Source organism: Cupressus sempervirens, chromosome 4 (assembly GCF_028749045.1).
Source record: "Cupressus sempervirens isolate cs-2001-9-10 chromosome 4, ASM2874904v1, whole genome shotgun sequence".
NCBI lineage: Eukaryota > Viridiplantae > Streptophyta > Pinopsida > Cupressales > Cupressaceae > Cupressus > Cupressus sempervirens.
In genome coordinates, this window is record NC_143121.1 from 563,056,206 (window position 1) to 563,128,294 (window position 72,089).

At 34.5% G+C, this 72,089-nt stretch overlaps 1 protein-coding gene and 1 pseudogene across 1 annotated transcript; one reads left to right on the top strand and one right to left on the bottom strand.

Moving 5' to 3' along the window:
• Positions 1–1,406: 1,406 nt before the first annotated feature.
• On the bottom strand, positions 1,407–51,374 carry LOC149562448 (phospholipid-transporting ATPase 1 pseudogene; annotated as a pseudogene).
• A 14,745-nt stretch (positions 51,375–66,119) lies between these two features.
• On the top strand, positions 66,120–68,738 carry LOC149562449 (methyltransferase FGSG_00040-like). The gene is made up of 2 exons (XM_089825945.1): positions 66,120–67,629; positions 67,805–68,738. The coding sequence occupies exon 1, from the start codon at positions 66,152–66,154 to the stop codon at positions 67,337–67,339; it is 1,188 nt and encodes a 395-aa protein (XP_089682071.1). The 5' UTR covers positions 66,120–66,151; the 3' UTR covers positions 67,340–67,629; positions 67,805–68,738.
• The last annotated feature ends 3,351 nt before the right edge of the window (positions 68,739–72,089 follow it).

The following is a 72,089-nucleotide window of genomic DNA, read 5'->3' on the forward strand; positions in this document are numbered from 1 at the left end:
GATCTAGTGATAGAGGTTGTGGCATTCCATTGATACAATGCATATAGGGGAGAGGACCTAGTAGTTGAGCGTATTCCAATGGTTGTGATAGTAGTTGTTAACTTAACACCCATACTTGTTGATTTAAAATCCAACATTTTTGACAAGATTGTACCAATAAGTGTGATTTTAAAGTTGTCCTTGCTAGTGATGACTACCCATAATTGAATGAAAAGTGTCCCTTTTTCCCAAAAAAGGGCCAATAGTGTGATGCCACATCAACTGCACAAGTATGGTGGTCTCCAACGCACTATGATTGGTCTCACTTTTTTTTTGGGCTATTTTGGACACCTTGACAAAAAGCACGCTGATGTGGCATCATATTTGATGATGTAGCTCTGAAACCTTAGTTATAAGCAAGGGACTTGCCAAGTAAGCTACTATCAAAAAATGGGAGTGATTTGAAATTTCCACATGAGATTTTGAGAAGCGTGAAGTTAGGGTGCTCAACTACTGGGTCCTCTCCCCTAGCGTGTTATGAACAATTGACTCCAACTAAAGTGGTACATGTAGCCCCAATTTCTAATCCCCTCTGGACATGGAGTCTTTAAATTGCATAAAATATAGTATCCAACCTGAGGTGAAACTAATGAGGTCATATACATATCCTATGTGACTTTGACAGAAAAGGTGGCACTTCACTATAGCATCAGGGTAACCTCACACAAGAAATAGACAAATCAAAAAAGGAACTTTTGGAAACAGCTTAAAGTTGTGACAAAAGCTAATATTTTGAGCAAACTTGGTAGGACATTCCACATCCAACATGCAATGTTCTGAAGGACGTCAAAAATGAGATTAGTCTTATAAAAATTTGATTAAGATTTATCATTGAGAATTTGAGACTGGTTAAAATGACCAAGTTTAGAAGATTGTGCAAATGATAGGAAGTGCATAAATTAAACACATATTTCACTTATTATAATAAGGTTCAATAAATATCATTGGTACTTTTGTCTGTACATTAAATGGGGAATGCAAAACAAATAAGATAAAGAAAAGGCTTGATTCTTGGTTATCAAATTATAGCTGAAAGAAGCAAATATGAGCCAAATTAAAAACATAATTGTGTGCAATTAAATTGAGTTGATCAATCAACAATATCATTAGAAAACATATCATCATCTATAACGATGAATCCGAAAATGAGAATTTTACCAAACAAACTTGCTTATGGAACTCCTTTAAGCAGAAATAAATTAAGTCATATGCACCTATACAATGATTGAACCAGTAGAAAGAAACCAACACAATATTAAAAGGGACAAAGAAACAAATAGCTAGTGGTCAACATCGAGGACATACTCTCACTTCCTCTAAAACATGCCAAACAAGAATCATAAACAAATAAACATTTATCCAAGAAATCATGAAGGTGCATTTTCCAAACCTGCAACATTTTCCCGCTCTTCATGCTTGCCAAAAGTTTCTTACACCAAACATTCAATAGTAGATTTTGCATTGCAGTATTTCACCCCAAATAATCTTGCATTATGAAACTCCATCTTATTCTCTGTCAAGGTGCCTTTCTTGTTAGAGAATACATACCAAATTTGACCTAAATCTTCATTTATGTTCAATGAATGACATTGGAACCTTGAATTTGAATTGCTATCATACATCTCCTGATCCCCAATCATGAAATAGGACTGTCCCAAACAAACTAACTCCATTGATATATACAGAGATATCGGTATCATTATCTGGAAAACTATGACAGAACTCAGAAACGAAATTAAAACCTCCATTCCAACTCCATAATAATTGTATTTTTCTCCACCCTCATTTTCATTTGTAAAAATTATCTTCCTATAGTATGGAGAATGATCAAGTTCCCCACTGTGCTTGAGAAGCCACATAAGCATTCCAAATGCCACCACAACACACATAATAAATAGAAAGACAGATAACCATATTGTCTCTCTGTCCATGTGCCCTTCCAATCTGCTTCATTTTGAAGGTGCTCCTAAGCTATTCAACATTGCTTTGGTCTCTTGACCAGCATAAACAACCACACCAACTATCCATGCAGTATTTTTCAGCTGGCAACCTCGAAGAACAATGTTTGATGGCCCAAAGGGAATCATTTGGTCATCAATTTTCATATTTGCAATGAAACCATATATGTTTCTATTTGGTTGTTCGCAGCAAATAAGTCCTGAAGGGGGCTCCTTCTCAGGCCTCTTAACTGCAGTTTCCTGTATAGCATATCTTGTTTTCAGATTTCATTCTCCATCAAGATTAATTGTCTGAAATGTATACGCAATTCCATTAGGATCACTCATCTCTAACAAAACAATATCACATGGAATTGTTTCATTTGCATGTATCTTCAAAACTTCACCTACTCTTACGTTCTTCCATTTCTTAGAGCTGAACAGGGCACCCTGTAACACTTGTACCTCCCTATTATTCTCCTTCTTATCAGATCGACGTTGCCGCCAGTCCTCGTACCCATCCTTGATAGCTGTCACACACAGAACAAACAAAAAAGGGAAAAGTGATACGGTTCTCCCAAAAACTACAAGCTGCGGAAGCTGATTCAAGGCAGCTATCACCAGGAAATAAATGTAAGCAAGCCGATGAAACTGAACAAATAGATTCTTCGGTAGGACTGTAATCACTGTTTATTTGCTGGTCTGAATCTCATTTCCAGTAAACTCATCTTTGTCATTTCTCAGTTTGGGGTCATTGATATATATGAGATCATTTTGATCTTCACCGCCTGGCTTAACGGGCACACTGGAAGCTTTGACTTCCACGTCGCTTCCCTCGTGGGTCCCTCTTTTAACTCAACCCACCCTTCATTTTTAACCACATCATCTTCGTTCCGTCCCCGTTTTTGTCTCGGTAAAAGCACTGCTGTCAAAATCCCGCCTATCCTTTTCTTCCCCCGGTATCTGCTGTGATAGCTACCGAATATTGTATTCAGCTAGGGGATCCGAACCAGAGCGCATTGCACAGCGTTTCGTAGGCGCCATTCCCCTCTGTAATCCCTTATATCAAGTAATAAAGCCAAACCCATTTGCTCTTTCAACTGTAAAGTTAATTTGAGATACTTTTAAAAAATTATGTAAATTCTTAATGGTTATCATTACAGAGCATTTGGAGAAATCACCAAAATTTGGGGGTTATGCGATGTGGGGTCTGAAATTCTCATCAAAAAAGATATGGGTACATTTCGTATTCTCGTCACTCAACAAACCCATCTACTCTTTCAACTATAAGTTAATTTGAGACACTTCTAAAAATTTATATAAATTCTTAATGGTCTTTATTACAGAGCATTTGGAGAAATCACAAAAATCTGGAGGTTATGCTATATGGGGTCTGAAATTCTCATCAAAAAAGATATGGGTACATTTCGTATTCTCGTCACTCAACAAACCCATCTACTCTTTCAACTATAAGTTAATTTGAGACACTTCTAAAAATTTATATAAATTCTTAATGGTCTTTATTACAGAGCATTTGGAGAAATCACAAAAATCTGGAGGTTATGCTATATGGGGTCTGAAATTCTCATCTAACAAGATATGGGGACATTTGGGGACATTTCATATTCTCATCATTCAAACAATTTTGTATCAACTAAATCAATCTTTTGGATCAGAGAATGAAAAGGTCGCATAGATCTATTATTGTTTAAACCCTGTTCAATGTTCCATCTACTCCTTCATTTTGTCATGAAAAGAAATTGATCATTTTTTAATCAATATTATAAAGAATTTGTGTTAAATTTTTTTCCCAATAATTTAGATCATAGAACAAAAATGTTTCATAGACCACTGTGATGATCGGTCTAATACTGTTGTAGATCTTCCAATATTCACTCTTGTTCTCCATAATCAGTCATAAAAATAAATTGACAAAGACTATTATACTTGATAACAGATCTGTTATTGTTGAAGCTCTTCCACTTCCATTTCTAATCGTACACTACAAAATCCATTCTGAAAATAAATTGATGCAAATCTCCGAAATTTGCACATAAATCACAAAAATCTGAGGGTTATGCAAACTTGGGTTTGAAATTCTCATCAAACAAGATATGGCTTGCTTTTATATCTGTGTAAAATAAAAATTTCACTTACATGGTGAAGATATGATGTCCCTGCTTGTTGTTGCTTGTATTATTTCAAATCTCTTTTTCTAGTTGAGTATATTTCATTTTTGGAGATTGGATCTACTTCAAAATGAAGTTAATCCCATAAAATAAACACAACAAAGGTAGGGCATTTCAATAAATTATAGGGTTGAGATAGAGGAGAAACTGAATAGCTAGTAGTGAAGGATTTTATTGGGTAGGTTTTCACAAACCAAGAGCCTTTCTTGATCCTTGATGCTGCATCCCAACAATTTAACCAGGTTCTTATGTCCAACATTGCTTATCATGTTCACTTCATTCAAAATTTCCTTCATACCATTGATCTTTTTTGAAGAATAAAAGCGTCTTTAAGGCAATTCCCTTGTGATTGGGTAAAACTCTATTTATTAAGATAGATATGAATCTCATGATCCTATCTATAGTAACAAAAGTTTTTGCAAAATACATAGACATTATCAGTAAATTTTACCTTATAAACCAAATTGAAAGATATAGATTCAAATATCAGCAGCGAACAAGGAACTTAATAAAACAACATACAGAAAAAAGAAGGAAACTTGTTAATGGATAGAGAATACTCTGTTGAAGGCAGATAAAACTATTTTATTACTGTGTATAGCTATAATTATTTGAAAACAATGCTAATAATAAAAACTACAAAGGTTGAAAGAGGTTCATAGCAGATTAGAAAAACATAAACTCCTCTCTTTCTAATGCAACTATGACTGATCCTAACTAACATTACTGAACAACAAATCATTTTCATGCCAATGCATGCAAATCAATAAAATTATGGTGGAGACTATTGTAATTAAAACAAAGAACTACCTATCAACTTTACGAGATATTTACATGCTTTATCCTGTTATAGTCAATTTCAATTATGCTAAGATGAATTGGTTTGAATTAGACATTTGCATTTCAAAACTTCATCCCAGCATCACTTATCTTCTACAAAAGCCCTTTGACCAAGTTTGTTTTCTTGATTGAATCCTCTTTAAACAATGTGAAAGGTCTTATTTGAATCAAATGTCTAACAAAGACCTCATAACAAATGTATATGGTGTGCCTACCTTATATATCCATGGGTGTGCCTATTGGATGTAAGGACAACTTCATTGATGGTTGTTAATTCTACTATAATTAGCTTTATTTGAACACAATTAACATTGTCCTATTCTCTCAAACAAAGTCAGTCATCTGTAGCTCTCCTTGATTCACGGGAAAAAAATGATAAAATAATTGATAAATAATGCCTCTTGATTGCCAAACTTCATGATTGCCAAATTTCATGATTTACACTAAAAGTCATGTACAAGATGCCACCATATCCAACTTGAATCTGAGGTCTACATGAAGAAATACATCTCCTCACAGTCATATCAAATTTTGTTAAATATTGACAACTTGATAGACTAAATAAAGGTTGTGAATTCAACAATAATAGTTTCTATCATAAATCAATCTGAAAACTCACAATTCTCAACACTCTAAAGTTTGTTGTAAAATAAAAGCTTTCAGTCTTCATTTTCATAAATGTTTTTCCTTATCTTTTGGTTTATTTTCCTTCCCATTTGGTGCACTGTTTTAAGCTTTTAATAGAGGTTGTGTGCATGTTATTATTGGCTTCATATTATAGCTTGCAGGTTGTCTTGAAAAGATTCTATATAAAAATAAAAATAAAACCAGCTAAGGATAATAGACATGCACATTAAGTTCTGTAGTTTCAAATCTAGTTGCAATTGAATCCTATAATTTCAAATTACTACACGTATTTTATTTTTATAAATCTTTTGTTTTAAATTTGCAGGTAGTTGTGACAATTAACAAAATCATTGTTATTACTCAGAATCCTAAAGCAACAAAGAACCAAATAGATGTGTACAGGCAGATAATTATGTATCAAGCTTCCTCAACGATTCTTCATAAGCCATTCGTACAATAAGGTAAGGCACATATGAAAAGAAAAAATTTTAATTTTTATCATACAACAACCCCATTGTAGTTACAATCATAATTTTTCAAACTAATAAATGATAGAATAGAAACCATTGTCCCCAAATTGTTGTCTCACTTCATACAATTGATGTGCTTTATAGGAGAGTAGTTTTTTAGGTAGACCTCGAAGTCTAGTATAGACAGTCATAGATGATATTTAATTACTTATAAACTTGTAGGTGCATTGTTGTAAACCTTTTATAGAGCTTGTGCTTGATGCATTGTATGCATGTCATGGCCATGCAAGGTAGTTTGCATGTTGCTTTGATAAGATTCTATATTGTTTTAGTTAAAAACACATTTAGGGATAATAGATATGACTCTGTTATTGGGCATGTTGAGTTCTGTAGTTTTAACTATAGTAGCAACATGGATCGTATAATTTCAAATTACTAGATGACATTCAATTTGTTTTAATCTTGTGTTTTAAACTTGCAGGTGGACCTGATAATTAACAAAATCATTGTCATTACTCGGAATCCTAAAGAAACAAAGAACCAACCATATAGCTAAGTATATAGAGTCCAGTTAGAAAATCAGGTATCAAGCTTCCTCACTAATTATTCATAAAGTCATTATTATTATAATGTAAGGTATATATGTGAAGGGAAAACATAAATTGTTATCATATAACAAAGCTCATTGCAGTTGGAATCATAATTTCTCAGACTAATTGATGATATAAATCATTGTCCTCAAATTCTAGTCTTACTTAATATTTATAGTCGACCTCTGACATCTGGTTAGTCAAAAATTAACAATAAGTATGATGTGGTAATCAGGAATTTTTTTTTTAGGTAGACCTCAAAGTTTACTTTACATAGATTTAGAGAAATATCTATGAAGCTTCCTAGGAAATCTACATAAAACCTAGATAGCATTTAATTTGTTTTAAACTTGTAGCTAGTCCTAACAATTATGAGTTTTAGACTTGATGACATTCAAAATGTTTTAAACTTTCAACTGATCCTAACAAACAACAAAATTGAAGCTGATTTTTCATGAAATTGATACTTATATCCATTTAGCATGAAATTATATCAATATGTCCTATCAAAATGAGTTTGTTAATTGATTGTAGCACACAAGACTACAAGCTTCTGTGAGTTTTTGATGGAACTCATTTTCACTCTCCTACCACCCATTCTAGACACTTATACTCAAGAGGTCATTGCCATCACTTGTAATCCTACAGAGATAGAGAGCCAAGCTATGTAGACATACCCAATAAGAGAATTAGATACCCTCTTGACAAGCTTATGTGAGTTTCAGATTAGTCAGTAGACCTCAAGTCAGCTAAAAAAGATAAGTATAGAGTCCAGTGATAATCACTAGATTCTTGTAGAGCCAAAGTACCAAGTATATAGCTAAGAAGAAAAAGTCCAGTCAAAGAACTAGGTAGAACTCAAAGCCTACTTTAGATAGATTCCGAGAATTGAGAATTGAGAATCAAGTTTCCTTAGCAATTATGCACAAAGTCTAGATGCCATTTAATTTATTTTAAACTTGTAGATAGTCCTAACAATTAAGACTTTTTAATGGTAAATTTCCCTTGTAGTTGGTTATTTAAGAGTTTTATACTTGGCTAGTAATTAATTAGTAATATAAAGTTGACATATATTTTAGACAACATTTAATTAATTGCTATTCATTTCTGGATTTGCTTGTGTAACTCTTTTTGTATCAATGTTTCGGATCACACTCTATGGTCCATCATCAAGATGAGTAAAGAAGCATAACGAGTAAGTGAAAAATGCTCCTTTACTCATCTAGATGATGGATCACAGAGCCAAAGTATTGATGCAAAAAAAGTTACACAATCAAATCCAAAAAAGAATAGTAATTGATTTTATGGATTGTGGAAATCCATTTACTCTTAGCATTGAATTAGTTTTAAACTTGCAAGTGATCATGATAAATAACAAAATACTAACCAAGTTTTCATGAAATCAATTCTTGTATCCACTTAGCATGAAATCATATTGATATTTTGTATAAATACGAATTGATCAAATGAATGTAAGTTGTATCATTGAATAAATGTAAAGTATGTACAATTCCATTTGATGTTCCCTTTGTTCCTTGAATATAACTACCAGTTGCATGAGTATTATGAACTAAGATGCCAAGCCCTCCAACTAATTTATTGATTACACCGCATTCTTTCAAAATATCATAAATTTCCTCAATACTATCATATTTATGCATACAAGGAAACAACTACTCAATTATCACACAAAAAAAGAAAACAAATGATATAATAGATGTCATTTGAGTCCAAAAAAAGCATAATATATCAACTCTACATCAAAACTAAAACTTTGTCCAACAAGTTGGTTGTACTTGGAATTGCAAATTAAAAAACTCTCATTTTATTTGAGTTAACAATGCTTCGCTAGATATTTAAATAGGTATTTATGCTAATTTGTACTTGAAACTATAGATCAAAAAATTTCTCCTTCAATTTCATATATTGATAGTCTTTAGGATCACTTCAAAAAAAAAATTGGTTTTGAACTTCAATCTCAAACTTGCATGGTTTGTATTTTGAATTTAATTTAAAATAACTCTACATTGCAATGAAATGAAATAATTGATCAATTTTTTGTCCTCTATAATTTACTCTTTTCCTTAGTAAAAAGATATATCTTGTCACATACCTTTTATTTTTACCCTTCTTTAGTGGTGAGAGCCATTTTCCCCTTGTATTGAGTTCTCATTTGTTCTATTGGATATGTCGCACTATGTATGATGGTCTTTGTATCATGTTTTACTTACAAATGAGGAATATTTAATATAGAAGCATAGTAATTATCAAATTCATCGTAACATGCCATTTTTTAAGAGTACCAAGTTTATTCTATCATCTGTGGAGACCTTCCTTTCTAATTCTAGTTTTTTTTTCTACTAGATGGATGTCAATTTGTCTCACATCATGGAGGAAGTCATTCAACTACCACCTCATGGAAAGTTTTCATACAAAGATCTCTCCTAGGAGAAATATGTCTATAAAGGCTCAGAAATATTTTCAGCTTGGATTGAGGCCAATAGATTGAATGATTTTATTGAGGGAGAAAGCTCAGGGGAATCATACCCAACCTTCTTTCAGAAAAGTCATAAAAAGAAGAAGCCTCTTAATTCATATACAAAAATCAGAATTAATAGCTTATTAGAATATAACATGTATGAATAAGGATAATGCACTAGTTACTACATTTTTTTATACTCATAATAGTGAATTGAAAATCATGTCTCTAATGATTGGTTAACTATACTTAAAAGTTTGAATGTTCTTATTGAATTTAATAGGTACTGGTGTGCGTATGGACCAAATGACTATAGGGGGGGAAATGCAACACCTTTTGATCCTTCTTTAGTGCCTAAAAAGGGGAAGGGTAGTAGACCTGGTCGTAAGCATACACAGTGCAGTTGCACCTGTCATTTTAGCACACGAATCACAGTTCGTAAGCCAAACCATGTGTTAATATGGTATCACCAAGTCCAAGATGTGGATAGTGAAGGAAAAACTTGTCATGGTCAAATAAATAATGAGTTTTTAGGAACAAGGTCCTTTTTTGCACCATATATTAGCAAACAACTGCATCAATGGGCGGAGTCATTACTATTACATGGCATGCCCATAGATGCGGTGCATAAAAAACATAAGCAAATGGTGCATGAAAAGATGACCATGTTTGAGGGTCAATCTTGTAGGGATGATTTTCTTACCATGGATGATATTGCAAATATTGATCATAAAATTAAGACAATAAGATATGTGTTAGATAGTAATGATGCACATTCAGTGCAACAATGGGTTTTGAAAAATCCTGATAAGTGGTTTGCATATCAACAATATAGTGCCACTATTGCTGATGGAGATGATCATATTCCATTTGTTTTGGGAATTCAATTACCAGAGCAACTTGATTGGATGCTCCAGTATGGCCATAATAATATATTGGCAATGGATTCTATATTTGGTATGAATGCAATGAAGGTATGTTATTATTATTTTATTATAGAATTGAATTCAATATTTTTACACTCAATTAAAATATAGTATTGATATATCAAACAACATGCCTTATAACAATTTGAATTATATACAATCCTTGCATTTGATTCAAAGCATATGGGGTTACCTGTGGCATGAATCATTATGTCGAGGTCTTGTGCCTATGATATTGTATATTGGATGTGTATACTTCTCCAACGGGTTCACTTGAAGAATATTGATTGGAGATTGAACGCATTCATGGTGGATGATGCTGGTGTTGAGATCAAAGCTATCAAGTGTTTATATTTTCATGAAAACCATATGTTAATGTAAATAGTATATTTCAGTACCATAAGTTATGAATGTGCAAACCATTTATCATTATTTCGTGACATTAATGGAATTGTCCTTGAAACTAAGACAATGCATTGTGATATATATTTGTATCTCACTAATTTTTCTTTGATTTAATGCCCTTCTTCTATAAAGAATTGTTTAGAGTTTTTTTTTAATCCCCAATTTTTTGACACCATTAACTGTTTATCACCACTATAATCATTTGTTTTGTTTGTATCACTCTTCTATCCTTCCTACTATTTTGACTGCACAATAGTAATTTTAACTTATGAAAGTTAATGATTAAATGGGCTAGTTTCTATATAACCTCTGCACTATGTCTCAGAACCTAGGCATTACAGTTTGCAAAGTTTCTCATTCCTTAATCACATGACAATGCTTTCACCTTATTTTTAATATTTACTTTTTTTAATCTCACTCTTTAGTGCCTCTATTATGACAACCCTTGTGTACTTCAATCTTTCTTAGTTCTTTAACACCAATGTCACTTTCTTGCCTATGTTATGCAATACAGCTGTAATTTATCTTTCATGTCTTTGTAGGCTCAAGTTGCATCAAGTTTTAAATTATTTATTTCTTCTAATTGGCAAATTTGCATTATTTCTTTTGTGATCTTCTCTTATAAAGGAAACTAAATACATCTTTTTAATAGTGTATGAAACCAATGACTAAATGTATATACATATGATGCAGAGAAGTATTTCAATGTGATGTATATCTATGTTCTTGGCATGTTAGACATGCATGGTTGAAAAACTTAATTGCAAAGGTCAAAGATAATGTAATTAGACAAGAAATGTTTGATAGGCTCAAATATATCATGCATCGTTCAGTAAATGAAGATTCAGCAAGGAATGATGTTCACATGTTTATTGAAGAGTTTAAGGATACACAACCCTCATTCATTAAATATTTTAAGAGTCGATGGTCTAAAAGATTGAGTATGTGGGCTAGATGTTGCCATACACTCAAGCATGCAGGCCAAGAAACAAATGGAGCCATAGAGTCATACCACTCACACTTGAAAAGGTGATTCTTAAAAGTAGCCGAGCATGCTACAAACCGTCGTGTTGATTGGTTGGTACATCAACTAACAACACATGTTTATATCTATTATTGGTGGATACAAATCAGAAAAAAACATGGCTTCTATAGGAACTTTGAAATTGAGAAGATTGAAAATACATCTTGGGTTCAAGCATTGCAAATTTCAGATGAGAATGTTACATTTGATCCTCTTGATGATCGCATAGCATGGGTAACAAGTGAAAGTGATACTTGTTTCCGATATGAGGTGTATATCTCGTCACTTGATCTATGTATGTGCTCTTGCAACTTTTCAATACAAGGATACATGTGCAAGCATGTGATCAAGGTGAACTCAATGAGAGAGAGACAAAATCTTAATAATTTGCATGCAGACTTGGATTATCTTGCGACTATAGTTGATTCTATCGAAGAAAGATGCCCCATCAACATCTCTAATCATTTGGTATGACAAAAATGTTTATTTATTTATTTTGTTGGTATATGATTCTTTAGAAATCATATTTTTAAATGTGTTGCAATATCAATGTAGGAAATTACTGAATTAGATGGGATTGGAGGTAACAGAAATTGTCAACTATTGGAGGTTCATTCAGTACATAAACAGGTAAAATAAAATTATGTTTTAACAATTTTTATTCTTGTTTCTTTGAATTTTTATTTCTAAAATGTGTTTAACTTTTTGTAGATGGTAGACAACAATGATGAGAATGCAGCGATAGAAATATAGTTGGAAATAAAAAGAGAGATTCAAGGAATGACTAATACATCTGATCTAGCAACACTTTCTTTCATTCAAAATTTTGTTAAGGACTTGTCAAATAAAGTCAAAAGTTGAAACATATCATCCCACCTTGGATTAGACCATCTGAGTGTGCATCCATTTCAACCCATACAAGATGGATTTAGCAATACTCTTCATCGACAAAGGGACTTGATTGAATGCATGAATACAAGGAGAAAAACAAGTATCCTAAACCAAACGCCTACGTTTCCACAAAGGCCACGAAATCTGAAGCGTCAAAATTGGATTGATGATCTTGATAGGGCAAATGAACGAGATAAAGACCACACTAGGAATAATGAACATATGATTGACATGGCTGATAGCATAGAGTTAGGGAGCACGCATGATACTAATGCAAGCACAAAAGATTTTCACTGAAAATGCATGACATAGTGTCATCATACTTGTTTGTCATGTATTATAAACATTTTAAAGATTTTGTAATGCCATGGTTTTATTTTGGTCATCTTACAAACACAATTGAATTTTGTTAAGATAATTTATAGAATTCCATAAGATGGATCGTCTTTGATGCATTTTGTCAAAAAATTTACATTCCTTGTCCATTCTTCCATATTTTGGTGTATGTCTATCATATATTTGCAGCTGTAATATTTGAAAAAGTTCTCTTTATATTATGCTTTAATGGATATTCATGTTCAATATTCAATACGAAGAAACTCAAGCTGCATGATAAATCTTGATCAACATTCAACATACTATCAAACCAGCTCTAAACCATCAGTTTTTACTGTAATTGTATAATCTAATTGTGTAAACTAGTCATCCATAAAATATGTTCAGGGTCTACATTGGTATTTGCACATTGGCTTGCACAAAATGCTAAAAAATTGTACCTAAACACCTACATTAGAATACACAGTTGCAACAGTTAGTAGGAAGAATTATTATGCTATTTATGAAGAATATGCAGCAAGAATGACATATGACTTTAATATTTGAGCAAAAATGGCTTCCAAATTGTGCTAGTTGGTTGTGAAATGAATAGCTAAAACTGAACAGAAAGAATATTCTTGTGTATCTCTTAGTCTATGAAGGCTTCAATCATTGACACCTTGTAAGATTCCAATTGCTCCTCCAGCTTCAAGATAGTCTCACCAAAAAATGAGAAAGAGAACTCTTACTAATTAGTATAATATTTGTCTTGTAATCATGTTAGTTTTTAGTCTTCAGCATACTTAGCCCATGTTATGGGTACTCCATAGTGATATTGAATATCATATTCTCCCTATGTTGGTGATTTTTTTTGATTTGATTGGTCAACAAAAGATCTCATAACCAACAACATCACAAGTTGAAAGTTTAATATTATGAGTGTGACACAACTCTTAAAGCTTCAAGTCCCAATGTTATATGAATGGATTTCCATGCTTAAAGGCATAAAAATTCAATGTGAAGAAACTCAAGCTGCATGATAAATCTTGATCAGCATTCAACATACTGCCAAACCAACTCCAAAACATCAGTTTTTAGCTGTAGTTGTTATTAAAAACTATGGTTATTACAAACTATAGCTGAAGCTGGGGAACAGGTTCACAAGTTGCATCTTCGAATTGTAGACCTTGCCATTGGAACAAAAAAAAATGATGTGGTGAAAAAGGTGGTAGAAAAATTCATCTAAAGTAGCCTTAGGTTCAAGGATGATGGAACCTTCATCATCAAATTTAGGAAGTGTTGACTAAACATATAGATCGTGTCCAAGAACTTACAAACAAGGCACATGTAAAATAGTTCCAATTTGCTAGTGACTTTGCCAAACGGTTGTGGCACATGGTAAGTTCCATAGAATTTTGACATAGCTTCAAACTGCCTATGAGCTGCAAGGATGTCTATGCTTACACAGTTGTAGGTGCACATAGATCATGTTTCTTTTGGTGAACAGGCACTTGACTGTGTTCATCTACTTGTTGTTTCATACAGTCATGAACCAAGGTCTATTTGCTCTTGAAAGTAGAGTAGTTCTTCACAACAACTAAGATCTAAATCATCCATGTACCTTGGAATTTCCTAAGGTGGCATTTGAAAGATAAGAGGTAGCCAAGCTATAAAAGAAAAAGATAGCAGCAATTGGCCATAAATGGCTCCATATTGTACCATATTGACAAAAGTGAGAAGTGTTCTACCACCACTCAGCATAAGGTAATCACTTAGTCCAATGAGTTTATTGCTCCAAAGCAAAGTAACAACAATAGGTCCCTGAGCATTTATTGATTATTTCAAACTAGCAATCAATTTAGCACACCAAGAGTGTTCTAATCCATCTCATGTCTTCATCCTCGGGCATATGCACCGAGTTGTGGTGCCAAAAAGGTGACAACAAAATTTTTTTTTCCTATTTTAAATAGCATGCACGCACTATGGCTTGGGCAACCCAAGCCATAGCGCGTGCGCGCTATAGTGCGTGCGTGCTATAGCGCGTACGCACTTTCTAAAAAATAAAAAAGTATGTATGATGGGTTGCAAACCCATAGCCCATCATTTTCATTACCATTTTCTTTTACTCCTACAGCGAGCAGTGAGTACGCGAGTTGAAGACTCAACATTTGCACCACCATTTGCCAAAATGCCTCCTCGTCGACGAAATCCAAGACCACAAGCGCACCCACGACGACACCGTAAGTGATATAAACCTAACTTTGCATTGTTTGATATATTTTTCATATTGTTTTGTAATTTTTTTATATTCTTTTGTAGGGTTTTTACAAATTTCATTTAGATTTGTTTATTTATTTGAATTTCAATTGATTTTTTATTAGGAAATGTTCATAATCAACCAGAAAATCCACAAGAACATCAAAACCCTCAAGAACCCCAAAACCAAAACCCTCCTCAAGAAGAACAAATTTTACAACCCGAACTAATTGCAAGACCTCCACCAAGCACACAAGAAAATCTAAGAAATGAAATAGAGAGAGGCAAAACTGAATTAGAAGGAATCATTGCTCGGTTGAAAGAATCCGGACAAACCAATCCAATGAGGGCTCAATTGGCATCATCCCTCGAATCCATTAACACTCAGATAGCCTCAGTTAGTGGTCAGTTAGATATTTGGCGGGCTAAGAGGGATGAACAAAAAAGATTTTATGCAAATAAATTGTCATATGAAGATGTTAAAAAAAAGGAAATACCAAAAGGTAGTATATGTGCATTATTTAGAAAACCTGGTGAGAAAAATATTGTTAGAGAGGGTACTATACGATTCCCCATCCATTGGTGCATACATGATGCTATTAGAAAATTTTTTTGGGATAGATGGTGGATGGTTTTTGATGCCCCTCCTTGCAACAATCACGAGGTCCCCATGTATTTTTTGAAGAAATTATATTGTGAGTTTTTCCTTGGGGAGATCCCCAATTATTTTGATATGTTAGACTCCCAGGGTAGAGGTGGGGGGTCATCATTTGAGAGGCCTAGAGCACGTCATGACCCTAATGTAGTTAGGGCACCCGTGGTCCATCCACAACATGAGCATGTGATTATTCCTTCAGTTGTGAAGGAACATGTAGAGGCCAGCACTCTAGGGACCATTAATGCTTTGACACAGACCCTCATCCATTCCACGAGCCCATTAGTTGAGGGGGATCCTTCTATACGTCGTGGTCACATGTGCACTTCATGTGGATCCCTATGCACATTTGGCACTTATGTCGGAGATGGTGCAGATGATGGGCTTGTCACCGATCAGTTCCTGAATGAGAAATTTGGCATTGACACACAGGTAAATTACTAATTTGATCACATTTCATACGTATAGTGAATGATTAATTAATTAGGATTTATTGACATTGTTCAAAATTTAGGGTCAAAGTGTTCCTGGGCCTAGCAGTGATCCTCCAAGCCCATTTTTTGTCCCTTCGATGAGTCCTGAGGTATGTATCAATTTAATCATTTTAATTAATACATATATTTATTACGTAATCATATTAAGGATTGACCAAAAAAAATATGCATGTGCATCAGTTCTCCATAGGACCCTCAACCTTTACCATAGACGCAGAGTAGAGACATCATATGAGCTTCACACAGGTACAGTTGTTTCATGTTAATTTAATTCATTTGGTTATATTTATTCCATGTTTCATGTTAGATATAACGTGTATTGTATGACGTGCAGCTCATGATGTCGGATACACCTCCTCATCTGCGACAGTTTGTTGATAGTGCAGTGGCCGCAGCTGTGGCTAGCTCACAGCCACTGACGGAGGTATGAAAGAATTTTCTTCATTTTAGTTGTTGTTTATAATAGTTAATCTCAAAATTTTTAATGTTATTTATAAGCGATTATATTTATTGAATTTTTGTAGGGTCTTGTCATGCCTGATTGTCCACGAGCATTTGAGGTGGACTTACAGAGTGACTATTTGTTGGCGGTAAGAAAATAATTGATTTTGTGAGTACATATATTTTATTTCAATGTATAATAAATATTAATTCATATCTACTTTCTTTGTATTAGTTGGACCTGGAGAAGAGCCTCAATAAGAGGTTAAGTGAGTGTGTCAGGAAGGCCCCATCATCTCCACTGTCTCCCTCCACACGACGGCAGAGGACGTCGAGAGACTTGTTTCCTTCCCCTCGTCGGAAGGAAAAGATGTAGTTGAGATATTTGATACATATATATAGAGACTTGTTTCCTTCCCCATGTATATATATAGGCATCTGAGAGACATATTCGATACACATTTGATGTACATATGACATTCTATATTTGATGTATGACATATTTGATGTATGACATTATTGGTTAATATATGATATGTTTGTTCATATACGACATTATTGGTTATCATAATATATTATGTGTTTGTTAATGTATATGACATTATTGGTTATCATTTTATATTATATGTTTGTTCATGTATGACGTTAAATTAGATATGTTCGTGTATGACATTAAATTAGATATGTGCATGTATGAAATTAAATTCAATTGCTAGAGAGTTGCCATTATGTCTACCAACTAGTAGATGTTCTTTTTTGCTTTATTAGTATTTCTCAAAAACTGCAAAGAAGCTGTTTCTGGTAGTATCTACTATAGTCCTACTCAAATATGTTTTCAAAAATACTTAGTATGGCAAAGAAATGTCTATGGAAAGCTTGTCAAATAGGATATTAAAGAACTAAATGTGGATAGTCATTAGTACCCATCAATAAGAACACAGACATCTTTCTCAAGCAAGCCATATGACATTAGCAAGTAATTTATAAATTTCCTTTGCAAATAACTAGAAGATGCTATGAATCTTAATACAGAGTTAATCATGAACTCATTATTCCATCCAAGAAGCATATATCACCCTAAGCCAATTAACCGAAAGGATAAAAATTAATTTAATTTCAACAAAATTTTGAGTATAACAAGCATCTTAGGGATTCTTACAAGAATTAACACGATGTTCACAAGAGCATTACAAGTTCTTGTAATGCTATTTCACATATTGTAATCATATTCAGTTTTGAATGGCCATTTGTGTTACAAGAATAAATGTTCTTTAAGGTCTTTTAATTCTAGACATGAATTTTATTATGAAGCTTTTTTATGACAACCCACTCAATGCATACATTGTTGTTCCACATTATGCTAATTTGACTTTCATTGGTTGATTTGGGTCTAGACATGACGTTATTCACTACCTTTTTTATATATTATTTTTTTGTAGTGAGGTTTTGGCCTGAATGAATGTATTAATCATCGAAGTTGTGAACCTTGGTCGAGATCCTTACAAATATATTTTCAAATTGGACCTCAAATAGTTTTCTCAGTCACCCCCTGTACACAGATACTGAAATTGTAGTTAATTACAAAATTAATATTGAATTAACACAAGTTTAATTGAGAAGTATTATGTACCTCAATAGGCTAGATTATTATTGACCGGGAAGCTTTATCTTAGAGTAGTTGGTTTCCTAAATCTTTAGCGCAATGACAGTCTTATGGAATGTGGAATTAGGTCTGCTAGCTAAGGAACGTTCTTTAAAAGGTAGAGGAAACTCAAGACTCACATGTTTCCAATCAATATAAATGTTTAAATCGCTTCTCTAATTTTTTCTATTTATGATCTTCTTCAAACTTAACTTTCTAAATGCATTGATGGGGAAATAAAGATCTTCTAGGAACTAAAGGCTAATCATGTTTAATACTTACAATTCTCTATTTTTATCTAATAATTTAAAAAGATTGTACAAGTGTTTTCAAAGAGCAACACTTGTCACTAACATCATAAGAAGGAATATCCAAGGAGTCTTAACACTGATCCCCCACCACCAAATTCAAGAGAAAACAAAATTCCACTACTAAAGAGATAGTAACAATGATCATCCCTAGTCTCTCCCTTATCACAAAATGATTACCATCAAAATTTGCATTTCCAATTGCATCACGTGCGTTGAAGTGATAGTAACATTTTCACTCTCTTACCTAATGTCCCCCATTTCTGAAACTCCTGGGGAAGGGCAAGGCCATCTTCTCAGTACTTCAAAATACAACGAGTTCCATTTTTTCACATATTGATAATCATTGACTTAAATTATAGTCGAAGTATTGAAAGCCCATAGATATGCCACGTCAAAGATCGCAGCCCTGTGGCATTTAGTGACCCTTAGAGACATTCTGGTTCAACGTGCCTGAGAACGTTCGAGCACTAAAGGGGACAGGAAGAGGTTGGGGATAGGGTTTACCCGGCCACCAAGAGCTAATGGAGCAGACAGTTTGATCCCATGACGAAAGATGAGAGAGATTTGGCAGTTGGCAACTTTGTACTGGCCAACACTACAAGTTTCAGCATCACCCGAGATGGCATTGTAGAATGAAAACAGAATGTGATCTCCAAAAAGTGAGAGAGGTTATTGTAGGTCTCTGCAACACAGTCCTGTAGGAATTGGAATCTCATCCATATCTTGCACGAGCTCCGAGATATGCCCCGTCAAAGATTGCAGCCCTGTGGCATTTAGTGACCCTTAGGGACATTCTAGTTTGGCGTGCCTGAGAACATTCAAGCATTGAAGGGGACAAGACAAGGTTGGGGATAGGGTTTACCCAGCCACCCGGAGCTAATGGAGCAGACAGTTTGATCCCACGATGAAAGATGAGAGAGATTTGGCAGTTGGCAACTTTGTACTGGCCAACACTACAAGTTTCAACATCACCCGAGATGGTGTTGTAAAATGAAAACATAATGTGATCTCCAAAAAGCGAGAGAGGTTATTGTAGGTCTCCGCAACACGGTCCTGTAGGAACTAGAATCGCATCCATACCTCGCACAAGCTTCGAGATATGCCCTGTCAAAGATCGCAGCCCTATGGCATTTAGTGACCCTTGGGGACATTCCGGATTGGCGTGCCTGAGAATGTTCGAGCACTAAAGGGGATAGGATGAAGTTGGGATAGGGTTTACCCGGCCACTCGGAGCTAACGGAGCAGATAGTTCGATCCCACGATGAAAGGTGAGAGAGATTTGGCAGTTGGCAACTTTGTACTGGCCTACACTGCAAGTTTCAGCATCACCCGAGATGGCATTGTAAAACAAAAATGAAGTGTGATCTCCAAAAAGTGAGAGAGGTTATTGTAGGTCTCCACAACACGGTCTTGTAGGAACTAGAATCGCATCCATACCTCGTATGAGCTCCGAGATATGCCCCATCAAAGATCGCAGCCCTGTGGCATTTAGTGACCCTTAGGGACATTCTGGTTCAGCATGCCTGAGAACGTTCAAGCACTGAAGGGGATAGGAAGAGGTTGGGGATAAGGTTTACTCAGCCACTCGGAGCTAATGGAGCAGACAGTTTGATCCCACGATGAAAGATGAGAGATATTTGGCAGTTGGCAACTTTGTACTGGCCAACGCTACAAGTTTCAGCATCACCCGAGATGGCATTGTAGAATGAAAATGAAATGTGATCTCCAAAAAGTGAGAGAGGTTATTGTAGGTCTCTGCAACACAGTCCTGTAGGAATTGGAATCTCATCCATATCTTGCATGAGCTCCAAGATATGCCTAGTCAAAGATTGCGGCCCTGTGGCATTTAGTGACCCTTGGGGACATTCTGGATTGGCGTGCTTGAGAACGTTCGAGCACTAAAGGGGATAGGACGAGGTTGGGGATAGGGTTTACCCGACCACACGAAGCTAACAGAGTAGACAGTTCGATCCCACAAGGAAAGGTGAGAGAGATTTGGCAATTGGCAACTTTGTACTAGCCGACATTGCAAGTTTCAGCATCACCCGAGATGGCATCGTAAAATGAAAACGGAGTGTGATCTCCAAAAAGTGAGAGAGGTTATTGTAGGTCTCTGCAACACAATCCTGTAGGAATTGGAATCTCATCCATATCTTGCACGAGCTTTGAGATATGCCCCGTCAAAGATCGCAACCCTGTGGCATTTAGTGACCCTTAGGGACATTCTGGTTCGGCGTGCCTGAGAACACTCAAGCATTGAAGGGGACAAGACAAGGTTGGGGATAGGTTTTACCTGGCCACCCGGAGCTAATGGAGTAGACAATTTGATCCCATGATGAAAGATGAGAGAGATTTGGCAGTTGGCAACTTTGTACTGGCCAACACTACAAGTTTCAGCATCACCCGAGATGGTGTTGTAAAATAAAAATAGAATGTGATCTCCAAAAAGCGAGAGAGGTTATTGTAGGTCTTTGCAACATGGTTCTGCAAGAACTATAATTGCATCCATACCTCGCACGAGCTCCGAGATATGCCCCGTCAAAGATCGCAGCCCTATGGCATTTAGTGACCCTTGCGGACATTCCGGATTGGCGTGCCTGAGAACGTTCAAGCACTAAAGGGGATAAGACGAGGTTGGGGATAGGGTTTACCCGGCCACTCGGAGCTAACGGATCAGACAGTTCGATCCCACGACGAAAGGTGAGAGAGATTTGGCAGTTGGCAACTTTGTACTGGCCCACACTGCAAGTTTCAGCATCACCCGAGATGGCGTTGTAAAACAAAAATGGAGTGTGATCTCCAAAAAGTGAGAGAGGTTATTGTAGGTCTCTGCAACATGGTTCTGTAGGAACTGGAATTGCATCCATACCTCGCACGAGCTTCGAGATATGCCCCGTCAAAGATCGCAGCCCTGTGGCATTTAGTGACCCTTAGGGACATTCTGGTTCAGCGTGCCTGAGAACGTTCGAGCACTGAAGGGGACAGGAAGGGATTGGGGATAGGGTTTACCTGACCACTCGGAGCTAATGGAGGAGATAGTTTGATCCCACGACGAAAGATGAGAGAGATTTGGCAGTTGGCAACTTTGTACTGGCCAACACTACAAGTTTCAGCATCACCCGAGATGGCGTTGTAAAATGAAAATAGAATGTGATCTCCAAAAAGTAAGAGATTTTATTGTAAGTCTCCACAACACGGTCCTATAGGAACTGGAATCCCATCCGTACCTTGCACGAGCTCCGAGATATGCCTCGTCAAAGATCGCAACCCTATGGCATTTAGTGACCCTTGGGGACATTTCGGATTGGCGTGCCTGAGAACGTTCAAGCACTGAAGGGGATAGGAAGAGTTTAGGGATAGGGTTTACCCGGCCACTCAGAGCTAACGGAGCAGACAGTTCGATCCCACGACGAAAGGTGAGAGAGATTTGGCAGTTGGCAACTTTGAACTGGCCCACACTGCAAGTTTTAGCATCACCCGAGATGGCATTGTAAAACAAAAATGGAGCGTGATCTCCAAAAAGTGAGAGAGGTTATTGTAGGTCTTCCCAACACGGTCCTTTAGGAACTAGAATCGCATCCATACCTCGCACGAGCTCCGAGATATGCCCCGTCAAAGATCGCAGCCCTATGGCATTTAGTGACCCTTGGGGACATTCTGGATTGGCATGCCTGAGAACGTTCGAGCACTGAAGGGAATAGGACGAGGTTGGGGATAGGGTTTACCCGACCACACGAAGCTAATGGAGTAGACAGTTTGATCCCACGAGGAAAGGTGAGAGAGATTTGGCAGTTGGCAACTTTGTACTAGCCAACATTACAAGTTTCAGTATCACCCGAGATGGCGTCGTAAAATGAAAACAGAGTGTGATCTCCAAAAAGTGAGAGAGGTTATTGTAGGTCTTCAAAAAGAGTGTTTAAAAATGAAAAAATAGCGGGGGGTCCTTTATATGGTTTGGGAGTTTGACCATTAAAACTAGAAATTGTCCTAGTAATAAGTGCTGGTAATAGTTTTGAAATTTGATTGTTGGGTGTTGAGAAACCTCAAGTTTGGGATTTTTCTTGTTCGTTTGAGTCTATAATAACCATTTCCATCTAAAAAGTCGAGTGTTGAAACCATTTAAGAAGTATTTGCATAGTTTTCCCTAAAATTTGAGTGCATAAAAAGGGGTATGTGATTGCTCCCAAGGTGGATTTAGTTTTTTCTCCAAACAAGAGTTGCATTTTATGTTTGAAGTCATCTAATATAACCAAAGTGAAGGTGGTTGAACCATTTTTGAGTTCTAGAGACGTTGCAAAGTAAGAGTTCTAGAAAGCCCTAGGGTAAAGGGGCTAGAAAGGAGGGTTTTGTAAAAACCATTGTAAAGTTGATCATGAGACCAAAAAAATAAAAGAATCCTTGCATTTGAGTCATTTCTTAAGACTTTTTTGGGTCATGGGAGTTCCAAAAGTCAAGGGATTGTGAGTTGCTTTGTAAATGGCCTCAAACTAGGCCTAGTTGGCAGACTGAAATAGCCAGTTTTGAGTCATATTTTACAAAACAAGTGTAGTTGGTTTTGGAGTATATTTTAGAGTGAGGAAAAGGGTATTTTAATCACCCAATAGTTTAGGACTGGCAAGGGCTAGTTGGAGCAAGCCTAGAAGAGGCAAAATTGAGAAAGTGTAAGAGATGAGTTGCAAGAAACAACTACTGTAGATGATGCAAATATTGATGAATTGTAAAGCGAGGGGGAGGAAATCACTATTGAATCCTTTCTAAAAATCAATGGCTTATGAGATGAACCAATTAGTACTTTGTTGAGGAGTTATGGACAAAATATGAAGGGACTAGGTACAATTGCACCTAAAAATACCCAACCAGAAAACCTGAACCAGCCAGTGGACTATTATAGGAGATAAAACCTTGAGCATACAAAAAACATTGATATTATATTAAGCTTGCTAATGCAAGATTCACAACCAGATTGATTGTAGGAGGTTGTCACAAACCTTGGGTAACCAAATACTTGTGGGGATGAAAATGTTTCCCTTTTAATTCCATCCCCACCACATGTTGACCCCAAGGACGTCATCTAATGCTTTGAAAATGGTGGAAACCATGATGAAATAAATAGTTAACAATTTTTTGATACCCAGGCCCAAAATGACTATGATGGAGATGATGATTTTATACGTTACATGCCACTAGACAGAAAACAACATAGTGGTTTACCCAGTAGATTCCTATAGCTACCAAAGAAAAGGATACAAAATTCTAAGGAACAAGAGAGACTAAGAAGTTATTTGAGGCTAATGCACTTTACATGAAGGAGAAGATCAGGGATAGGAAAGATGGGAGAGAGGAAAAGATTGCAAGAAATGAGATCTTATATGCTATAGAGAGGGGAAAATGAGTTGCAGAGAAGGTTGCACTAAAGGAATAGAAGAGGAAAGAAAGAGAGGATAATCTAAATGTTTGAAAGAGATATAGACCAAATAATGGAGGTGCACCTTCAACAACTATAGAAATTATATTTACAACACTAGTGGAAGGAGATGTAATTGCACTAGCCCTAGAATCAATTAGTATGCCCAACATACCTCTTCTCCCATAGCATAAATCACATTCTGATATGTTCAATGCTCTAATCCCTAGATTAGGAAATATTCTTACTTAATAAGTGTAACCCCAAGCATTGTCACCATAGTTGGCAACAAATGATGAGAGTCCCAATCAACTAGTGAAAAAAATGACTAAGTTGATGGAGCTGAATCCTACATTACACACATCTCCTAGTAGTGGACAAGAGGATGTTGAGATTGGGAGCATAGCACCTATTCTCTTTCCCAGTTTTATGGACAATTGATGGGAACTCAAGTAGATGGGAGAAATTTGAATTTTTTTGAAGCGATAAAGTTTTGTGATGTATTTAGAATATCTAAGATAGACTTATTTTTAATGTGAACTAAACCATTCTTACATTACTATTTAAATGTATTTGTATTGTTATAATAGTTTGATTGTTGGTCATGGCGTAAAATATGTAAAGTTTAGAAATATAAATAGTTCATCATAGAGATATTATAGAATTAATTTATTTTAAATAATAGAAATAATCATAACAAATAGATAGAAATAAAAAATAATAATTTTATTCAAAACATAAAATCTATGATTTAAACTAAATCTCATCACTTACGCATCATAACAATACGGTCCACCTTATTCATGTGGACAGTCTTGGGGAAGAGGTTGCAACAATGTATTTGGATCCAGTTGATCACTCTTTCTCTCTCTCCCTCTCTCTGTATTCAATCTAATGAGCCAATTGGATCTACTCGACATTTTAATGTCTCAAGTATTGCCTCATGGTCTGACTCACAAACTCTCCAAAGATTCTTATTATGTGGTTTTCCACCATATTTTATCAAGTGGACATTTGATGCGACAACAAGATTTGAATAATGAAGAATCTTCCTCTCTATTTGCCAATCCTTGAATAACCACAAGTTAGGGTTCTTCATAGAATATCGTCTAAGCCATGTGCCGGTTACAACCACCGCACCGACATGGTACTCTAAACCTTCACCATCTATAACCGAGTGATCCAATTTTTGTTTGGCTTGAACACAACGACACAAATAATAATCTGTCCCTTCTTCATTGTCTTCAGGTGCAATAACAACAAAAACATGGCTTGCAGTGACAAATGTACAAAATGCAGTCATTAATACAGAAAATACTTGCGTAAAAGTTATAAAGTTACATATTGAAATTACAAAGATATATAAATATATATATTACCAGGTTGCACTAGATCAGACAAGTGGTCAAAGTCAATAGACGATTCCATCTATATCATTTCTAGTGCTTGTGGGGGATGATAGGTGTCAATTGGGTCCAAAACCCGTATATCCCATTTGTCCACCCATTCAGTCAACTCACAGTCATCCCAATTTTCCTCTGCACATGATGGACAATAGCATGCCATTTTTCGTGTGTGGATACTCCATGAACCTACATCAGAGCTTCTAAAAGACTGCAACTCACTGGATCTTGTTAGTGTACAACAATCATGATATGGTGCAATGTTAGTATTATCTATCAACCAAAAAAATATACGAACCGTAGACTCACCTTCCTTACCTGGACCCATTGTAGCGTTACACCACTTGACGATGAATTTTGCATCTATCAATATTGCTCCATCTTTGTACTTTAGTTCTTCACGAGCTAAGGCTCTTTTGATGCATGCGCCTGCACCATTGTGCTCTCCCTTTCCATGACCAGCCTCTATGAAATTCCACATGTATTGAATTCTACACAACTTGTGCATCCTGCTCAACCAATAGAACATCTGTGCATTCTTGAATTGAGATGCACAATTGTCTGACCAAATAATGTGCTGACGATATGTGATGCCCCTGTTAGCCAAATCTCCATAAAATAGTTGAAAACAACCATGTAGAAACTCTGTAGAATGTGATCGATCATCGCTGATGTAAAAATGGTACTCCCTCAAAATCTTCCTGTCATCCTCTGTACTTGTAGGTGAATGCATGAATGTTATGTGAACAAATATGGAAACCTGTTGAGAAGTATAATACTTTGCTTGCACCTCATTTTGTGGTTGTAGTGTGTAGTTCTCTGCGAAATCTACAACCGAAACAATGGTATCCAGTGGAAACGTATCCTTGCACAACTTGAATTGCAAATCCAGCCATCGAGCTCTATGGGTATGCCTTGCATACTCATAAATAATGTTTTCACGAAAAATCTTCATGAACTCATATACTGGAATCTTTTCAATGACTAAATCACATCTTTTACCATGTTTTCCATCTTTTAGAGCATATGTCACTGTCTTAAATTTTCCATAATCTACTATTTCATTTCCAATTGCATGTGTACTATCCATATGTTGACAAGTTGATAAAAGTTGCAAAGAACCACAAAATAAGCACGTACCATCCAAGCATGATGTCTTGTAAAATTGTTGTCCGTCCCTTATTTCACATAAAATGTTGGATATGAATTCCCTTGAAGATCTTGGTGGCTCATTTATGTCACAGTCCTGCAAAATAAATTGAGAATGCAAAATTATACATATATGCCTAAAAACATCAAAATGGTTAGAAAATTCAATATGTATCCTACAACAACAAGTTGTGCATGTGTGATTTATCTTCACATAAAAAGGTTTACCCATCTCAAAAAATCTGACTTATTCGAATTTGAGGATACATACCAATAAATTTTGCAAAAAATTGTGTCTGAGTTGTGTCCAAAAAATGTTTTGCATGTGGCTCGCGATTTTGGCTACCAATCCTCCTTCTTACAACATCTCTTTGATTAGGGGAAACATGTGTGTTATTTTTCCAAAAATCTTCGATCAATGATTTCAAGGCTTCACTAATTTCTTTATCCTTTCGCGGTAGTCTACCGCTAAATGTCCATAACTCATTTTTTGTTGGATCTTCCAATCTCTCACGCCTTAGCATGGCTCTCCTTAGAGTACCTCTACCAATTTTTAATGTTTTTCTTGTCTTTCTCATGAGTTGAGCTTTCTTCATTTGGCTACTTACTATTGTCAATGGAAGTACTCGTCTTGCGATATTACTATCTTTGGTGCGTGATTTAGAACCCACTTTGTCATAAGCATTCATTAGATTCTTTACAATATTTTTTTCATTTGAATCATCCATTGTTCTTAGCCCAAGAATCTTCATGATAGGCCTAAATTTTAAATTCCTCATCATTTCAAAAAATAATTGGCATTGACCTATAATATTTAATTCATCAAAAAATAATCTCCACATACGATTAACTTTTCTTTGACAAGTACGCTTGCTAATCTTGTTAGGCATTGATTTCAAAATGTTACTATCAATATCAATCAAATATTTTGGTCTTCTAAAACGAATTCTAGAAGGTGTTATAATCTCTTCAATTCTCTCAACATTTTGAACATCAACATAAGGTTGAGTGTATTGCATACCTTGAGTGTATTGCATACCTTGAACCAAAGATGATGTGCCTTGGCAATAAGATGCAAAAGATGGAATATCACCTACTTGATGTGTTGATGTTGTGCCTTCAACATGACATGATGGAGTGTATATATCGTCGGATCTACAAATCGGTGTCTCTTCAACATGAGAGGACAATATGACTTCAACATTGGAAGATGGTGTAGCGGACGATATGACTCCAACATTAGAAGATGGTGTAGCTTCACAATTCAATTGTCTTCTTGAGCATAACAGTCTCATTCGTTCTCTTTGTCTTTCCAATTCTTCCTCTTTGTTTCTTGGTACCGGTGGTTCTTGATCCTCTTCTAAAGTCAATTCTTCATTATTGCTTTGCAATTTTCTTTGCTCACGTAGTAATTTCATTTTATTCTTTTAATTGCCAAATCTCTCTCCCTATCTTCATTTGTTTGATTTTTTGGTTTCTTCCTTGGCATGATGATGATTTCTACATGTCAAATTATTCAAACATTTGAATTACTTAAAATGTGTAAATTACAAATAATTCAAATACATATAAAAATTATAATTATTTGAATGAATACACAATATATATATAAAACAACTTGTCAAATTTCTAACCATTTCGAAATAACATTTCATTGAAACATACAAATTTCAATGAATTCACTATATATTAAACAACATGTCAAATTATAATCAAATTTGTATCTATATATTAACAAACAATATTTAAAATAGATTGCACTAACCTTTTCTATACAAGGAATATTCAAAAAGTCTTCAAATCGTGTATCCAATGATTGAATTTGGTGTTTGTTAGCTTCCAAAAGTGTTTGCCACCTTGAAATAGTGTTTGTTAGCTTGAAATAGTGTTTGCCACTTTGAAAGAATGTTTGTTGTGTTGAAACCCGCGATTTCTGTCGGGATAACAGAGTGTAGAACAGAACAAAAGCAGAGAATGAATGAAACGGGCCCCAAAGTTGCTTTTTGACCATTTTTAGGTGATTTCACATAGTGCGTACGCGCTATAGCACATATGCACTATAGAGCGTACGCACTATATTAGAACACATCACTCTCCACCCTCCCTACTCTCTCTCTCTCCCTACTCTCTCTCTCTTCCTACTCTCTCTCCCCTCTCCCATCTTCTACACTCTCTCTCTCTCCCCTCTCCCATCCTTTACTCTTTAGATCTCTCTCACACACACTCCCATCCTCCCTCTCCCACTTCTTACTCTCTCTCTCTCTGCCACCTCCTACTCTCTCTCACACTCTCTCCCATCCCCTACTCTCTCTTACACACACTCCCATCCGCTACTCTCTCTCTCCCCTCTCCCATCCCCTAAACTCTCTCTTTTGCAGATACACACTCCCATCCCCCTCTCTCTCTCCCCTCTCCCATCCCTTACTCTCTAGATCGCTCACACGCACTCCCATCCCTCTCTCTCCTCCTCTCCCACTCCCTCTCCCACCACCTACTATCTCTCTCTCTCAAGTTCTCTCTCTCCCTCTCTACTCTCTCTCTCTCTCTCCCCCATCCCCTACTCTTACTCTCTCTCTCTCTCTCTCTCCAATCCCCAACTCTCTCTCACACTCTCTCCCATCCCCTACTCTCTCTGACACTCTCTCTCATCCTTTCACTCTGTCTCTCTCATCTCATACTCTCTCTCTGTCACCTCCTACTCTCTCTCACACTCTTTCCCATCCTTTCACTCTGTCTCTCCCATCTCGTACTCTCTCTTTGCCACCCCCTACTCTCTCTCACACTCTCACACTCTCTCCTATCCCCTACTCTCTCTCTTTCACAGACACAGACACACACTCACACTACCATCCCCCCTCTCTCTTCTCTCCCATCCCCTACTCTCTAGATTTGTCACACGCACTCCCATCCCTCTCTCTCCTCCTCTCCCACTCCCCCTCCTAGGTCACCTACTATTTCTCTCTCTCAAGTTCTCTCTCTCCCTCTCTACTCTCTCTCTCCCATCCCCTACTCTTACTCTCTCTCTCTCTCTCCCATTCCCAACTCTCTCTCACACTCTCTCCCATCCCCTACTCTCTCTCACACTCTCTCCCATCCTTTCACTCTGTCTCTCCCATCCCGTACTCTCTCTCTCTCTCTGCCGCCCCCTACTCTCTCTCTCACTCTCTCCCATCCTTTCACTCTATCTCTCCCATCCTTTCACTCTGTCTCTCCCATCTCGTACTCTCTCTCTACCACCCCCTACTCTCTCTCTCACTCTCACACTCTCTCCCATCCCCTACTCTCTCTCTTTCACAGACACACACACTCTTATCCCCTCACTCTCTTCTCTCCCATCCCCTACTCTCTACATTTGTCACGCACACTCCCATCCCCCCTATCTCTCTCCCTCTCGCTCTCCTATCGCCTACTAGATCTCTCTCTCTCAAGTTCTCTCTCTCCCTCTCTACTCTCTCTCTCTCTCTCCCATCCCATCCCTTACTCTCACTCTCTCTCTCCCCCATCCTCTACTCTCTCTCACACTCCCATCCCCTAATCTCACTCTCTCCCTCCCATCCCATACGAGCTCTCTCTGCCACCACCTACTCTCTCTCACACTCTCACACTCTCTCCCATCCCCTACTCTGTCTCTCTTACACACATTCCCATTCCCCCTCTCTCTCTCTCCCTCTCCCACTCCCTCTCCCCCATCCCCTGCTCTCTCTCTCCCCTCTCCCATCCCCTACTCTCTCTCTTTCATAGACACACACTCCCATCCCCCCCTCTCTCTCTCCTCTCCCATCCCCTACTCTCTAGATTTGTCACACACACTCCCATCCCCCCTCTCTCTCCCTCTCCCACTCCCTCTTGCACCACCTACTATCTCTCTCTCTCTCAAGTACTCTCTTTCCCTCTTTACTTTCTCTCTCCCATCCCCTACTCTCACTCTCTCTCTTCCATCCCCTACTCTCTCATACTCTCTCTCTCTCTCTCACCCCCATCCTGTACAAGCTCTCTCTACCACCCCCTACTCTCTCTCAAACTCTCACACTCTCTCCCATCCCCTACTCTATCTCTCTTATACACATTCCCATTCCCCCCCTTCTCTCTCTCTCACTCCCTCTCCCATTGCCTACTCTCTCCCATCCCCAACTCTATCTCTCTTACACACTTCCATTCCCCCTCTCCCTCTCCCTCCCACTCCCTCTCCCATCGCCTACTATCTCTCTCTCTCTCTCTCTCTCTCTCTCTCTCTCTCTCTCTCTCTCTCCCTCTCTCTCCCATCCCCTACTCTCACTCTCTCTCTTTACCACCCCTACTCTCTCTCACACTCTCTCCCATCCCCTACTTTCTCTCTTACACACACTTCCATCCCCCCTCTTTCTCCCTCTCCCACTCCCTCTACCATTGCCTAATCTCTTTCTCCTCCATCCACCCTCTCTCTCCCTCTCCCAGTCCCTCTGCCATTGCCTACTCTCTTTCTATCCCATCCCCTACTCTCTCTATCTCTCTCTCCCCTCTCTCATTCCCTACTCTCTCTCTTTCACACACACCCATCCCCCCTCTCTCCTCTCCCATCCTCTACTTTTTCTCTCACTCGCTCTCCCTCTCCCACTGCCTACTCTCACTCTCTCTCACTCTCTCTCTCTCTCTCTCTCCCTCTCTACTCTCTCTCTGCTACCCCCTACCCTCTCTCACCTTTTCACACTCTCTCTCTTTCTCTCTTACACACATTTCCATCCCCCCTCTCTCTCTCTCCCTCTCCCACTCCCTCTCCCATCGCCTACTCTCTCTTCCATCCCCTACTCTCTCTCAAGCTACTCTATCTTCCCCCTCTCCCATTCCCTACTCTCTCTCTTTCACACACATGCACTCCCATCCTCCTCTCTCTCGCTCTTCCTCTCCCACTCCGTCTCCCACCACCTACTCTCTCTCTCCCCCATCCCCTACTCTCAATCTCTCTCTCCCAACTTGTACTCTCTCTCACACTTCCTCTCTCTCCCATCCCCTACTTTCAATCTCTCTCCCCCATCCCATACTCTCTCTTTGCCACCTCTACTCTCTCTCTCACACTTCCTCTCTCTTGCATCTTGTACTCTCTTTGCCACCCCTACTCTCTCACATTTCCTCTATCTCCTATCCTATACTCTCTCTGCCACCCCTACTCTTTCTCACTTCCTCTCTCCCCTCTCCCATCCCCTACTTTCTCTCCATCTCTCTCTCACACACAAATAGCCATTCCCTCACCCCACCCCCCCAGCTCTCTCTTGGTTTTGATTTGCAATTTAGGTCTCAACAGTGCGTGCGCACTATAGCGTGTGTGAAATATAGCGCGTGCGCACTATAGCGCGTGTGTACTACCTCGAATTCAATAGCGTTTTAATAGGGCGTGCACGCTATAGGGCGCACGCGCTATTCAAAGCTTTGCATTAAAACCAAGCCTAAGCCTTGGTTTTTCCTTGGAGATCCAACCCAAAGGTTTGGAGTTTATAAACAGGTCTGAGATGTGTTTTCCAGCAAACATACAAAAAATGATTGATTTTTCTTGTGTGCTCCCCTTCAAGATTCTTCGTGGTTGGGTATCGATAAGATCAGGTTACATAACATTATAGGTCTCTGTGTTAGCTATCTAACCATATAATTTATTTTTAATTTGAACTATTTTAAGTCTTTCATCTATAATTTCTTTTGAATTTATGTTCATTTTTTGTCAAAAACCACCATGTACTAATTGGGCTGTAGATTTTAGCTCATTCATCGAATTTTGTAACAACTTAGTTTTTTAGAAACTAGATTCCATTCTACACACTTTGAAAAAAAGAAGTTTTGATTTTAGATTAGTTTTCAATCATTTCTAGGGGGAGCACACAGATATTTCACATTTTTGGGATGGGTCTAATTTTAAAATTCATTAAAAAAAAAATACAAATTATAAAATTACCCGAAAAATCTGGGATAAACTACGTAGTGTTAGGTAAATTTTGACCAGAGCGATTAAAGAATTTCAAAAAAAAAGTTAAAATTTTAGGGGTGCCACACTTTGTACTATGTTATGTTTTTTTGGAATAAACAGTACCACTTTCTGTGGCCCCCTTTTTTGAGGACCTAAAACTAAACCATTTTGAAAAAAAATTAGTAGTTTAGAAACTAGATTCAAAGGACTACGACTTTTGTTTTTGTCATATCTTAAAATTTTGAGCGTAACTATCTTCAAATTCTTGTTGAAGTCCAGAATTTGCTGATTTCAGGAAAAAGGTGTCCACTTATACCCCCCTTTTGGCACCACAACTTTGTGCACTTACCCCCCCTTAAAGAGATCATGCAGTGGCCTCAGGAATGCTCAACCCTGTGTGAGCATTTTTAAGTTGAAAATTTATTACAATTATGTATGACATCACCTTTGAGCTTGTTAATGTTTTGAACCATAATGGCATAGAGAAAATAAGAGAAATATAAACAGTACAGGAACACCATAGATACCAAAAACCCAGCCACACCAAGAAAAATGTTTTCTTAAATAGTGATAAATAACTGAAGACGATACTTTGCATGCTTCTAAATGGTTGTTGTCCAAAATGTTTTGTTAACGTGATATGCCCACGTGGTGACACACTTATTCAAAATAATTCAACTTTTGAAGACAAAATTGAGAACCTATTTTACATTCATTATATTTGAATTGTTCTTATTGTTGGTTCTAAGTTTATTATAAAAATCTAAGTTTGTGACATTTTATTATGACCGAAACACATTTTTTGTCTACAAGATCACACATAATTCAATCATTTTATTTAGAGTAGCTACAAACCAAATTAATGATTATTTTAAAAAATAAGAATAATAACTCATTTTTATTATGTTATAGACAATTATAACTGCTCTTTTTTTCTTTTACCGGTCTTCATATTAATATTATTTTAAAATTGATATTTTTAAAATTTTATATTATTAGTTTATATTTTTAAGAAAATCTTTATATTAGAATTTAATTACATATCATTTAAGAAAACTATTATTAATTTATATATTTTAAGAAAATCTTTATATTAGAACCTAATTATACATAATTTTAAAAAAAATTACATTTGTAATAAAAAAATTATATTGTAAAGAATGTATATACTATTAACAATTTAATCCAATCAAATAAAATCTTTTTACTTTGACTATATATCTTATCAAAAATATTATATTATTATCATTGTTGCTAATTTCCATATAATGCAATCTAATCAAATTCATAATTACTGCTTGCAGATACCATTATTTCATACACTTGAAAAGGCTGAACCCACTTCAATGATGGTACATGCAACAAGAAGGCAAATAAAATAGTTGTGAAAGTGAACGGGAAAGATAACGGACGGTTAAGAATGAGTAAGGTGCAATTAGGTTAGGAGGGGCCCACAACCCAGCCACCGAAGCAATCAAAGCTTCGAGTGTGGCGGTTAAGCCCAGCCAATTTTCACCATTTGTTCGGGATGTTCCCCCTCCAAACCTCTAAAACCTTGCCGTTTTGAAGAATCTATCTGTCACCTCACATTGTCTACTTTCTGAGCCAAAGGACTATCTAGCGTGTTAGAAATCTCAAACGTGTTTACACAATTACGAGTCTCTAGAGAATTAACTACAGAGGCTATACACAAATGCCAAAATAAAATGTTTGTTAGAGAGTGCTATACTATACTAAATAGCATGCCAACTATATAACTCATTTAGTTGTGTATCCATTTGGATGGTAATTCAGCAGCAATGTACGTCGCATACACTTATCTTAAGCTTAGTGCAATGCTAGATTCCTATTAGTGTCCATTTACTCCTATTTGCATCAATTGCCATGTACTGATTAGCTACTCATCATTATTGTCCCTTAATTCACACTTGTATCCATATATTCTCCCTAAATTGAAGTTGTAATTTTGACCTAATGTTCATCATTGTGAAAAATGAAGATTATTTTATATTACATATTAATATGTACAATGTTTCCTATTGATGCAAGAGTTGCACCTCTTAGTAATGCAAGTTCTAGTCAATTTGACCTTACCACATTATGTTATCAAATTTTATAACATCCCCCCTAAGAAAGATTCTCAAATAGGATGATTTCCATTGAAGTGGATAATTTATATTAGTAAAAGAAAAAAATAGTTTAATTTGTTTTAACATTAAAGTATATCATTTATGTTATATCAATTCATTTATTTATTCAATAGACATCCTTATATGATCCAAAGCATCCTCTCTAGTTGTTATGAGATTTCTTTCACATTCAATTCTATCCACGAAGATGTCTCTCCATGTTATTTCTCATGCTTATAAAGTAATACAAAAAATGTTATAAATTTTTTAAACACACAACTCACAATTTTAAAAAATTCAAATTTATAACTAATAAATATGGTAGATAATTATCTTCAAATATTTTGAGTCATTAGTTAAACCTATCAAACATTGTGCTACATTCAAAATTATTAACTTTATTCAAAATAAATTTTGGGATGTAAGATTAGTTAAAATCAAGGGAGTGAATGTAACCATATGGGTAGTAGGAGATATCAAGGATTCTTTCAAAATTTTAGTTTGATGATATTCATTACTGATCCATTTAGCATCATCAAATTTTCTCAAAACTTGTGTCTTCAACATTAATATATTCAAAAATTATTATAAAATCAAAAAATTGGTATCCATAAATTTATAGACATCAAATTGGTAATATATCGTAGCCCATATTTAACATACCTTTGTATACATTGCTACAAATGTAGAATATGTATCATTTAAACCTTAATAGCTATATCCATGCATGTCTTATGATCAAAATTATGTTATAGAAACCTTAATACTTTTTAATCTATTAGTGTTGTAGAAATCAATTGACAATCATTTAAAAGCCATTGTGTACCACACGATAAAAGAGGTTGTAACAACAAATAGAAAACTCTGAAAGAATTATAAAAATATCAGCTTCATTGCATGATAAATAGAAATGGCTTCATGCCCTCACTTTATCTCTACTTATGGCATTCCATAACCAAAAATCAATATTTGGTTGGGCAATTTCATCAAACTATAGGTTTGGTTTTTTGGAACCTATGGAATGTTCAAAAATGATTTTCACTTAGGAAAAATATCATGCACCTTAGAAATGCTAGCAATAGAGGTCTTGATCATGGTTTGGCTTAGTTAGATCGCCTTAAAACTATTGAGTAACTTGACTTTTATTTTATTTTTCCAATTCAAAAAGCTTATATGGTTCTTAAAAATAAATCAATTAAAAAGTGAATTTTTCTTTTAACTTGACAAATCAATTAATAAAAAATACCAATATCTTGATGCATTATTGGGGGGGGGTTGTTGTTGAGTATGTGTTTTATTTGTGAGATTTTTTTTCAATTTATATAGAAAATGTTATTTATGATTTTACATTAAGTAGCTGTATTAATTTTGTTTTTGGGATTTCTTACACCTACTCTCTGTTGAGTTTTCGTTATGCACGATGCTAAACGACAGGAATTCTTTCGAACTCCTCTCTTGAAAAGTCAATCTTGTGAATCAACTCCAAGGTTGTGGGTGATCTTGCAACCTACTAGAATCCACTCAGTTGGAGATTAATGTGTTTGTTCAGAAGGAGGCTTTTTCTGGTTCGAATGATTTCGGATGAGATGTAGAATCTGCTCGTTGCTTCAAAATAAACACGCAAAAGAAACTATGTTTTTGTATTTTTTTCTTTTTATATGAATGCAATCTAACAATGCAACTAATATGAATTCTTAATTAACAAGGGGTTAGTAAAGAAAATAACAAAAAATTTAAAGCAAATAACGTGAAAGTAAAATCCTAATGGACATAAGTTGTAGAAACAACACGTCTGCAAGTTAAACTTTTGAAGAAATTGGTAGGTAACTAATAAAAATCAGAGTAGCACTTCCTTGATTCCATTGATACAATTGTTGATGGGAAACTTAATAACCATATGATCTTTCAATCTTCATCAAATCACAAGGCCATGGAAAGTACGCTCATGCCAGACAAAAAGTTATGCAAGCACAATTTGGTGATTTCTTCTCGAGCTAGATACGTCAGCGAAATTCATAATACCGTAGCATTCACCATAATTATAAGAGATCACACAACCAGAAATAATGCAATAAACTTTTGGCTCAATCACAATTCCATGAACATACATTCACAAAACAATGACACATTTAGGCAAGAATCACTACACTCCAAATGTGAGCACCAAAAGCATTATATTATTGCAAAATAATGGTAACCTCAATTACATATTACAATCCTATATTTATAAGAAATCATCTCCTCAATTTGTGTTGAGAGTGAGAGATATCTCCATGCAATAATATGCTTTTAATTTAATAAAATAAATTAATTATGTACAAACTAAAAATCTAATTGGTGCTTAGTAGGACTCCGTCCATTTTTATATTTATTAATTAGATGCATGAGCCTTTACATGTCATAGAACAAAGAAATTGAGAGAAAATAAGAAGAAGAAAGCCTTCGATCAAAGTAGAAGTATCTGGAAGTGTCAAAAATAGAAGTTCCTCTTTCACTAGACGTCTATCAGAGTTAAACTACTGTCAGAATGTGTTTTTGATGCATGGAAAGCTCTAATCTTGGAACTGGCAGTTAACTATTGGTGCCTCTCTAGAAAAAGTGCACCTCAAAAGAAAGCACACTTGCGCACCTCTGACTTCTTCAAAAAAATTCCAACACTTAATAACCAAAAAGTGCACCAACACACCTGGTGTAGTAGGGCACCAACACACCAATGTATTAGCCCACCTCAAAGATCCAAAATTGCAAAATTTTTCTGAGTGTCAAAATTAAAATTTTGACTTCTGGGTTTTGTTCTCTTTCATACCAGAGCTATGTCTAGATGCTTTCCCTTGAATTTCTTGATAATCTCAGTGATTTTTGCCACACCTGGTAAATCTAAGGCATCATAATTATCCTTGACCTTTTTTCTGTAGTTGTCTACTTCAATACGAGTCTCAGCAAAATCCTCGAGTTTGGTATCCAACTCTAGCAAAGCTTCCTTTGTCCTAAATGCCTGTTAGATATCTTCATCACTAGAAACTTCATCAAAAATCTTCCTAAATCTCTGCACTACTTCCTCAACCAGTATTAATTTCTCTCGTGCATCCTCTTCAAAAATATTGAGACATGCATCACTATAATGTTTCTCTACTTGCAAAATTTGCTCTCGGGCTTGGTCCTTGAGCTGATGGATCTTTGCATGTAATGTTTCCATTACTTTATTACTATCTGCTATCTTTTCAATCCAATCATCAATTAAATCTAACTCCACTACTATATATACATCTACAAGCATTCCATACCTCTACCCATTTATGGCCTGTAGTACCTACAAGTCTTTTTCCCATGCATGTACCTCATCCATGATACTAGAATCTTGCTTCAAAATTGCTACCATTTTATCTACATTTTCCTACATAGCATGAAGTAGCTTTAGATTTTCTCAGATGATAAGCATGCCTTTTCCTCAAAACTTTCCCACCATTATTGACAGACATTCCAAAATGGATCCAACTGTACTCCTCCCCTATCTCTTCTCTCTAGTGCAGTGTTCAAAGTCTCTTTGGGGTGTTAGGGATCCAAGGGGCCAACCACTACTTTGGCTAAATATCCTTTTAGGATTTCATTTTTCCTAAGAAGTGTCATTAGTTCTACCCCTTCTTGCTCCAAACTCCTAAACACCTCCTTCATCCCCATTGTGACCAAAAACTTAGTTGTATCCAATGTGGACTTTCCAAGCATAGCCTCTCTGATTTGATAATCTCATGGAGTCAAATTGTCTACATCAGCACCAGGAGGAGGAATAGCCACTTGTGCAAATAAATCTTGATTTCGATCACTATTGATGAATGTTAATGCTTTGGCCTCTTTTGATGGGGACTCAGGCTTCCTTAGAACCTCAATCAACCCAATCATGTCCTCTTCATCAGTACTGAATTGTTGCATTTTACTTCTTATCATCTCTTTGCATAACCACCTTGGGACTCATTCCACCGAAGGCTTGCCTCTTGAGGGTGGAGTCTGCTCTGCTACCCCTTTTCCCTTATTGCTCCTTTATGGGGTTCTTTCCCTCTATGATGGCTCTCCCTCTATAGTTTTTGTTTTAGCAGAGCCCACAATTCTTACCCCTGTGCTAGCATTATCCTTAGTTTTAGGTGTTTTTGTGATGTTTAATATTCCTTCCAAAATGATATTCCTTATTACCCTCTTTAGTATAGGCATGAACAACCACATGACAATTATCCATCGATATCCATAGATTATCCTTGTTATCAACATGTGAATTACTTTTTCCTAAAGTTTCCACTCTGCCCTTGTCTCATTATTCTTCATCAGAGAATGTGTATTAACTTTATCTATTAATTTTGGTTCTTTTGGGGGTGGGAATTTATAGTTAGAGATGATATTCAACCATGTTTAAAATACCTCTTGTTGAAAATATTCAAGACTATGCTAAGTTACTAAGAGGGGAGGGGTGAATTAGTAACTTCTAAAACTTTACCAATTTCAATTCTTAATCGAATAAATCAATTAGCACTTAATTCATCACATCTGATCTAATTGCATGTATGAGAAACTAAAAACATGAAAGCATCCATAACACTTGAACATTAAGATTTGGTGACCTAGAAACCTTCCAAATAGAAAATAAAACTTGGGTGGGGATGATACCTACAAACTTCAGTACTACAACATAAAGTTGGCCTATTAAGGCTTACATTGATCACTTTTGGTGATCTTCCTTGTTAGGAGCAAATAGGATTGCTAGGTCCACCTTGTGAGAGGATTTACAAACACATAATGAAGTATGCACTCGGTAAAGGGTGATCCCACAATAATGGGTTCCACTTTTTGACCAATTTTGACACTCAAATCAATATTTTTGCAACAAGCGTCACGCTCAAGTGACTATATCTCCAAAACTATAAATAATTTCAAGATGACATAAACTAGTGATTTTGAGCACTTTGTTCCTACTTTGTAACCATATTTTTTAATCTAAAAAATATATATATTTATGTCAAATTTTTTTATCTCCTCCGAAAAGTGGTACATAATAAAATTAAATATTTTAAAGAGTGATAGTCCATTTGACACACATAACTTTTTTTCTCAAAATGATAATGAAGTAATTCTTTTAGCGTTAGATTTGTAACATCAATATCCAAAGGATGCATTTGGTTTGATTTATTTTGGTTGAATATTGTATAGTTTATGAAGTTTTGAAGTGACATGAACCGTAATTCAAACATACGTTCCGTTTGACACAGATAATTTCAAGTCAATTTATCATAAATCTTTTTGTCTTTTTTTGAATAGAAAGGTATCTCAATAAACTAGTTCCTACATAATTTTCAAAAAAAAATTGACCTAATTTACTAATTTTCCCAAGGTGTCAAAGTTGGTTGATGTTCAATCGGTAATGAACCTATAATGAGTTAAACTCGTATTTGAAAGTCTTAACAATTAAAATATGTATTATAATTATAGTCATTGGAAAGCTTGCTCCGAGCAGCACATTTTGACATTTTTTATTTTATAGTAGGAGATCATTCTCCTGCAATTATGGAAGTCAAAAGAGCAAAAAAGAAGTTAATTTTTTTTCTAATTTTGCATGTTCGTGCGAACATGGCGTTCGCGTGAACATACCCCCCAAATTTTGTGGTGGTCGAAAAATTTGGGGGGTATGTTCACGCGAACATGTTTGATGTCAACATGTTCGTGCGAACAGTCTTAAAAATTCGAAAAAGTTACCATTTGTAAAGTGATTTGCCATTTGAAAAATTATTTGCCATCAACCTGACCTACTATGCATTGTTTGTCTTTTCCATGAATTTCGTTCACAAAATCAAAGGTATCAATGTGGTAAAAAAATTGTACATCTAAATTATTTATTTCTTTCTTTCATTAGTGAAGTTGTTTAATGGATGCATTGAAGTTAAATTAAAAATTAGTAATACATTAATGGTGTTAAAAAATGTATATTCTTATTGTGTTACTAATGGTCTCCTTGCAGCATGTGGCAATCATAGGATGAAGACATGCTCATAACAAACTACTAATGCTTTCTTTGCAGGACGTTGTCGAAGACCATTGTGTGTTTGTCAAAATCATGTCTGTGGATTTATTAGATTAAATAAGACTTCGTTTGGTGCTTAAAATGAACTTTTTATTTTCTATCTAACGTGTCTACAGTGTTTAAATCCCTACGACTTGCATTGGACGTATCCTCTCTCCTCGCCATTTGTGGATCTTGGGTGTAAGAGAAATCCATGTAACTTCTATAGGAGGCCTACCTTGGACCAAGATACTCGATATTGGGTATGCCAGGGGACGACCTCAAAGCGGTAACGGGCCAAAAGCTAGGTCAACATTCCAGTCACTATATGAAACTCAATTATGGTGAAAGCCATGTCGGCGGTATTGCTGAGTGATAGCTCTCCTCCAGTACCCTTATGGTGCGTCAAACCCCTGTTCTCAGGGTTGGGAGACCTTCTAAGGAAGTTTATCACTCACTTGCTAAATGGAATGCCCTTACTAAAAACCATGTTTTAGTGGCCAAAATCCTTTCTATCCACTGGCTCAAGGGGTCACCCATGCCCATGAAGACATCCTACATTCTCGCAGTCCTTAGTAGAGACAACAGTCCCTTGGGAAGTCATGCCCCTTGAGATGCGGATCTTGGTAGCCTCGAGAAGTGAGTGCACTATAAGGGGGAGCCTGTGGTGCCAAGGTCCTAAGTTGTCCGCTCTGGATAAGTGCGGTTGAACTTTGGTTCAAGTAGGAATTCAGTGGATACAGCCCTAAAGCCTAGGTTGTGGTGTGATTGTTCACTTTTAACAATAGCTATTCTTGTCTTAATGTGTCTTGTGTGTGTAAAACATAATCAATATAAAAGCCAACATTCAAATTTACACCTTGGAAACTTGCAAAACCTTGTCAAAACATCAAACATTATCAAAACCTTGTCAAGATTTCACCTAAGTTCAAAAAACCTTACATATACCTCTATCATTAGCATAATCATATTCCTAAATGTCATTTTTGACTTACCCTAGTGGTATATCCCCCTCATATTGCATAGCATCATTTTCATTATCAAACCCTATCAAATTTTCCATCAACCAACTTGTTTTCTTGATCACCTATCCTCATTTTGCATAGCCTAAACGTCATTATCAACCCTAGGAAACCATCCCTTGCATAGTCCACTTTGTGTTCACCTTACCTTTAGCATCTTTACCAAGTCCAAAACATAACCCTAACTTTCATTTTGCATATCATAATCTTTATCTTGCATACCTTCAAAATGACACCTTGCATTTGCACTTGCATAACATCCCTAGGACATTTGCACTTTGCATATCAAAACCCTATGTCATTTAGCATTTCCTGACATTGCATAACATCCTTAAACACTTAAAAATCCCAAAAACACTCATATCTTGCATACCCACATCTTAATTATCAATTTTTGACCTCTTTTACCAATTGCAACCCTGTTTTACCAAGTGCACACTTCATGGACAAAGTTGGTAGTTTCAGGGCGTAGTTGGTAGTTTTAGGGCGCACTTGGTAATTAGGTGTTTCATTCTAAGTTCTAGAACCCTAATCTACACTTCCACACCTTGCATTGCATCCCAAGACCTTAGGAAACACTCTAAATCACTCAAAACACTCAAAATTTGCATTTTAGGCACCCTGCAACCCTCTTTTACCAACTGCAACCCTTTTTTATCAACTGCACACTTCAAGTGCACAATTGGTAGTCTAGGTGTGTACTTGGGAGGCATAAAGTTCATTTAGGTTTCCCTCCACTACATTTGCATTCTGAGGTATCATGCCAGCACTCACTAGGACACAACCTTTGGAGTTGTCAAATGCAATAATGGCACCTATAAGGTCTCATCAAGAATCAACCATTGAAATCTTCCAAGGTACATTTGAACACATCAATGTTAATCCCTTGTTTGATGAGATACCACCAATTCCTAAATATTCCACATCATTTGGAGCTACATCATTTGGAGAAGAAAGAAGGACATGAGAGCTACAAACGAAAGAGGAGATTTCTAACATTATGTTTGCTTCTTTTGATAGCTGATGCCATTGTCTTTAATGCAACAATTTATTCTTGAAAAAACAAACTGATATTTTTTCATAAAATGAAAAGAAATTTATTTTTTAGGAGAAACATTCTAGTATTCATACCATGTTATTTGTTTGTGATTCAATGATGGCTTAAGAAGGATTTGGTGCTTTGCCACTTGTAAAGAATGCGACTCACAAATTTTAGTCATATTATAATGAAGAATATTTATGCTTTGTTGCAGATGACTACATTCTATTGATTTTTGCCAAACAATTTAAAAGTACCAACAGCAACAGACAAATCTTTATAGTGATTTTTTTTATTTGGTTATTGTGTGAAATTTATCTTGAGGCAAGGGATAAATTATTATTATTTATTTTATAATGGGAAACAAGAAAGGAAGGCAAAACAAATATGCAAGGAAAAGATCTGATGAAGCAAAACAAAGAAATATTTAGAAGACTGCAGCACGTTATCATCAAATTAAACAAGGTGAAGGAAATGTTGAAGAAGGCTCAACAGAAGTAGTAGTTCATATGGGAGAGAGATTAGAAACACTCCCTACGGAATCTCAAATAATGAATGTTGAAGAAGGTTCAAGATCAATCCCTATAGAAGTTCAAATAATAGAAGTTGGAGAAGGGTTAGAAACTTTCCCTGTTGAATCTCAAACAATGGATGTTGGAGAAGGCTCAAGATCAGTCCCTATAGAAATTCCAATAACAAAAATCAGAGAAGGGTCGAGATCAGGTGCAGGAACTAGTATGGATGAACTCTTAAATATTGTCCAATCTATAAAGTATGGTATTTCTCATAAGAATTTAGATCATTTACTTAAAATGGATATAGATAAATTGAGAAAACTTGCAGCTAGTGTTCAACCATTAAGTTTGTCTAAGAGAAGGTCAACGAAGAAGAAGATAAGAGAAATTATGACTCAATTTGATAACACTGAAACACTTGAACAAGCTCAGTTGCTTTCACTTTTGCTTACACAAAAAAAGTTACAAGAGGCATTGAAATTGTTAGGTGTAAACACAACATCAAAGAAGAGAAGATTTTCTAACATGCAAACTAATTTGATTGAAAATGTTAAACAAGGTTTGAGAAACATAAGAAAACACTCTCAAACTAAAGATAAGTCTGTGGCAAGAAAAGTGATGTTGATGTCTGTTGTAAGTAAAAATATGTCTCAAAATAGAAAAATATCTTCAATTTCGTCTGAAATGGGTTTTAGTAGGAAAACAATGAGACAATATGTTAAGAGAAGATTAATTGTGGATGACAGTACTATGGAGGGCAACTGGGAAATCATGTGTAGAGCACCTTGTTCTGATAGAATTGAAGAGTTATTAAAAAATTTAGTCATATCATTTTGGATTGATAACACTCGTCCTTCATCAAATAGTAGAGATGTTATCAGGCATAAGATTGCACCTGGTCAATATGAACATCATACAAAACATTGGTTGGACACAACATAGCATGAGTTATATGTGTCATTTTGTAATGAACATCCTAATGTAAAAGTTGGGCAAACATTGTTTGAAAAATTGAAGCCATACTTTGTGAGGTCAAACAAAATGTTTGAAACTTGTTGTTGTCGTCATCATATTGAGTTTGATCTCCACTATTAGGTATTTCAAAAGTTTATAGAAGACACATATGGTTTTCATGTTGCTCCTCCTAGTAGGAGAAGCAAGTTTATATCATCCATTTTGTGTGACAACATAGATGATCCAACTGGTAAAATAAATTGCATCAAAGGATTATGTGAAACATGTGGTGAATTAGCTCTATTTCCTTTGAAAACTAAAAATATTGATGTAACAAAAATATTGAATTGCAAAAGTTACAAGTATGTCAAGAATGAAACAAAGTTGGGGAAATAAACAAAAAGGTTGGAATATGTTGAAGAGAAGTTGCATGTTCTAACATTTATGGACAGATTTAAGAAATTGATTCAACCTTATATTTCTCATGCATTTTTTGCAAAGTGGCAAGCACAACAATTTCAAACTCTGAGAGATAATTTTCCACTTGCAACAATTGTATCAGTTGTTGATTTTGCAGAGAACTATTCATTTGTTCATCAGAAAACAATTCAATCAGATTATTACTTTAGTAAGCAGGTCACTATTATGGTACATGTTTTTTATAGACATGCACAGTTAGATTTGGATGGTGTTCAGAGTACAGTTCAAGCACGAGTAATTATAAAGTAATATCATTTTTATATAAGTGATGATAAAGAAAATGACATTCACTATGTAGAACATTGCTTCAATACGTTCTTTTCTTATTTGAAAGAAAGAAACATAAATGTTGATAAACATTATGTTTGGTTTGTTGGATGTGCTGCATAGTTTAACTCATCTAGACCATTTTATGCATTGTGTAGATATCATCACAATGAGAATATAAAACAAATATGGAATTTCTTTGAGAGTGGCCATGGAAAAGGTGAACATGATGGTGTTGGAGCTTGCATCAAATGTGCTTTGCGAAAGTATCAAATGAATTATCAGGGAGTTCATGTAAATGATGCACATGATGTTGTTGAATGGTGTAAGACTCATTTTTCATTAGATAAGGTCGGGACATCATCAACAATGAATCGACGGGCACCATATAGAGTCTTCTGGGAGATAACAGGTATGGATGTGCACATCTGTTTAACTTTTATGCAATTAAATTATAAAATTTTATTGTTAAGTTTTATTTTTTAATTCGTCGAAGTTTAAATTTAATTTTTCTATATTTTCAATTTAACGAACTTTCAGGTGTTAATAAAAAAAACATGCATGGTTGCAAGAGGATAGAAAAGACACGTTCCTTACATTTAGTCATGAGATAATTGCAATTGGACATTGAAGACAAGAGAATACTCATGTTTTTGTTACAGTTGCATTGATGAAAACTATGAAGAATGCATCAATCAGACACATGGATATACAGATGCATGGATTTCGGTACCACTTGATGTTACCGATACATTTGATAAAGAAGATAAATTTTTTGATGATATTCCATTGATTTCTAATGATTATAATCATATCTCTGGATTGGTAAAAGTGGGTGAGTATCATAAAAATTAATCTCAACTTTTTATTTAATTATCAATTTCAACTATTTTATATATATTGTACACATGCATTCATGTATACTTGTTATGCAAGAGATGTCTTTGCAGTGATTGCTGAGCCTGGAAATCATGAAGGTGTCAGTTATTATTTATTGCGATGTACTGCAGAGAGGACAAAGTTATATGACCCTGAAGAAAGTGATGGAATGTTGTTCCCATAGGTAAATTATACATATACATGTACATGCACCTATATATTTAAATAAATATATATATCTAGGTAACTTCATATCTGTCAAATTTTAAAACACTTAAATTTGTGGTATAGTTTCTATTGTAATAGAGGGAACATATTTGAAGCAAGACAAAATAGTCCAACATGGAATAGACTTTGTTGATTATCAACCTGACAACAAGGTTTTACAATACAGCCACCTAGTTGTTGCTACAGGGCTTTGTCTGCATTCAGTCAAACTTAAGCGTGTACATCGCAAGTGGAGACTAGATAGTGAAGATCATGAAAAAATATTGCATGTTATAAGTGTACATCATGGTTGATTAGACCTTTGAGATTTATTTTATAATAATCTAAATATCAACTTTGGTGAAATGTTTTTTCAATTGTACTATGGTGAAATTGTGAATATCAACTTTGGTAAAATTGTGTTTTTAATCTGAATATCTGAGTCTCAATTATCATTAGTTTATTTAAAAACTATAATATTAATTGTACTATGGATAAATTTAATAATTTAACAACTTGATATAAATAGGCTAGAAGTTAGTTCACACTTACACAATTTCATTATCTATGGTACAATTCTTAAATATCAACTTCTTTTCAAACTATTGAATTAAATGTGTTTAGATTAATTGTACGATCATAAGTTCTTAATTTTCATTAATTTATTAAAAAATTAGATAATTTAATCATTTAAATTAATTGTACCATGGATGAATTTAATAATTTAAATTTATTTATCAACTTTTTTTCAAAATAGATTGAATTTCATAAGTGATAAATTATATTTATTTTTATACTTAATTAGATTTAAGGTTAGGTTCAATTGTACTCATTGTTAATAATGAAATTCAATTAGTTTTACAGTTATGGTTTAACAAGATTAGCATATAAAAAGTAGAACTTGTTTTTAAAAAGAATTGTGTGAGATTGCTTGGAATCCGATACCCGAAATAGCATCACTACAGAATTTCTCAGCTAAGAAAAGGGTTTCCCTTAATCATCTATGATTCTCCATACTCCACCTTAAAAAGTTTCGAGGAAATTCAAGTAGTTGCAAACAATAAATATGGTGATTTTGTATCATTGTAAAACAGAACGCATACTTTCTAAGCCCATGAAGGTCCTCCAAAAGTTATAATTAAAAACCATCCATTAAAAAAGATCAAAAACATTATTATTACGATAAGCTTCCACGACAAACCACTTTAGAGTCAGTTCAAAGAAATTCGTTGGACGACTGAAAATTGAACTCTAGTTTTAAAAAAAAGTATTTTCTGATTGTAGACCTTTATAAAACTAGTTTGAAAACATAAAAAATTACTATTCTTAGTTAGGGTATGTAATCTTTTGATTTGACAATTTAAAATCAGTAGAGAACATTCTATTCTAGTTAAAATCCTTTTCCATTTTTAAAGTAGTCTATTAACATTGAGCTATTTACAAAAAAAAAGAGCGTACACATTGATCAGGAAAAATTATTAGCTAAGGCTTTTGAGTGCATTATTTCCCTCACTTCCATCACAATGCGAGGAAACTCATAAAAAACAAATACAACACAACTTAAATGTATCCCAAGTCGATGAAGAGCAACTTCTTCTCCACCAATACCAGAAACACAGAGAAAGTACTCTGACACCATCAGGATATAATGCTTTCAAGACTGATAAATGATATGCAACTGTATCTGTTTGGAATGAATTACTCAAACAACACAAGTGATCAGTCAAACAAGAAGTTCCATGAGTGTGATCTCTATCAAATCCTAATATAAGCTCTATCTCATGAAGCTCTAGAGGGACGAGGTCACCTAGCCCCACCAATACCAAATTCCACTCTTCAGACTTTTGAAGTATATATTTATGCACACTATCTTGCAAGTGCCCTCGTGAATTCTGAATCATAACTCTCAGTTGATAGATAAGGACAGTGCTACATCGTCTTAAGTCTATGGAATTCAATTTTGTCCTCTGATCCCATGAAGGCCAATACTTCTTTATTTGCGGAAGTGCTTCCTGAATAGTCATGGGTGGAAGAGGTTCTGCTTGAAATCACTCTTCTGTTGGAAGGTTATGCACATATCCTCTTGCTCTTCTAGAAGCTGAAAAGAACATTGAGTCCACCAAATTTGGTTCAACACTATTAAATTGTTCGGATATTGTCTTCCAAATATCCTTCAATGCAAAAGCATCATTCTCATAGTAGAAAAAAGGTGGCCCTTGCATGAACACATTGATTTCCTTTGAACACGATCATAAGTTCGTAATTATCAAATTTAGTTTATTAAAAAACTATATAATTTAATAATTTAAATTAATTGTACCATGGATGAATTTAATAATTTAAATTCATTTATCAACTTTTTTTCAAACTAGATTGAATTTCATAAGTGAAAATTAAACATGTGTTTTTAAAATTGTAAGTTTATAAGTTCATAGTTATCATTTAGGTTAGTTTATTAACAAACTATATATTTTAATGTTACTTTATTACATCTACAGTCATGTACTCTTAAAGTTTAAATTAGTTTAAATTAATATGTTTTCTTAATATTATATTTTGTAAAAGTTCTCTAAAATAACGTATTGGCTATTGTTAATTGAATTTCATCTTGAATTAAATGTGTTTGTAATTGTACGATAATAAGTTCTTAATTATCAAATTCAGTTTATTAAAAAACTATATAATTTAATAATTTAAATTCATTTATCAACTTCTTTTCAAACTAGATTGAATTTCATAAGTGAAAATTAAACATGTGTTTTTAAAATTGTAAAATTATAAGTTCATAGTTATCATTTAGGTTAGTTTATTAACATATTTTTATCCACATAAAACTAATATTTATCTTTAGCAGGTTAGTAATTGATAATTTAAGAAATATGTATCTTTCTAACTTCCTACTAATTGATAATTGATATACATGTACAGACGTCTCAAGATCATGTCCTATAGCTATAACACAAAAAAATACACATATGTACACATATACACGTCTCAAGAATAAACATCTACAGATCTAATATATCTCTATGTATTTGAAATGCAAACTATAAATTTCAAATAAATACACGTATGTAGCAAAATATTAAAAAGTCATATATACGTACATGTGATGGTATCTAACTACTGAAATACTCAATAATCAAATAAATAGTGAAAGTACATGCATGTCATCAAGGAACTGAAATACACATGTGCACATATGTAAATTGGACCTCCAATATATAAATGCGTTAAAAAAAATATAAATCTGATCTACTACTAGAAGGACCCCTCAAGACGCATACGAATAGAATGACCCTCTGATCGAGTCTCCTATACATCCTCTCGCCGAGGCGCATCAACCAAGCGCTGCAAATATATATACATACATACATACATGTGTTAGAGTTCTATCTTTAAAACATATATATACATATGTGCATCATGTACATGTACATTCAAATTAAATACGAACTTTAAAAAAACTATTTAAAACTCAAGTACCTGAGCACTACCAGGTGCCTCAATAGAATCATCTCTCTCATGTACATGATGCCCTGAACCAATAGTATGTGTAACCATGTGCTCAGCGACCTGTGCCTACATGATTTATTATGAGTTAAAGATTAAATTAAATATCTACATATATATGAACTAAATTTTTCAATAAATGAACATATTTTTAAATTTCATATATATTTAAAATTAAAAATAAATTATATATGTACCTAGGTCTCTAGAGGTGGAGGATGATCAACAGACTCCATCGTATCATCTACTGATGCAGCTGAGCCTGAAACTCCATGTCCAACTGCTAGTAAATCTGAGTGAAGTGGACTATGTAACTGGCTAGGTACATTTGGTGTAGAATCAGTGCTGCTAGGTCCAAACAATAGGTCCATGTATGATGAAATACCCAGGCTCAAACTATTATCAATCTCAGATAGGCCTCGCAACTGCTCACCAAAATCATCAAGATCCTCAACTGTGATATGGATATCTCCAACTCGTATGCTCGAGTCATCTATAGAGTGTCGTGAGTCTAGTGTCGAATGCTATGAGCTACGCATAGGTGTATCATCTGTCACTGGTGTGGTGGCCTATGTCTGTGGAGCTATGTTGGGGCTCTGATATTGTCTAACAACATCCATCACCAAGTGTACTGGAATCCTCTGTGTATTGGAAATATAGCTAATAAAGTGCAACATATCCTCCAAAAAATATAGTGCCATATCCATATGTGTTTGCTGTCCTAAAAGACCACGAATATCGCCTGGTAGTGGTAGCCCTGTAGCTCTATATGCATCATCAGAGGAGGCACTTGAAGTGCTACTAGATGCCTATGAAGATGGTCGACCAAGTGGATGAGGACATCGACTATGAAGATAACGATCAATAGAATCTGATGTGATACTAGCCGCCGCAGATGCAATGTGCCCAATAGTGTCAATTGCTTCCCTCTGGGAAGCAATGACGACTCTATCTGCAATAGGTACATGTGTAGGAGTCACAGGAGGCATCCTCGGTCCAACAAATTGTCTAAGATCTGCAAGTGGGAGATGATCTACATTGCGGTACTAGTCACGATCTGCGATCCGACCACGCCCCTATCCGCAATAGTCAGGAATATCAAAGTAGTTGACGTTGAGCCCTATACAGAACTCAGCGTACAACTGTTGTGCAAAATAAAGGAGTATCTAGTCGTTATTAGGATAATGACCATGTGTAGCTAAACATCGTGGATAGATCATGCTAGCAATAATAGGGTCTATGCATCGTGTGACTTTGTAGCCTCTCACCCTACCCTGTGTTCCCTCATAAGCTGAAAAGAGCTCTCTCTAGATAACATCTTTGGGGGCTACCCTCTTGACGTCATCAAATGATGCATTTCCTGAAACCTCATCCCTAAGCTCCCTAGATATGGAAGCTAATATGGCAGGAGTAAATGAATGGTGAGCTCTAAACCTAGCTATCAAATCTTGTAAACTCCTACATATCGTAGTACATATGTCTCTATAAAGACCATCATCAGAGGTTAATATAGAGTGCTGCAGTCTAGCAACCTCCTGCTCTGAAAATGCAAATAAAGCATCGATATTGATGCGTGGAGTTGCTGCAACAGGACCTCTAGCAGGAGCTACAGGTGCAGCCTGACCTAGAACAAGAGCCGCACCAAGAGCCACGGTAGGACCTACACCACCAGAAGTCACACTAGGAGCTGGAACATGAGCTGCATGATGAGCCCTATGTCGAGGTGCACAACGAGCCCCACCAGAAGCTGCAGCATGATCCCAACCACAAGCTGCATGAGGAGCCAGATCAGGAACTGCATCAGGTGCTACAACAGGAACCTCATCAACCTGTGCCACAGTAGGAGTTGCAGCAGGAACTACATCAGGTGCCGCACCGTGAGACGCATCAAGCTGATCGTGTGAAGCCATATCTGTAGAAATGTATGAAGAGCTAAACTGCCTGCTGTACACACAATTTTTTATTTTTAACATTAAAAATTATACACATGTAATAAAACATACATCACACATCATGGACCTAGATAATCTATAACAAATCTAGACCTAGATTAATTTTCATATAAGTATAAGATAACTTTAAAGTTGAGAGTTTGGTTATGGTTAGAGTTAATTTATTGTTCTAAGATTTTATTATACTTTGGGGGGTATTATTAGAGAATTCAATTAAAGGGTAATAAATTATTTATATTACTCTTAAATGTTAATGTTTCGAAGTTTAGGTTTCAAGTTGGGTTACATATATATCATTTAAAACAAGGGTGAATACTTCATATATGTACATGTGTTTGAATGTATGTGCATGTATCTCAAATGTAGTTTTTAACAATTTAGGATTAAGGTCAACTTGTTTTAATTTTATGTAAGTTAGGCCTCAATTAGGTTTTGAAATAGGGTTTTAGTGTAATTAGGCTCAATTTTAGGGTAAGATTTAAGACCTAGTGACATTGTTAGGGTTTACACAAACTTACATAATTTCTAGCATTAAATTTAGGGGTTAATATTAAGGTCCATGGTTAAGAATTTAGGATAAGGGAACTTAGCATATGAAGTTTATGATTTGGTTCAAGATTATGATTTAGGGTATTTATTATCATTTATAATCTTGGGTTTAGAAATTAAATTTTAAGATCAAGGTTAGGGTTAGGGTTTGGATAATGGTTAGGGTTAGGGTTTGGTTAAGTTAGGGTTAGGGTTTGGATGTACATGTATGTTATATTCATACCTAGATATGCAAATTAATCTGCATTCTTATATATGTATAATTTAGGATCTCCCCTTAAGACATGTCATTGAATTATTTAGTTAATTATATAGTTAATTATGTTAATTATGTCTAAATTTGCTTTCTAAATTTTATATTATTATAAATTTTCTAATTTTTTTAAAATTTGCTTTCTAAAATTTATATTATTATAAATTTTCTAACATTTTTCTAATGTTTTTTCTAAATTTGTTTTCTAAAATTTATATTAAATTATAAATTTTCTAATGTTTTTGTAATGTTTTTTCTAAATTGTTTTCTAAATTTTATATTAAATTCTAAATTTTCTAATGTTTTTGCAATTTTTTTTTTAAAATTGTTTTCTAAATTTTATATTAAATTATAAATTTTCTAATATTTTTTCTAATGTATTTTTAATATATTTTTATAAATTTTATATTAAATTATAAATTCTCTAATATTTTTGTAATGTTTTTTCCTAAATTTTCTTTTCTAAATTTTCTAATGTCTTTGCAATTTTTTTTTCTAAATTTTCTAATTTTTTTAATGTTTTTTCTAAATTTTCTAATTTTTTAAAATATTTTTTTATAAATTTGTTTTCTAAATTTTATATTAAATTATAAATTTTCTAATGTTTTTGTAATTTTTTTTATAAATTTTCTAATATTTATTTAATTTTTTTTTGCTTTTTTTTCTAAATTTTATATTAAATTATAAATTCTCTAATGTTTTCGTAATGTTTTTTCTAAATTTGTTTTCTAATGTTTTTCCTAAATTTTATATTATAAATTTTTTACTATTTTTTCTAATGTTTTCTATATAATATTTTTCTGTTTTCTAAATTAATATAAATAAACAATAAAAATATTAAATTAACATTTAGATATGTTTTCAAAACTATTAAAAACGTAAATAACATTCAAATATGTTTTAAAAACATAAAAAAAATGCATTGAAAACATTAAAATCTACTTTGATAATATAAAAAAATACTTCAAAAACGTTGAAAACATTAAATTAATATTATTTTGACATACTTGACAATGAAAATCAGAACGAAAATGATAGGATGATGTTGATGGAAGTTGCTCAGGCCACACGTTCGCCCGAATGCTCAATGAACAGTACTTGCCGTAAAAATGACTTTGAAAAAGTAAAAAAAATGATTTTAAGCATAAAAAATTGGCCCAATACATGTTCACGCGAAACCGTACCATGTGCATGTTCGTGCAAACATAGGCCATCATGTTCGTGCGAACATGTGCACTGTACAGGTTTGCGCGAACATGGCTAAGGTGTTCGCGCAAATGTATGGCTAATAGAGATCTAAAAATTTACCAACTTTTTCAATTTTCTTCATCCCACTAAAGTGGAACCCATTATTGTGGGTTCACCCTAAAGAGATTTATGAAAGACTGTTAGGTCTACCTTGTTAAAGGATTTTGATTGGTTCACCTGTTAGAATGAAGCAGTAGATCTCTAATTTGCAACTAGGTTTGCTGATAGAGATTCCTTAGTGTATCGATCACCTTTCTATGATATATATGTCTCTTTTACTCCTTATACTGATATGGCCTTTATAATTCTTTATCTACTGCAATCATAACTTGAACTTTTCGCATCCACATTACAATACATATGCTCACACATTTGCATTCTTGCTCTTGCTCTTACTCTTAAATTAGATATGATACAATACATTACATATATATACTAATCCAAATTACAAAATTACAACATTGACCATGACACAAGTTAACACAAATATTACAAAGTCGGCTCGCATGAAGATACTCGATTTCTTAAGACCAACTCGGTGAGATTTTGATACTCAGCATCCACTATCAGTGCTAGCACCATCTTGCACTTGGTAGACATAGGAGCTTGATCTATACTAATCACTTTCAAGTAGTCTTGAACTCATTCTACACTAGTGACTTGGTAGATATTGTGTAACTCAGAAAACACTGAATCACTTAGTTAGCAAGAAGTAGCTCAGTTAAGACTGACTTCACATTACATGAACTATGAACTTCGTAGATACTGTAATGCTTAATAACCATTGATAAACTCGGTGAATATTGAAATACATGGTTTGAACTGTTGAACTTCACACTGACTGAATCTGCTTAGTAACCATTGAGCTTAGTTAGCTCGATGGCTGTTGATTTACATGGCAAGTACTATAAACTATTCAATGAGCTCAGTAGCTATACAAAATTTGAATAAGTGTGTTTCACTAATAACAAACTTGACTAATATGTCAACAATCTCCCCCTTTGGCATTAGTGACAAAAACACTTATTAGCCCAAAATTGAATACCCCATATTCATCACCACGTGATACTAGCTCGGTATATTTTTGAGATTTTTCAAAATTGATCTTTGTAAGGTATATACAAAGTACTTCTCCACCATAGCATATTTCTCCCCCATACTATGTGTTGCTCTATGTACATGTAACTTTTCTCTTATATACATATGACATTTCTTCAATGTAACTTTTCTCCCATATAATAACATATCTCCCCTTGGAACTTTTCTCCCCCTTTTGACAATAATGCCAAATATTTATTCTAACATATTTACATAGAGACGCCAAAATGAGATAAGAATTTAGAGTATACCTTGAGGGTGATTGCCAAGGTTTTATCCCGATTTTCTTGCAAGACCTTGCATGAATGAATTACAATTTGCACTTCTATTGATAGTTCAATCATTTGATCCACAACAAAGAAGTTGTTATCATGGATCAGACTCTTTGAATATACAATGTGTTTCTGCATAACATCCATTACTTGAAGGATCATATTTTGTATGTCAATCAAGGTTGAGCAAATCCTTGCTTCTTCTCTTAACAATTTAGCTTGCATGTCTATCAAAAATTTGATCTTCTTGAAATGTGCAGAGCTTGAACTAGGGTCGAGTTGTAGCTATTGGGCACTTGCTTTAAGATCTATATCAATTTTGGACAATTTGTCCTTTAATTCCTTTGTATACTCAGTGACATCACATAGTTTCCCAAAAAATGATGATACATTTGAGCAAGATGCCTCAAGATTGACCAACATTATAATTGAAAGATCAACTTGATAAATGGCTATTTGCTGAGCAATGTGCTCAAGCACTTTATTGTTGAATTTCTTTTCAGCCTTTTCAACCATCTTTTCTTGACCATCGGTGTCCTCATTGAATTTTTGGATTCCCTCTCCTAGCTGATACAAAATAGGTTGAGAAGAATCAACCTCGATTCCTATTGCCTCGATCAAAATATTCTTGGCATCATCTATTATCTTATACTCTTTGTCTCTTTCCTCTCTTAATCTTTGTTGTTTGGCCTTTTTTTGGAGGAGTTCACCAAATATGTGCATTTGGTTTGTGGAAAGATTGTAGATATCCCATTTGGGAATTACTATTTCCTCATCCAAATTTATATCTTCCTCTATCTCCTTTCCTTTAAAAAAATTTGTACTCAGTTGAACCTTAGGTTCAACTATCCTCGCACTTATTGCTTTTGTACCGGAAATGGATACAATAGTGGACATACTTGGGCTTGTAGTAAAAATTGATACTATACTGACTAATGGAATACTTACAAAGATGCTTGAAGAATCCAAAATTAATGAAGTCAAAATTGTAAAATCTAAAACTGAAGTAGACAAAACTAGAGAGCTTACCATGGATGTACTCGAAATTGAAGAAGTCAAAACTGGAGGAGTGGAGACTAAAGAACTCAACTCGGTAGATAAAGAAGGAGTCTGCAGCTTGGTGGATGAAGTGGAAGTCACTTCTGTCAATGATATGCTGAGCTAAGTTGGTGCAAAGAGTGATTGGATATTTGATGTATTAGTAGTATTCACAACCAAACTTGTTGAAGCTATCTCCATACTTGATGTAGTCAATGGTTTGCTCAAGGAGTGAGGAAGTGAGGCAGTGAATATAGTAGCTATCTTGACTGGATCAATCTCCTCATCATCTTGCTTTTCTTCCTTGGTAGCTTTTGGATCTTGATCCTCTTCATCTTCTTCATTATCAAAATGAGTCACTTCTTTAACATTTTCTTCCTTATCTTTCTTCTTATCTTCTTCTCATCAACATCCTTTACTTCAATTGGAAATTCACTTGGTTTATCAAGATGATAAATATTTTTCCAAGTGTTTGAAGCATTTCTAACAACATGCTCAATGTCTTTGATCAAAACTAAACAAGTATTAAACCTTAGAGTCAGTTTTTCTTCATTTTTCTTTAAAGACTCTTTCACCTCAGCATTTGATATGCTAGGTAGTAACTGCCTTAGGGTTTGTGCATATATGTCTTTGACTATTTTTATAGCAAAATCCCATCTTGGCTTTATCTTTTCTAGCAATTCACTAGAGACTTGAGAAGCAATCTGGTATGGTGAGTACTTCCACTTGCCCATTTTGCTCAATGCCAATTCTTCAACTTGCTTCTACTCAGCCTTAGTCTTGATCTTATATTTCAAAGATTTAAAGTTTGTTATTCCTGCTCCTTCTTCCAATTGCTTCAAGTTTTCCTAGAAGGTGGGTGGAGATCTGCTGAATACAATGTCACTTCCTTTCTTCCATAACCTCCTTGTGAAGACTACAATGGATGACTTTGCAGGCTCGGTGATGATCACCTTGCCCTTTTTCTTCAAAGGTTCTTCTTCTTTCTTAGATTCTTCTTCATCCTTTGCATGTTCCTCATCCTCAACTTTTCCCTCGATTAACAAGAGAGGTGCACTTGATTTCAGTTTGGCTATCATTTTTTTCCCTTTGTTAATATCTTGTGGGAGCTTTATCTCTAGCTCAATTTTGGCCTTAGCTTCTTCATAAGTTCCAAAATAAGAGGCCTTGGGATCAATAGGTTCATTGACAAGGGCTTCAATGACATCCTTGGTCTCATCAATGTTCACCTCACAGCCAAGAGGTTTGACCCATGCAACTCTAGCCTTAGCTACCTATATATATACCTTGTCATAGTCCAACATGAAGCACACATCATCCTTATAGTCTTCAACTAACTTCTTCAAAATTATGAACCTATTGTTCATTTTCTCTTTGAACACATCGAAGTAGTTGTCGATGATGATGCCATAGTTCTCACCATTTCTGCAATATATTCATTTATTTGGTAAAGTATAGGCACATCTTTTCTCTAGACTATAGTGCCTTTGGAAGGTAAGAACTTTTGAACATAAAAGAATAAACAGGTTAACAATGAACCAAATTTGCATGAGTTGTTCTTTGAAGTTCTAATACTTTCCATGTTCTTATTGAATTTCCTTAACAATAGGTCAGCAAGGTCATATGATAAGTTGCTTTTAACCACTTTATACACCAAATCCATGACTTCACATGACACACTGTTAAGATGGCTTGTACTATATATCTTATGAGCAATAACATGAATTCCAAATTTCAACTCTGCATCTGTAATACTACTTATTTTCATACCTCTTCCATCCCACTCAGCTAGGGCTTTCTTCTCTAACTCTACTCAACCTAGGGTTTTGTTTGTTTGTTTTGGCTTTGGCAAGCATGGGAAGGCCAGTGATTCAATGAATCCTCTTCTTTGTTATAAAAATTGGTTGCTATAACCACAACTGTTCATTATGCACTCGACTAAGGATATACCTAATCCATTTAATTTGAAATTCTTGGGGCATATGGGGAATGTGTTAATCCTTTTGCTTCCAATGTTGATGCTCAGGTTTTAGGGTTCCATCAACACATAACTGACCTAGGGCATCATCCATCTCCAGAGTACCAATTTCTTAAATAGCACATTTAAAATGAGAACAAATGTCATTAACAAGAAGTACCTTGGGGGGGTGGGGGGGGGGAGATTTGGGATTGAGCTTCGCTTGGGTCTAGGGTTTCAGCAATCATGGATGTGAGCTTGAAATCTGATGCTTTCCATTCAACTGCTTGAACCAACATGTCAGACCCTTTCTTCACCTTGCTGCTGATGGATGCCATTTTCACTCAGTAGCTTGAGAGAACTTTGAAAAACTTTTGACATTGAAAATAGCTCTTCGCAATAGCACTCAAAAATTCACGATGAGAAATGAATTTGATTTCATGGCTTTTGTTACAACTTCACCATTAATGCTTGATAGGGAGGTAGATGAGTTCACAACATGCTGATAGTATTTCATCCACTAATTGCCATTGATTACTCAGTGACATCTCCACAATTGGTAACCATAAGTACCTTTGTAACCAATAACTCTTTGCACCAACTCAGCTTAGCATATCAGTGACAAAAGTGACTTCCACTTCATCCACCAAGCTATAGATTCCTTCTTCATCTATCAAGTTGAGTTCTTCAATTTTCACTCCTCCAATTTTGACTTCTTCAGTTTTGAGTACATCCATGGTAAGCTCTCCAGTTTTGTCTCCTTCAGTTTTGGATTCTACAATTTTGGATTCTTCAAGCATCTCTGTAAGTATTAGAGAGTAACCAAGTGAATTAGAGACACCCTCAAAGTTGCCTCATGTCACTCCTCAGTGTGTCAGGGAGTGCAAGATTCTTGGGCCACCCCATCCAAAGGGTTGTTAGTAGCTAGAGACTTTGTCATAAATAAAGCAACAACATTCTTGCTCTTGTCCAATCCACCATAATGACATCCCAACACAAGTACAAGGTCTAGGAAAATGTAATCATCCAAAGTTGGAGGGGGGTTAGGATTAAAGAGAAAGGGGGGCTCCCCCATAAATTCCACTATGATCATCAATAGGAAATTTGAAAAAGATTGGGTAGATAAAAGTTGTAGATTTTTATGTATCTCATGTAACGCCCCACCAAGGGATCCAAAAGAATTAACCTAAAGTTTCACTAAGTTTGCTAAACATTTTTTTTTTTTTAAAGTAAGAATGTATAACATACACATCAAACACATAGTAGCGGAAGCAATAACATGTAATCATCGACAAACATACATCGCAAGTTACATTTCTTAAGGATCCCAAGACGTTGAGTCACGTTTAAATTTAATTAATTCTAAGTCTAACAACTATCACATACATATGAAAGAATAAATAGAAAATCCCATTGTCCATAATATACATTTGCTTCGAATGCCTCTTGGCAAATTAATTTGGATTGCTCAATCATCCACTGTACAAGTCACAGGGTATGAAAGGCTTAAAAGAATATACATATGTAAAAATAGAAATGCTTCAACCTCCATGAATCCATGATACAAAGTATAGTAAAAATATATGAAACTATTCACCATACATGATACATCCATACATCCATAATGACAAAACATCTATCATAAAATCTAACCATCCATCATAATAATCCAAGAACATAGTGAAGGTAAATGCCAATCATGAACACTCCAGCCACGGTGACCACGGAACGGATCTCAATGGTAAGAGTAAAAAGCACTACCACCCGACCGCGTGGAACCTAAATGGTCCACTCCCACCGCACTGAGGAGATAGTCTCAAGTCCCAAATAGGGTATCAAAACACAAAACACAAGTACTCTCTAAGTCTGGAAATCCTAAAAGTATGCTAACTCAAGGGTTCTTAAAAAGATCGACATCTAAACCCAGAGGTACCACAAGACACGTAGAAAACCTAATATGCAAGCGGGAAAGTGTCATCGCAAAAGTCACGTAGAAGTTACCCGAGCAATCCCTTAGGAATCCTGGGTCCCTACTGATCCCTGCGGCCACTAGTATCCTCTCGTACTGACGAGGCATACTATGGAATGCAAGGTCGTAACCAAGCATTCTCTCTACCCCATCCTAGTCTATACTAGCACTCAAGGCATGGGAGAGAACATACAATTATCTTGTTAGGTTCATTTTCCCTCATTTAGTGTAAATGTTTTCACTTATTAAAACAACTTACAATGGGTTACTCCAGGCAACCTCTTAGGGCCCCGATCCCCATTGCAAGCCACTTCCCGACACTACACATAGATAACCTACCCTAGGCTCATGAAATCACGAATCAAAGAATCATAATAAAATCACCTCAGTCCTATACAAGCAACTGAAAAACATCATAAAAGATAAGCCACAAAAATTACATCAGTTCTTCATGAGCAACAGATAAGCATCAAATAATAATCATATGATCACGACAGTTCTCTATCAGCAACTGAAGGCATCAATGATAAATCACAAAATCCAATGGTTCTCCAGCGAGCAACCAGAAAGTATCTTTATAGTAAATTACAATACTGATCGAAGACTCCAAAATGGTCAAGTCAAAATATGACATCATCAAGAACATAACCAACACTTCAGTCCTCTCAAGCGACCGAAAAGCAATCCAAGAATAACTGATCGAGACTCAAAAATGGTTATCAAATATAACTGATCGAGACTCGAAAATGGTTAAGTCAGGTATCTCAAATACATACACTTCAGCTTCACACAAGGAAACTAGAAAGTAATAACAAATAGTAATCACAAACATGTCATAGAGCATATCAACACATCACCAGGGTTGGGTTTAAAAGATTGAGATCAAAACAACATAACATCACATTCACATAATCCCCAAGCCTCTGGTAACAACCTAGGACTGGTCAATGCTAGGACAAAACCTAAACACCCCATAATATAGATAACACATAGAAATATAGAATAGTCTCACAATTTGATTTAATCTTAATTATATAATGTTAATTCAAATGTAAAGGTTTCTATTCTCATTTCCAGTGTATAATTTAGGTACTTATGATTTACAATATATCCCTTAACCTATTCTTATATTTAATTAGGATCAAGCTAAAACCCTAATTTGGTTTTAAAAACAATTTTCTAAAATGATCTAAAGACAAGATACTTAAAAATAAATAGGTAATTTATCAATTTACAATTTTCATTTAACTATATTCATCAATGGTTAATTTTAATTAAACTAATGTTTAATTAAATTAACTAATGATAATCAACTAAGTTCTTATATTACCAACTCTAGAATTATCAATTATTAATAATTAATATAATTACTAATAATTTTATTAATTAAAATAATTTTATTTTAAATACATTATTATTTAAATAAACAATAATAAAACTTTGTTAATACTTTCATTTAAATAATAATTAAGAATTATGAATAATCTTATTAATAATTTTATTTAATAATAATTAATAATATCATTAAAACATTTTTTATGAATATTATTAATTAAAATAATAACTGAATACAATTAATATTATTAAAAATAATAATTAAAATAAAATAAAAAATAAAACTTTATATCATTAATAGAGGCCATCGGCCTTTCAAATGGCCAGCGCGGCAGGCCTGCTGACGCAGGGCCTGCAGCAGCCTGGCTGACGCAGTCCCTGTGCCAGCAGACTGCTAGCGGCAGTAATTAAAGGTAGGCACAGGGGGGTGTGGGTATTCCCGCCCCCTCCCATAAACATACAAATTTTTTTATTTGTTTAAAATTTTAATTAATACTTTTCAAATATATTTAATTTTATAAACATTGTTTTAAACAATCTTCTTTTTCTATATATATATATATATATATATATATATATATATATATATATATATATATATATATATATATATATATATATATATATATATATATATATATATATATATATATATATATATAAACATCAAATATATTTAATTTTATAAACATTGTTTTAAACAATCTTCTTTTTCTATATATATATATATATATATATATATATATATATATATATATATATATATATATATATATATATATATAAAATAAATGATTGAAATTTTAATCTGATAGAACTAACCACTCAGATCTCTAAATTAAAATATTCCTTAAAAGAATATCGTCTCTTTTCAGTATAAAAAATTTATATAACAAATTTCTTCTCTTTTATTTTAATAAAAATTTTCAATCAAGATTTTCTTTTCTTTCAAAAGCTCTCCCTAGTTTAATTTGTAAAATTCTATCATCTAGAACGAGGGTTTCAAATTGATTTATTCTTCCAATTCTATTATATAGATGAAATACAATATAGTATCATAAGGTTCATAAGAGAGCGAAAAGATCAAACAGTGAAATCCAGACAATTCAGATTGATAATCCACAAGCACGAAGAAGACAAGATTATCAAATTGCATAATTCAACCCGTGATCAAACACAAGACCCTACCTCAACCTGATGCTATTATGCAATCTCCAAAAACTGTAAGAGGATTCGCTCCTCTTCAATAACCTTCTTCTGAAATTTGCTTCCAAAAGTTGTCTCCCCCAAATTCCTTATCCAAATTCGTGTCCCAATTCGTGTTTTTTTTTCAAGAATGAACCCCCAAAGTTGTGATAAGCAATTTTCTCCTCAAATCGGGGCACTAATTGTGCGTTCACCCGAGAAGACTCTTTGCACAACTGAGTTAACTCCAATTAACCTTTCTTATCTTTTCTTTTAATTTGCATTCATCTTTTATGCACATTAAGTTGATTTATTAAATAACTTTATTTAATATTCCACTTGACTTCTATTTTAAATTAATTTATTACTTTAATCTCATGTGCACTTTATGAAATTAAAATAACGTTATTAATTTCTATTATTTAATCTTTTAATTTAATTCTCATATTTAAACTCATGCTTAGATCATGCGATCTAGAATTCTTAATAATTTAATATCTTTCAACTTTTAAATTCATTTTAGAACTTAATTGATAACATATTTAATTAATTTAAATAACAATAATATTTAGCATTTATTTAAAAATGAACTCCAAATATATTATTATTAAATTAAATAAATATTATACTGTTCTAAATTTATCTTTAAACTTTTATCTCTAAATTTAATTCTTTTATTTAATTAATTTCTCAATTAATTAAATATTAAAGATATCGTATTAATTCTCCATTAAATTAAATCATTAATTAATCTTTTTAATTAGATTTAATTAATAGAAAACACATCAAGGACTCATTTAACAACATACGAAAACCCAACATAGAAAAACACATACTAAATCAAACAAAAAGGGTTATAATCCCGAAATTACATCATTTGATGCATTCAGAGGGTACTTGACTCAGATACTTGTCCTAATTATCAATTAGGACAATTGGCTAAAGGGTTTAGGATTTGGACTTAAGAGTTTATCTCCCCTCTCTTACCATTGAGACAATGCGATAAGGTACGCTCATCCTGGCCATTCAGGGAAGTCGATACTCGGTACCTGCAACCTGCATAAAATCCACACATGTACAAACACAATATTCTAAGCTAAATAGACAATGGCAGGAAGTGGTGCATCGTGTAGATCCCGACTAGCAGGTGACTACGACTCCCTTCCTTAACCACATCAGAAACACCATACATAAATAAAACAAACACGCACACCATACATATGCAGTATGGGGCAAGTATCCATAAGAAAGCATGTGTGATAATAAACCATCTAACTAATCGTCATCGATAACTGAAAATATTGAATAATCATCATACATGCATGAAATATAGAGTACCAAGTAATCTCATCATATGATAAACTGAGTGTAAACCAACATCTGATAATCTCTAAAATAATAATACTAATCATCCAACATAAATTGGCCTAAAAGAGTTTGGCAATGATGACAGAAATGCGACTTAGGGGCAGGCACTACATCTCATCCATAAGGATTTAGGAATATTTGTTTGGAATACTTATTAAAGAATAGTAATAATGTTAATAGACTTGAACACAAAAATTCAATTTCATTATAAATTATTTAGGATGAATTAATACAAATATTTCTTTCCAAAAACATGAATTATTAATTATCACAATTCTCATTTTTTAATGAAAAACATTGTTTATCTATAACCTGAGAAATAATATGAAATCAATATTTGATCACCCATTTTTTACCAAAATATTTGAAAAAATAGCTTTCTTAAACCCTAAGTTACTAGGAAATTGGTATATATACTTCAAAAAAATTTATAGGTAATGGGTTGAAGTCTAAATTATTTATTATAATTATTATCTATTTACGATAATGATTATTATGTGTTAAGTTGGAGTGAATTCAAACTCAAGACCTCCTAGATGAAAGACTCACAATATACCATTGTGTTGTAGGCTCTTGCCTAGAAATTGATATATTTTTATTACTTATGATTTTTCCTAAACTTTATATTTAAAAGGAAGAGTTAGAGGAATTTATTTCTTCATAATACAATGATTTTTTCAAGATAATGTTTGAAACTGAAACTCAAATTGTAATAAACAAATAGAAATTAATCATAGAATTCTTTACCCAAAATTGTGTACAAAGCAAATATTAATTTTCTCATAGTTTAGGTTCTAAATAAACTCTAAAAAGGCATATTTAGAACCAAAACTATGAGAAAATTAATTTTTGATCACATGTTATTTGGTTCTCTCAATTTTGTAGACATGCCCTTATTGAGGTTATTTCAAATTGAATTTTTATAGAGATATGATATTTAAGCACATAAATTTTTGCTTAAATTTATGTGGAAAAAATAAGAGTTCATTTAAAATCTATGACCTAAGTAAACCAATGCTTGTTCAAACTTTATTTGATTCTCTCTCAAATTTAAGAACATACAAATACAATGTTTGTTTCAAACTGAAGTTATGAAAAAATCAAATTTTAATCACAATTTTTTTCCAAAATTATGTTAAAAAGAAAAGAGTATTCTTAAAAGTCATTTCAAGAAAAATAAGTGTTTGATCACAATGTATTTGATTCTCTCTTAACTTTAGACATACAAATACCAATTTTATCTTAAATTATAGCTATGAAGAAATTGATATTTAAGTACACAGTTTTATGTTCAAAATTTTGTAAACAAGAAAAGAGTTTATTAATTTATTTGATCCTCTCACAATTAGTGGAAATGCACATATGTACCAAGTTTGTTTCATATTGAAGCTATAAGGAAATCAATATTTATTCCCACAATTTTTTGACCAAAATTATGTGAAAGAGTAAAGTTCACTTAAAATATGCTAGGAAAAAATCAATGTTTGATTGCACCTTATTTGATTCTTGAGCTCAACTTGGTGGACATACACATACAAAGTTTATTTCAAATTGAAGTTATGAAGAAATTGTTATTTAGTCACACCTTTTTAGTTACAATTGTTTCAAAACAAAAGAGTTTACTTGAAACCTATAAAACTAATATTTGATCACACTTTATTTGATTATCTAGCTTTGTGAACATAAACATAACAATTTTGTTACAAACTAGAGTTGTGAAGAAGAAAAGAGTTTACTTGTAACTTACATAAGAAGAAAATCAATATTTGATTCTCTCTCAACTTTGTAGACATACACTTGAAGATTATTTCAAATTGTAATTATGAGAAAACTCATTATTCAATCACACATCTATTTGTCTAAAATCATGTGTAAACAGAAGAAAGAGATTGTTGGAAACCTACATTACAAGAAGATCAACATTTTATCACAGTTTATTTAATCCTCTCAACTTTGTAAACCGAGAAGTGTCAACTTTGTTACAAACTTAATTATAAAAAAGAATATTTAATTAGTCTACTTTTTTTTATAAGAATATATGAAAAAATGAAAAATATAAGAAAAAACATTAACTAAAAACTAAATTTATTATTGATAACACTTTGTTTGATCCTCTTCCAACTTTAACCTCGTAGACATCATTAAAATCTATCATATCATATCATATCACGCATGCCTCCTTAACTTTGTCGACACACTTTATTTTATTCTCAACTTTATCGACATAAATGCCTTATTTTATTCTCTTAATCTTCGTGGATCGACAAGTGAGGACCTTTCATGTATGGTTTGTGAGTACCACGGTGGTTGTCAGTGCTAAAAGTGACCCCACTCGTACTTTAGTCACTTCAACACTCAACAATGGCACCCTCTCTCTTTCTTTTTTCTTCATGAGGTACTTGGGGTTAAAGGCATTTATATCAGAGAAGTTGCGGTGCTGGAGACAGAGGAAACCCTGGAGATATGGCCAACGTTTTAGAGCTGCTGGCTGACAAATACAAGGAATTTCATGCTTCACAAGAGTTTGACAAAGAAGCGCTGATAGAAGCATTCGAGAAAACTTCCAATGGCATCCGCCAGATGCAAGAGAACACAAAAATAGGGCGTACGATCCGGAAATCGTCGGAGCATTGGCGTCCTTCAGTCCCTCTCAAAGGTCTGCAGCCCATCCGAGCAAGGGAGCTTCAAGTCGACAAGCACCACAAGGGCCGTGTTCTCTTCGGGACGCTCTGTGTTGATGCCTGCAGAATGGTGGGCATTATGACTCTTTTGGAAGACCAGTTTGGAGATGCTGTTCGCCTCTCAATATACAACACTTCAAGCAATCGATGTCCGGGCAGTCTCTATCCCAAAGGCTCCAAGGTTGCAGTCAAACAGCCGTACTTCAAGCAAGGCGCCCAGGATGGTGCGCTCATCCTGCGCGTGGATAATCCTCAAGATGTCGAGATTTTGACTTCCTTTCCAGGAAATGCAGAAACTTCTGTGAGTAAGGATTTGCTTGAGCTGCGCAACAAGGGCAACAAGTTCTTCCGGGACGAGGATTGGAACATGGCAATTTACTTCTATTCCGAATGCATAGACTTGGCCCTCTCTCACCAAAAAATTGATACCCAGGTTGCCTCTGCTTCCAACATCCAGGAGAAAGTGAACGAGGCCCTTCTGTATTCGTATTCCAACAGGGCAGAGGTGAAATTGAGATTGAAGAAGTATGGAGATGCTGTACAAGACTCTGACAAGGCGTTAGCCCTTGATCAGCACCACCTAAAATCCTTGTTTCGCAAAGGTCGGGCTTTTCATGGTCTCGGAGAATATAAGTTAGCTTGCAAATGCTTTGATAGGGCTCTGGAGCAGTCCCGTGATGCCACCGACATCCAGTTGCACTATGAAAAATCTATGCAATTCAACCGCCAGAACAAGCAAGGTGAGTTTGATCTCTCTCCCTATTTCATAAACGGTGGTGATGCACCTGAATTCAGCAATTATGTTGGCCCAGTGCTGATCAAGAAATCAGTCGGGCGCGGCAGAGGATTGTTTGCCGCGGACGATGTAGATGTTGGAGATTTCTTGCTCGCGGACAATGCCATTGCGTTCAGCCGGCACCGAGACAGAAAGATTGGAAGGAATTATTTCTGGTACAATAGACTTCACTGAAAAGCTTGGTCTTTTTATAGGGGATTTAGAGGATCAAGTCATTTCCTGTGCAGCATCGTCTCCGAGGGTTTTTCAGCAGCTACAGTTCATTGCTGATTTGGATGAAATGAAGGTACCACCCATGGATCTCTTTATGATAAATAATGGAAGCTGGGATAACTACGATCATGTCTCCAATCAGGGTTGGGAGCTAGACGAGGCTAAACTTGCCAAGATAATGTTCAACCTGGGCTGTCATGTACAGTTTATTGAACTAAAAAAGTGCATCTCAAGACAAAAATTGAAATATGGTTTGTGGACGCTTCCTTCCTTCATTAAGCATTCCTGTTTTTACAACGCCAATTGTATTGTTGTGGGAGAAGCCATGTTTGTTATAGCTGCAAGGAAAATTGAAGCTGGAGAAGAAGTAACAATCCCTTATTTCCCCAGTCCTTTTCCATTGTTAAAACGAGAATTTCTGTGCAGGAGAATCGGATTCAAGTGTGATTGTAGCGGTGTATGTTAGAAAGGTCCTTGGTTTCAGCGAAATCGTCGCCGTTGCAGGAAATCTTTGAGCTCGTTGACTCCATCGACCTCACCGCGCTGCCTGATTTTGAGAAACGGAAAATTGCCATGCGATTGGAAAAGAGCATAGATGTCCTGAGCGGTGAAGAGAAGCAGCTGATAAGAGCATCTTTTCTGGAGCTCTACATAGATATGTGTATGTTAGATTCCACTCAGTCATACGGCAGAACAACTCTGCCTTCGCCGTGGGAAGTATCAGACGCCTTCGAAGAGGCTTTTGCAGGGGATTCTCAGGGCCTTGAGCTTTTTGCAAGCTTCTCTTTTTCCACGAAGGACGATCTTCTTTATCACAAGGCATTGAAGATATGCAGAGCATACATGGGAAATCACGATGAAGGCGTTCTGAAAGCTGTAATGAACTCCATTGCAACGCGCGTGTCCGCGCCGGGTTTTACTATATTCGGCTTCATTAAGCTCGACAGCTCTCTTTCTGCTGAAAACTATGTCGGTATGTGATGCAAACCGACATCGGAGAATTATGTGGTGTTTTAGAGGTAAGCCGTAAGGGGAACTGTATTTGCTAGATTTAGAAGTGATTTTGATGAGCAAATCATATGAGAATATTTCGTTGTTTGTCAAATTAGGAGCTTGTGTTTTCTAAGCATATGTAGATTTTTAAAGGAGCTTGTGTTTCTAAGCAAATATAGATTTTTAAGGTGAGGGGTGAGGGAAGAGGAGGAGATGTTTTGTTAGTCCCTGCTTATACATAGGTAGGGAACTAATGTTTTCATTTGACCCTCACTATTAATTTGTACAATTTTTACAATTTGTATTCCAAAGTTTGAAAGGACTTTATTTTTAAATTAATTTAAGTTCACTAATTTCTGTTTCTCAATTGATTCTATCCAATTTGGGTTTTAAATCTTTTTTGTCAATCCAAAATTTTGACAAAAAAGAGCATTAATGGTGCATTAATTATATGCCTGCCAAGCATTAATGGTGTATTAAATATATGCTTGGCAAGTGTTGTCGGAGTCGGTGTAGATGACTGTGTAAAGATAGTACACTATGGACAGTCTGGATTGTCCAACAAATTCGGAGTGAAAATCAACCGTAGCGTTTACGCAACTTTGGCACCTCTTATGTTTGATCGTGGGGCCCCTTCCACTCTGCCCTGTACCAACAACGACCAATGTCTGACAGATGTGAACAAGAATACAAAACTTATCCTAGTGTAAAATAAAATATCTAATGTGACGAAAACATCTAAGAATATAATACATTTTAAAACCAAAAACACCGGCTCATGTAAGGTGCTTAGCTAAGGAAGCGTAACGATAGGAATTATTTATATTACACCATTTAATCCAATAACGATAATGATATTTCTTGTTTGAAATTGTTGTTTTTATGTGTGTTTAACTTCTATTTTTGGACTCCTTGGGGTGGGTTGTATAAATACTATCATTTGCCTCGTTTCACCGCCAAAGTTGAATAAGCTTCGAATCCACTTTCTTTTACATGGAAACTTTTATTAATTGTGGCGGTATATATCACATTTTATATAATAAATATTTGCAAATAATTAATTAAGGTGCAATAACTAAATCTATTTGGGATGAAATAAGACTGATATCAAAATTAATATATTTAGAATAAGTCAACATATAATAAAACTTTAATTTCTATTTAATAAGATTATATTAATTAAATAATAGAAAACTTATAATCTTACATTATCTAAAAAGCATGTTGACTAAATATTTTCTTCATAGTAGCTGAAACTATAATAGTATGCAATGCCTTTTGCGAGAGAATCAATTTTTCAATGTGCCATTTATACCGAGCAATCATTAAGAATTTTGAAGATGGTGTAGTAGCAATTTTCATTATAGATTTTATCTATCTATCAATATCATTTTAAAACTAATTGGTTTAATATTTTAAAAAAATGTTGAAATCAATATTTTGATATTTTGTTTACAACTATTTATTTTATTTATTAAATATTTATTATTTCATTACATATTGAAAATTTTGTCATATTTAAAATGACTTTTGATATCTATTTTCCATTATTTTGTCACGATATCATTATTATTTTACTATTAAAAATTCTATAGATAAATTAATTAAAAATGTTACTCGTTGAATCTATAAATTCAAACATTTACATATCTAAAAAATAATACAAAACTTTTTTCATTAAAAATTAATATTATAATTTTTTACACTTACTAATAAATTAATAACTAAACAAAATATACTTATACTTTAAACATTAAAATTTCAAAATTATTACTCCTCAAATATTTGAACCAATTCTTGGCTTCTCATTTATTTTACATTTGTAATATTTTACTTCTACTTCAAACTAATTGCAAATTAGTGTTTAAGAAACATTAAAATATTTTTTCACCTTGCTCTTTTGACTATAGGCAGGGACTCGTGCTCGACCAGAGCTCTTGTTGGGTATAGAGAAGACAAGGCACATTCAAGGACCTTAAATTTGTAAATATATGTTTTTGCTAGATTTCATGGACTGTGGACTCTTTTATTTTTTCCCTCTTCGACTCTACATTTTAGATTCCTTTCATTTTCTTTTATTGTTATTAAATATAAAATATTTGATATTCTCCTCACTCTAATTTTGTGGTGTTGTTTCTTTCATCTACGATTTAAAATATTTTGAATTTAATTTATTATAGATACAATCTTAGAACTTAATAATCATATGTAATATAGAAAAATTATTTAATAATTTTTTGTTTAAGTATCAAATATCTCTAAGCATAATGGAATTCTATATTATTTTATTAGTTCTTGCCAAAATTAGGAGGATATTATTGCAATCATTCAACTAGTTTAAAAAAAAAATATTGTTTCAGTACAAAATTCTTTGACAAAATTCTAAAATTTATGTTTAATTTGTATATAAATTAATATTTAAAGATCATTTTACTAGTTTTCGATTCAACAAAACAAAAACAAAAACTATTTGTTCTTTAAACAACAGTTATCATACATTTAACTACACTGGGACCACACATGAATAGAGTGTCTTTTGGTTGCTTGCATAGCACCATTTGTCACCATACATAAGCATGTACAAAAAAACCTTCTAAAATTGTTTATTTATATTATAGTTGAAAGGTGGGATGAAACTTTTAGGTATTACAAATATACTTTATATTATAGTATATATTATATGAATAATCATATATAATATATTGATTATATTCTTTAAATTAATTAATGATCACATTATATTATTTTAAAACACTGCATCCAAGAATGGTAGAAAACATTGGCCAGAGGAATGACTATGTTCAGAGTTTCACAAAAGTTAAATATTTTTAGAAGGGGGGTAAAGGAATGAATAAAACCACTTTTGGAAATAATTTTTATTAAAAAGAAGAAGAAATTGAGGCAGAGATTGAAACTTTTGTAGAAGACCATTATTCGAGGGGATCTTACACATGAAACACATGACTGGGAAAAGAATTGGAGAAAGAAATGGAAGGATGACCTCAGAAGCAAGGAAATCTACTAGAAGCAAGAATCTCATATACAATGGATGAGGGAAGGTGACAAGAACATGACCTTCTTCAACAAATTGACCTTTATACATAAAAAGGAACACCGGTAAGTCACTAAGAAATGAAAATAATAAGTTATTAGAAGATTAAAATAATAAGGTATTAACAGATAGAAATAAAATAGGTGAATGGGCTTCACAATTCTTTATGTAGTCATACACAAAGGGAGTTAGTTTGGACCCTATAACTAACTGTAATACCCCAAAATTGGCTCATTGCCATGATCACCAATTCTAGTCTATTTTGACCAATTCTAAGACCTATTTTAATAGGCAATCCTCATTCCACTACTCGCTACTTGACTTAATTGTTAGATACAGAAAACCCTAATTTGCATTCATCATACTCATTATTTAATCCCTATAGTACACACTCATATTAGCCACATTAAACCTATTTGATTTGAATTTAATTTAATCTTAAGTGTTCATACTTTATTAAATTAAATTATCTCCTAAGGCTAATGTACTAAGGAATTAAAAATATTTAATTTAATAATTATGCTCACTTTAATTAATTGAATGTGATTATTCGATTAAATGAAAAAGGCATTTATGAGGTCATATCTCACTTTATTAAATTAAATAATATCTTCAAAATCTTCTCTTCAATTCAAAAATGGAAACTCTGAATGAACTATCTCTCAA

Bases quoted from the DNA above. Each gene is read 5' to 3' on its own strand.
- LOC149562449 (XM_089825945.1), top strand. From the start codon at position 66,152: ATGGCCAACGTTTTAGAGCTGCTGGCTGACAAATACAAGGAATTTCAT.